This window comes from Euprymna scolopes, chromosome 2, assembly GCF_053919585.1.
Source record: "Euprymna scolopes isolate OS-2025 chromosome 2, ASM5391958v1, whole genome shotgun sequence".
Classification (NCBI taxonomy): Eukaryota; Metazoa; Mollusca; class Cephalopoda; order Sepiida; family Sepiolidae; genus Euprymna; species Euprymna scolopes.
The window spans coordinates 204,861,960-204,934,048 of NC_136483.1; the positions used below are offsets into that span (position 1 = coordinate 204,861,960).

The following is a 72,089-nucleotide window of genomic DNA, read 5'->3' on the forward strand; positions in this document are numbered from 1 at the left end:
TCTTGGTTGGGAAGGAGACTGGCGCTTATGCGTCCTCCCCTTGCTCGTTTCCCGAGCAGTTCCGAGCCCAGTGTCCACTCTCACCGCAACGGTAACACCGTGTTCCACGTTTTCGACAGTCCCTTGCAAGGTGGCCTTTAACACTGCATTTGAAACAGGTCACGTTAACAGGATTATTCTGGGCCCTGTTGTTGGGTGAGCGTGTGGCCGCAACCACATCCTGATTTTGTTCGCCAGTCGTCGTCAAAATTCTCGCTCTCGACATTAGCTCCCCCATGGTCAGGGCTTTGATGTTCGGCACCTGTTGAAGAGCAATTGAGATGGTGTCAGGGAATCCAGTGACAAAAATTAATTTTGTGAGTTTCTCTAAGCTTTCTCCTGTGAATCCGGCCAATCCAACCAACTGCCTGATTTTGTTGGCGTACACATCCACACGTTCACCAGCCCATCTAACCATAGTTATTTTTCTATATGCTGCAAACGCGTCATCAGTAAATGCCTCCTTTAATCGAGCCTCAATCTGGTCTATTTTCTTTTGATCGTCCTCCTCCATTTCCATGTAGAGGGCCAGCGCATCGACTTCCAGGTATAAAGGTAGCAGACTCGCTATGTCATCCACCTGCTGAAGTTGTGCGACAAGTCTCACTTATTTCAGCCACGCTACAATGTCTCCCTGGCCAGAGAACGGCTTGATAATATCACTGCTTATCCGCACCTTCGCCATATTCGGGCCGAAATAGCTTGAAACAAAAATGTAGTAGGCAAAAAAAAATAAATGTTCTGTCAGCAACAGTACAACTTCAAAATAGTCAATATCGCCCACCTCCAGAAGAGAGGGGATTCCTGTCCGTGATAACCGTGGTAAAAAAAAGAGACACACTCCAATCGCCAGAAACACCCACACACACAATTTGCAGGACACTACCGACTCGTCTCTAGCCTCCTGTTTTTATAGTGGCCGGGAATTATCCATTTGCATAATCACATGAGAAAGAAACGTGATTTTCCGAGAGTTGCATGGGGTAAACGCTAATAAAAACCCCTGGACGCCATCTTGGAATTCTCTTTTTCCCCCCAACCGGTGACACAACAGACGTACCTGAGGTAAGCTCTTTTTCCCCTCATTTTAGTTATTGCTACTTCTGCTACAATAACTCGTCCTGTTTTTAGCAACGACAGGATTACACACGATGTTACCCACCACATCCAGACCAGAGGACCTCCTGTGAGCGCGCGCCCGCGCAGACTCAAACCTGACCGCCTGAAAGTCACCAAGCAAGAATTTCAGCACATGTTGGATTTGGGAATTATTCGACCCTCCGACAGTAATTGGTCATCGCCACTCCACATGGTGCCCAAAAAGTCAGCAGGCGATTGGCGCCCTTGCAGGGATTATCGAGCACTGAACAGTCGCATGACTCCAGATAATTACCCCATTCCTCACCTCCAGGATTTTTCAAACTCTCTCCATGGTAAATCGATATTCTCCAAAATCGATCTCGTCCGTGCGTACAATCAGATTTCTGTGGACCCTGAAGATATCCCCAAAACTGCTATAACTACCCCATTCGGACTCTTCGAATTTCTATGAATGCCCTTTGGACTGAGAAATACTGGCCAGTCCTTCCAGCGATTTATAGACGCAGTCTTACGTGGATTACCATCCGTTTACGCATACATTGATGATCTACTCGTAGCGAGTTCATCCGAAAGCGAACACATGCAGCATCTACAGCAACTGTTCCACAGATTGTCGGAATACGGTGTTATCATCAACCCCAGCAAGTGTGAGTTTGGAGTCTCTTCGCTTTCCTTTCTGGGACATTTAATTAATTCAGAGGGTACCCGCCCTCTCCCGGAAAAAGTCCAATCCATTGTTGATTACCCGCCTCCCACTTCCCTTCATAAACTTCGGGAATTCCTCGGGTTAATAAATTTTTACAGGCGTTTCGTTCCTCACTGTGCCGAAATCGCACAGCCCTTAACGGATGTACTCAGGAACAAAAAGTATAAAAATGAGACAATCACTTTGAACGGAACAGAATTACACTCCTTCAACAAAGTAAGCGTTAATGGCTGCCACTATGTTGGTTTTTCCCCATCCACACGCTCCTCTATCCCTGTCAGTAGACGCATCGGATGTGGGCATTGGGGAGTATTACAGCAGTTTGTAGACAACACGTGGCAACCACTATCTTTTTTCTCCAGGCGACTTCAGAATGCTGAGACCAAATATAGTATCTTTGTCAGAGAACTTTTAGCCGCTTATTGTGCGGTCAAGCATTTTCGCTACATGCTAGAGGGATCCGACTTCACTCTTTTTACGGACCATAAACCGCTATCGCACGCCTTGCTCGCCAAACCCAGCAAGCATTCACCCAGAGAAGTCATTTAGACTACATTTCTCAGTTCACTTCAGACATCAAATACATCAAAGGCACTGAGAACGTTGTCGCCAACACATTATCGCGCATGCACATTGATGCCATTCAGCCTACTGATAGTATCGATCTTAAACAGATCGCCGTCGACCAAAGAAATGATGAGGAGTTGAATAACTTTCTACATTCTGGAAGCCTATCGTTCAAACAGGTTCCCATACCCTTTTCTAGCGAAGTGATCTGGTGTGATATCTCAACCGGACATGAGCACCCTTATGTTCCTCCCAAACATAGGCGAGCTGTTTTCTTTCAGCTGCACAGCCTATCGCATCCTGGCACCCGCTCTACACAGAAATTGGTGACATCTCGTTTTATATGGACAGCCATCAATCGAGATATACGCGAATGGACCAGGAGTTGCATACCTTGCCAAAAGTCTAAAATTCATAAGCACATTAAAAGCCCACTTTCGACCTTCTCAACCCCTGAAGCTCGCTTTCAGCACGTCCATATAGACTTAGTGGGCCCACTCCCACCCTCCAGAGACTGTACACATCTGCTGACTTGCATTGACAGGTTTTCGAGATGGCCTGAAGCCATACCCATTAAAGATACTTCTGCCGAAACTGTGGCCAATGCCCTTATCACACACTGGATAGCTCGTTACGGGGTGTCTAACACCATTACAACCGACAGAGGTAGGCAATTCGACTCTTACCTCTTTTCGGAACTGCCTCACCTACTCGGATGTAAACACATGCGCAGTGCGCACTACTTCTACCATCCGGCGGCAAACGGCATGATTGAGCGCTTTCACGGGCAATTGAAAGTGTCCTTGAAAGCATACTCCGACCCTAACAGATGGATGGAATACCTTCCCTTCGTTCTCCTAGGTATTAGGTCCACTATCAAAATGGACATTGGTCTAACCCCAGCTGAAATGGTCTACGGAGCCTCACTGACCTTGCCTGGGCAGATGGTCACACCTACCACCCCCGAACGCATGCCAGACCCAGCGAATTACATCTCCCGCGTAAAGGATTATATGGCAATACCTTTCAACATCGCGCCAAGAGCACAAGATGTACACACGCAGTTTCCCAAGGACAGGAACTCATGGACCCACGTGTTCGTCCGGAATAGTGGCGTGACTACCCGCCTTCAGTCGCCGTATTCCGGCCCTTACAAAGTACTCAAGAGATACCCAAAATTCTTCATAATCGAGATTAACGGCAGACGTGACTCGGTCAGTGTCGATCGCTTAAAGAAAGCGATTTTTGACGATGATGTCACCAGTGGCGGCTCGTGCCTGAGATTAGTGGGGGTGCTGCTTCAAAAAGTTTACGTATTTTTTATATCGTGTAAAGGAATTCGAATATATAAATAAATATTTAATCAAATAATAAACAAACATTCAAATAAATATTCAAATATATAACAAAGACAAATAATCAATCAGAAATGGATAATACGCAAAAACTTTTTTATTAAAAAGATTTTTTAAAATTATGTACACTTTACAGAATAAAAATAATATATATATTCATTCCTTTTAAACTTTTCAGATTAAATAAAAGTTTGCGTTTTTTTGTTGTTTTTTTTTTGCTTTGTTTTTTTGCAAACAAACGAAAAACATTTTAAAAATAACTTATTTTTTATAAAAACAAAAAAAAAACTTTGAAATTTACCTGCCTCCCTACGAGGGTTAATTTAGGAATTTACAATTTGAAAATAGCGTTTTATTTAATAACAGTTTTATTTACAAAATTTATTTTTAAAGATGTATTTATAACAAAACGTATTTGTAAATAAAATGCAAAATAAAAAAGTTTACATTTTTATATAGTGAGCAAACAAACAAAAATATTTAAAGATGCAAAATTTTATTTACAAATCTTTTAACAACTTGCTTTTTATATAAAAAGAACAAACTTGGCTATTTACTGACCTTCCTATGCCGGTAAAGATCGACATAAAGTGGAGATTTATTATAAGAAAATAGGATGTCATATATAAGCATTATAAAACATCAAATTTTAATATAGCTTTCTTCCCCAAAAAACAAAAAATTAAAATTGTCTCAGTCCAGAAGGATTTCTAATTACTTTTTTTAGTGCGTATTATCTGACCCATCTACTAACAAATTCAATGTAAAGTTTAAAAATGCATAATTATAAACAAAACTGTATTGTTTTTTTTTTTTACTTACAAACACATTTTAATGAAAAAAATCTTGTGTAAAAAATCCATTTTTCAAAGTGTAAAACTTCTAACATTGTCCTTGTCGGAGGCAAATAAATGCTAATATTTTTTTATATCTAAAACATACACGTTAAAAATATTTCTAACTAAAATGTATTTTCAACATAAACTGCTTCTTCGCTTTTTTGCTTCTAGGAAAAAATGTAAACAGTGTTTTTTGTAAAGTTTAGTTGTTGCAAAATAAATAGCATTTAAAACTACTTTAAATAAACAAACAAAAAGGCAGGTAGATGGAAAAGTAACTTTATTTTTATGGTTAGATTTATTTATAGTATATTTGGTTTTTACCCTTGGCCGCGTGTTAGCTTCACTGCTAAATTCCCGAATACTTTTAATAAATAAAAATAAACAGTTTCTGCATATTATATATTTCCGCCTGCTACCGACTTAAATCGCAACGCTAAAAGCGTGCGTATTTAAAAAAAAACAAAAAAACAGCACAATATTTTATGTACAAGAACACGTTATGTGCAGATTTTAATAATAATTTTAAAAAATATAAGTAAACCTCCTTTTTTTTTCAATAACAATGTTATCATATCTATACAGGCGCACACTCTAAGCAAACAACGAATTTCACGACACGGCAGCTGAGCTGCGCCAAGCGACAGTTCCTTAGGCTTCCATCGGCTGCCTAAAGCGTCTAATCCGCACATGCGTACAAGAGAATTTCATTAAGAAAGTGTAACTGTGAATTTCACAGCTCCAAGCAAGTTTTACTTTTGTTATTATATGAATTTGGAGATACCGACATTAAAGTTAATGATTTTATAATGTACACATAGAAAAAATGAAATAATAATAATAATAATAATAATAATAATAATAATGAACAAACGTATTATTTTTAATTTTATCATTAATATTGTGTAGAAATAACTTGGGGGTGCTGCAGTCCCACAGCTCCATGCACGAGCCGCCACTGGATGTCACACACATGCAGAAACCAAAGACTACGGTCCGTTTCGATGTCCCCGACTCATCGAGCACGACCATTTCTACCAGGTCGGGTAGACGCATTCAGCGCCTACACCGATTTGCTGTTTACACTCAGTGACATTCTGTTCTCCTTATCGACATACTGTCTAGTAGGGGGGGGGGGTAATGTAGCGTCTACCCCGGAACTAAAATTTGACAGAGACTTTTGAATTGTCACCGTTTCCAGAGAGCTCTAAAAAAGAGGACAAAGAACCGTGGCGCCAAATTCGGAGTGCCCTCTCTTCCTCTTTCGCTCGCTGACTCTTGAGGAGTTAACACGCACTCGCACTACTGCTGTGTCTGTCACATGTGCACGACACGCGCTATGCCAGTTCTCATAATGAAACCAAAAAAACATTCTTCTTACCTTTCCACGCCACTTTTCACTCGAACGGCTATCCCAAAGAAAAATATTTAATTTATCTTTTCTTTTCGACTTTACGCAAAAAAAGAGAACATTTACCCAGTCTGTCAAGATTTCTTTCAAAAGAAACCACATGAGTGTGATACACAAAAGGGTAAATAAAATTACACTTCTTTTAACAAGCCAAATCTGACTATTTATTTTCATTCATTTTTCTGAATATTTGTTTTTTATTAATGTTTATGAAAAATTATTTTAAAGGAGCTGTTCGTCGTTTTGCCCGGCGAGCAGCTCACTTCAGCCCCCTATGGGATGAAGTAAAAATAATAAACAGAGAGACCCACTGGAAAGTGAGAAAACTTAAAGAAACAGCTCGGACATAACAACCTACTGAGCAAACCAAGCATAGAGCTGAATGCAATTTGGACACCTCTGATAGAGAGAGAAAACCTTGAATAACAACATAGGTTTAACATTAACAAAAAACAACTAACAATTGTCCTAGTGACATATGGCAAAGTTTACAGTTACCCAAAGGTGCTGAGTTCAATCCTGAACGAAGGCAGTGAAAATGTAGCATTCAAAACAGAGAATCAGCAACTATGTCCCAGAGCCTAGCTGGAGTCCGAACACGGTACCCCCGTAGTAATAATAAAGAGTTGGGTTCGAGACTCCTAACAAACGGTTCCCCAGTTCGATACAAAACACCTGATGAAGGCCGGAGGGCAAAACGGCCGAAACATTGTGACAATAACAACCAAGATGAGGAAGTCAGTCCGACAATCTCAATCAATCATCAGGTTTCTCGCCAAGCAGAATCTGACACTACGGGGTAACCGGGAAGATATCCATAATGATGAAAGAGATCAAGAAAACAAAGGGAATTTTTTAGAATTGGTAAATTTCTTGGCCAAGTATGACCCTGTGCTCTGTGACCATTTGGTGAAAGTTAACCTGGGAAAGAAAATTACTACTTCTTATCTGTCACCAGAAACTCCAAATGAATTTGTGAGCATTTTGGCAAAGCGATTGAGAAAGATGGATCAGATCAAGGAAAGCAAATATTTTTGCATAATTTTTGATAGCACTCCTAATGTATTTTACAAGGACCAGATAAGTGAGGTGTTGCGCTACGTAAAAATTGACGAAAATAAAGTGACAGTGGAAAACTCGTTTCTCTGCTTCATCGAGACAAAAGGTAAAAGCGTGGAGGATATTTCTAAACCGATTTTGAGAAAACTGGAGAACGATGGGATACAGATTGGTAACTGTATTGGTCAGGCATTTGACAATGCTACTATTATGGCAGGTTACCAATCGAGTGTGCAGAAACGAATCTCTGAAATCAACCCAACCATTTGTGCCATGCACTAACCATTCATTAAATCATAAGCTTGTGTACATGCTGCCTTGGTAGTGGTTCACTGTTACATTTTTTGGCATACTGGACCGGTTATTCTCATTCTTTTCTGTATCTACACATCGCTGGGACGTCTTCATTCAGTTGACCGGTATAAGTATCAAGCGGACTGTGGAAACTAGATGGAGTAGTCGAGTAAATGCTGTAAATGTTGTGGTAAAAAATTTTTGGAAGTCATCATTGCCTTGGAACAGCTCACAGAAAGAGAAGAAAATGCAACCACAAAATCAGATGCATCTTTAATTCTCAACTCGGTATTGTCGTTTCCGGTCTTATATTTCTGAGCCTTTGGAAAACTATTCTCCCAGAAATCAATGATGCCCAGAAGTATCTTCAAGAAAAAGGCTGACTGGGAAGCCATCAGAGAACTCATCAGAGATGCCCCACGGCGAAATATCTTTTCTCTTCCAGCGGAACAGTGTGCAAATGAGACTACTGAATGGTTCAAAACTGCAATTGAAGCACATGTTCCCACACGGAAATTCTATAACAAGCTCTACTTTCCCCAATGGTTTACTTCTACTTGTGCAGCTGCCATTGCTCAATGGCAGCATGCATTCTGCAGATTCAACCGACATAAGTCCAGTTCAAACAAACTAAAGCATATAGAAGCTAGAAATAATTGTAAGATAGTAATAGCGACAGCTAAGACAGATTACCTTGAAACCACCAGAAAACGCATCGAAGCATAGAAGTTAGGAACCCTGATTTTTGGAAAATCTAAAACAGTGTAGTAAATAATGGACAGTCAACGATTCCCCACTATCAAACAACCATGAGGTTGCTTGCACGGCAACTGACAAGGCTAATCTGCTTGTCGGTTGGTTTGCCTCAAACTGGACCCGGCACACCACTCCTTCCCCAACTTTCCTTTGCAGACAGACGCCACACTAGGCGATTTGAAAATTACCCCTTCCCAGGTACATGGTATCATAAATAACCTAGACACCTCAAAAGCATGTGGACCAGATCTCATCCCGGCTGTGCTATTAAAAAATGCTCTGCTGAGGTTGCTGCAGTTCTCTCCAAACTTTACAAGAAATGCCTTAACGAATCTTGCTTTCTCTGTTGAAAATGAGTGGAAGTCATTTAATAAAAATGTGGGGACACATACTTCATCACCGGAGCCTGCGACATCCAGAAAGGTTTTAAAAATTACTATGAACACATTTTGTTTGACGAAATACTAAGACGGACACAATGTGTGTGTATTTTATTTACCACATGGAGAACCGAAGAGTTACAATAAAAGGGGAGAGAATCTCCACAGTAAAAGGGTTTTGGAAAGGGGCAGATAACCCTATAGCAATTGAATATATATCAACATTCTCGACTGTTGGAAAATCGCTTCTGTGGTACCAGTCTTCAAGAATTCTGGTGAAAGAACTGATCCACTAAATTATCGGCCGATTAACCTCGTCCCGATTTTCGCCTTAATATTTGAGTCCTTGTTCAATCAAGCCCTATTCCAACACCTAACAGCTGCTAAACTCCTGACTGACAAACAATAAGGATTTAGGCAAGCCCGTTCAACAGCAGATATCTTAACTGTAGTCTCTGAACGTATATACCGTTCACTGGACAAAACAGGGGAGGGTAGAGCGGTAGCCCTTGATATATCTAAGGCTTTTGACAGGGTATGGCACGATGGTCTTATAAGAAAAATTAGATCATATGGTATCACTGGAAGAATATATAATGTAATCAAATCCTTCTTAAATAAGAGAAAAATCCAAGTTGTCCTCGACGGTCGTACATCAAAATAATATATGTGGGAGTACCTCAGGGGTCTATCTTTGGATCTTTATTATTCCTGATATTCATAAATGATATCCCTGATAAAATTGTTTCGGAGATGGGTATATTTGCCGATGACACCACTCTATAACAGGCATGAGGGGAAAACAAATGAACACATATCTAAGAAAATGACAGAAACACTAGAAGATGACCTCAAATATGTAGTGGAATGAGGACAAAAATGGATGGTCACATTCAATGCTGCTAAGACTAAGCTTGTTTCCTTCAATAACTACAAGAAACCTTCTCTATCACCAATAGCAATGGCCAAGAACACATTGCCCAAAAGTACTTCTTTTAAACTCCTCGGCCTAACGTTTACAGAGAATATGAACTGGAATAGATACATTGAGAGCATTGGTAAGGCTGCTGCAAGGAAAGTAGGCTCTCTCTACCGTACTAGAAAACTACTTACACCTGAAAGTATCTTATACCTCTATAAGGCCACCATTCGCCCATGTATGGAGTACTGTTGTCACATTTGGGCTGGTGCATCTGTTGCTTGTCTCTCATTCCTGAATAGGGTTCAAAAGAGAGTTGCAAGCCTGATAGGTCCTGAACTGTCATCTAGGCTTCAGTCTCTGTCCCATCGATGAAATGTTGCATCCCTCTGCCTGTTCTACAAATAGCACTTGTACCTCCTCGACGTGACTACCCCCGACAAACCCAACAGGCAATTAAGTTTCACCCCTTTACAGTAGAGATCCCTAGGTGTAAGAAAGCCTTTTACTCTAATAGTTTCTTCCCCAGAACTGCAATTCTTTGGAACTCCCTTCCGAGATTTTGCTTTCCCAACTGTACTGATATGCAGAAGTTCAAGTGTAATGTGAACAAACATCTTGCTACTCATCTCTCTTCATAATGCCCCCCACAAATTATGTCCCTGATAGTAGCCTCCTACTCCAAAGTGGCACTGTGCCTTGTTTGGGGTGAAAATCGAATTAAAAAAAGGGGTTGGATCTGCAACAAAGTTCTATTAGGCTGACGGAGTTGAGAGATTGCTTCCTTCAGAATAGAGAAAAGATGGTGAACACTGCAATAGACGAGTCAAAAAACTTTGCTCTGAAATGGGGATAAGCATGGAGCATCGCATCTGCAAAAAGAAACGAATGGGTTGTGAACGATTGACTGATGCAGCACTGGGGTTTGATACTGAGTTGAGACGGGAAATGCTGTCTGTCATAGATAAGGTTGACTGAAGAAATATCTTGCAGATTTCAACAAGTTCACAATCTTGCAAGTAAATACGTTTTTCTTACACCGTCAAATCTGTTTGATGATAATTATGATCGTCAACTTCACCAAGTTGACGAAGATATAGAAAAAGATCAATTTTTTTCGAAAGGAAGAGATTACAGTATTTTGTGAAAGCTTCGGGAAAAGACAAAATCGATGGACCTCTTGAACTTTTGAACTATAAACAGAGATACCTCCTTGGGGATTCCGTCCCTAATATTGTGATCTTGCTGCGCATTATCCTTACTCGAGTAATAATACAAGTAATAATTATCATTTCATAACATTTTCATAATTAACATAATGAGTAATTGTTACATCCTGTTTCAACGGTATATAATAATATGACAAAATACGCCGAGTGGGGGGCATAACAAAAAGGTTTATTAGTACAAAATGGCTACTTGCTTTTAAAGTTAGATAAATGTAAATGAAGGTAAAGAAAAAGGAACTTAGCGGGTGAGAGCTAAGCGCTCGTCCCTGGGAAGCTTGGTTAACTAGAGTACACTTGTAGAGTGTAAGACGCGAGACTGGTAGGATGCAAGGCTGCAGGGCAAGACTGCAAGACTAAAACGTAAACCTAGACTGCAAACAAGACAAGACGCCCCTACCTTACAATGTTAGCTATTTTATATCCTGTTTCATATCCGTTTCGATATGTAGTTATGTCCCTTATAACACCTCCCCCTGAAGCTGAAATCTTCCCAATTTTAACTTTAATACTGCTTCCGTTTAGGATACGGGCTTAAACACCTGACGACTTTCCTTTTACGCGTTCTTTTTCTTTTGATCAGAGTTTCCTGCAGTAAAGAATTCTGTCTAGCCCGTATGGTAGGCTCAGGGGATACATTGATGGGTCTGTGTATACACACCGGTTTTGGAATGTAAAATGTGTCACACAACGTTTTCATTGGGATTTCCTCTGTATTTTCTGAAATTCTGAAACAGATTTGATTAATATGTCTTTTATAGACAAAACTTGGGCCTTGAATAGTATAAACCATGTTCCCAATTCTTTTCTTAATGATACCATCCACCCAATGATTTTTCCCATTTTGAAAATTTTTTAAATAAACTTTATCTCCTGGGGAATAGCACTTTACATTAACGTTTTTTTTTCTAGCAACTTTCTTTTTATCCGGTAGGAGTCTATCAAAAATTGATCTAATTTTTCTGGCGAATATAAGTTCTGCAGGGGATGAATTTACATCATTGTTTGGATTTGGGGTTACTCTGTAGATCACTAGAAATGTTTGTATTGTCCGCTTATCTGTGTCAATGTTCATGTTTTTCTTTAATGCCCATTTAAACGTGTCCACAAATTTCTCTGCCAACCCATTCGAACTAGGATGGTAAATAGGTGTCATGATGTGTTGTATATCCAGTGAGTTGCAGAATTCTTTAAATTTGTAACCTGTGAATGCTGTACTATTTCCACTCACTATGGTCTTTGGTACACCAAACCGGCTGAAAATTTTGTCAAGTGCACTTACAGTGTTCTTTGATGCTGAATGTCTGATGTTGAATATCTCCGGCCATTTGGAGAAAGAGTCAACTACAATTAAGTAAAAAAAAAAAAAACATTTAGGGGTCTGGCATAATCAATATACAGATGTGACCAGGGCAAGTCCGTTTTCGGCCACGGGGTCATTTTTACCGGAGGATCTTGGGCTGCTGACATCCTTTGCACGCTTTGACACAGTTTTCCACCTCTTTATGAATACCAGGCCAATACACGTAACCTCTAATTAGGGATTTCATCCTTGAAATGCCAAGATGACCTGTGTGAAATTTCTTTAGCATTTTTCTTCATAATACCTGTAGAATTATGATTCTATCAGCATACATGAGTACATCTTCGCAAATGGAAAAAGGTGTAATTTGTCCTACCTTTTTATTTTTTCCATTCGTCCTACTTGATTTTTCATTTTCTTTATGAAAACGTCTTTTGCAGCTTCTCTTTTAATCTCTTCTAGAGTTACCGGGAGTTCATGAATCATATTGCACATTGAATTTGAGCATTCGCTTTCATCTTTAAGAGCTGCAATTACCGTCTCTTTGAAACTTTCATTTCTTTTTGGAATCAACCTTGACAGTGCATCCGTGTGTTCTAGCTTTTTTGATGACACATACTCCATCTTAAAGTGATAGTTAAAGAGAGTTACAGCCCATCGCTGTAGTCGATTTGTGGTATGCGTAGGGATGCCTTTCTTCGATCCAAATATCATGATTAATGGTTTATGATCCGTCTGTAATATGAAGTTTCGTCCATGAAGAAAACGGTTAAACTTTTTTACTCCAAATATTATCGAGAGAGACTCCTTTTCAATTGGGCTGTAGTTTTTCTCAGCTGCAATCAAAGTTCTTGATGTGTGAGCGATTGCTTTTGTTGTTCCATTCTCATACTTATGGAGTAATGCAGTGCCAACTCCGTAATCACTAGCGTCCGTTGCTAGTACATCTACTTTTCTGGATCGAAATGCGCTAATGCCAGATCTGACAGTAGACATTTCTTAATTTTCTGGAAAGCAGATTCACATTCCTTTGTCCAACTGTTTTTCAACAAAAATACAGTTGCACATGAAAAACAAATTATAATAATAGTCTCTGTTTTGTTTAGAGAAAAAGAATCATAAGAGTTCTTTCTTTTCTTTCGATAAACTCGTAATCCTATGGTGCCGGGTTCAAATTCAGTTTGCATTTCCCAAATATTTTTTCGTCCAAAATATAAAGTTAACTTTACCTTGAATTTGTTATGACAATATTTTTCAAGTACAATTTTATTATCTTTCCGTGAGTTCTTATCAGAGAAATCTGTACTTTCCACTACTTTATGTAGGAAAATTCAAATAGTTCTTTGTCGCATGTGATCCTAATGGTAGTTCAGTAACGAAATCCTTGTAAATTTTCGTCAAAAACTCATTGAATAGTACAGTCCTTTTAACACGGTAATTTATCTCTGTTAAGAGATAAAGAATCATCTTTGTTCACCAACTGTTATATCCTGTTTCAACGGTATATAATATGACAAAATACACCACATGGGATGCATAACAAAAAGCTTTATTAGTACTTCATAATAATACAAATACAAAATGGCTACTTGCTTTTAAAGTTAGATAAATGTAAATGAAGGGAAAGAAAAAGGAACTTAGCGGGTGAGAGCTAACTGGGAAATTTCTTCTCTCCTTTTTTCTTCTTTGACATCTTTTTAACTTCCAGTAAGCCCATTTTCCTTATGCAGATTTGAAGAACGTACACCTTGTACTGCTATATGATATGAACGGAATAAAATTTAGCAGTTCTTCATATTCAAATATTTTCCCCTCTTTTGGCAAGAATGAATAAAGAGAAAAATTTTAAAAAAAAGAACACAAGCTTGCTGGAAACGTGATCCTTTATGGAATTCCTTTAAAATTGATCTCTAAAAAGGTTTTTTGTTAATTTTAAACAAGCTTTTAAGACATGAAACAATTATTCTACTTTTTAAATTTAATGTAAAAGTATCATCTTCTTTCTGGCCAAATTATGTAGAAAATGATAGTCAGAAATTTTTTTGATTAAACCAATTTTTTATTTTTTATATTGCACCCCAAAAAGTTGAGCAACAATATTAAGACAAATGTAATCAATTGTTACCCGTTTAGTTCTACATTTGTTCAAGCAGTTGGTTATGAATAGTACTATCTGGTCCAGCAGTTGATAATTTTATTTAAAACATAGTAAAGTGATGACCCACTCAAAAATATAAAAAAACTATTTTCAGGCTGTTGATGTAGGAAACAATTCTTTTGATTAAATCAATATTTTATTTCAAACATTATGGCCATACAAAAATTTTCGTATAATATGTAGTAGAGCTTATAGTCTTGGTCATTTTTTTTTTTACAAAAAAGTAGTAAATATAATGATAAAAAGTATGGGGGTTTTATAGGTGACAATTGTTTTGTTTTCTTCTATGAATTAGGATTAAAAATAATTATGATTTTTAAAAATATTTTCCTAATGTATTAAAAATGTTGCATTTTTTTTACTGGATAATCGGTTGAGGGTGCTGACCCTTTAAGGAAAAATTGTTTGTCTTTTTCTTTAAAGTTGTCTTAACTTTTTGTTTTAATGGTAATGGATAAACATTCACCGGCAATTTCACAAACTCCAACTGAGAGATCTTTTCAGGATTCTTACCATTGCTTTAAGTATACTTGTTTGTATCTCTTTAACAATTGGTTCACCAGATACATTTGCTAGATTCTGAAATTCTTATTCATGCTTACTAAGATTCCAGGGTTTTTTTTTCATGTCTAAAGTAAAACTTTTATATTTAGTTATTTTCTCCCTCTCATCTCTGAGTAAGCCAACATATTAGAGACATTGATTTCAACTAGCGCTATTGTTCCACACCATAATGCCAGGTTAAACAGCTACACGTGTTTTCAGGATGTGCTGCTACACTAGACATTCAATTTTTACAGCCGGTTCAATGAAGATTATTACGTACTCCATTGTGTTGTATTGTATAATAGTTGTCCCCAGCAGAAACTTTAAACTAGAATACAGATAGCTCAAACCCTGAAATTCTGTGTGTTAGAAATCACTCATCTTCTTAAAAGCATTGGTCATCAAGCCTTGATCTTGAGGAGCCATTATTATCATCTCTTGGTCATAGTGGAGTGGTTCTCCTTTAGGCCAGTGTACAGAGGCTTCATTATTTTTATGTTTCTGGCATAGTTCTTTCAGAAAATATTTAGCATATCATTGCTTGACCCATTCTTAGCATATCATTGCTTGACCCATACTATGAAAGATTTTGGAGTATTTTTTATGTTGCTTTGTTTTTTTTTTGTAGTAGGCTTGTTTGGTGTTTTTGTCTGATTTGTAAGACAGTCGTGTCCAAAATGTTCACTCAGCTTTCTGATTAGATTTTGTTTCCTCATGTACCGTATGTTTAGGGGTTTTGGAGATCACCAGATATTGACCAGTTCTCACAATAATGGCTCTACGTTGTTGGCTAATTTCTGAGACCCATACCTCCTACTCACAGGCTTGGTAGACACTTGTTTCTGTACAGGGACAACCTTTTTTCTCATTTTAATCTCTAGCTTGTTAATGTCCTTTTATGACAAGTCAATAATACCAAAACTGTATGCTACCACTGGCAAGACAAATTGATTAATGGCAGATACTTTCTGTTTATAAGCAGGTTTTGCAAAGATGTTTTGCATTACATATTCTTTGCCAATTTTATCTCTCATCTTGACATTTTTAATCTAAAAATAATTCTCTTTAATGCCAAGGTGTTTATATTGTAAAGTATTTGTATTATAACTATTTCTCTAGATTTTTATGTCACTATCTTCATCAAGCTATGTTTTGCACATGGAAGAGAGCACTTTACACAATGGTTTAGGTTAAACTTAATTCCTATATCTTTGGAGAAGATATGTACAATCTGCAAGAGTTCAGTATCTGAGCTGACATGTAGCTTGAAGTTATCTATGAAGAGTAGGTAGTTGATTCTTTTGTTTAGGTGTTGTTAGCGGCCGTGATGAAGTTATCTAGGAAGAGTAGGTAGTTGATTCTTTTGTTTAGGTGATGTTGGCAGCTGTGATCGCTTGTATCCATATGCACTTGTGTGACTAAATTTGATTTCCAAAAACAAGAATATCTACATAATTTAAAAAAGTACAGTTTTTCCTTTATTTTTTCATTTGATTTCAGTTGGCTTACATAAATAAAGAAGGCCTCTTTCTGAGACAAACACTTGAATTTTATATGAGATATCTGAATGTTCAATCAAGATTCCTCACTACCTCTCTAATGTTGAGTGAGTAAAGTAATGAAGAACAAAAATTTTTACATCCCCAGGCGATCACTTAACTGTTAGTTTATCTGTATTGTGATTTTGGTATTGCTGGATTCTAGAACAAAACTCGTTTTGTTTGGTAAGTATTGTAACTTGAGGTAGCATCATAAGGAGGAGATGCAGCATTCTGTATATGAACCAGTGCATAGCTGTGTCAAGGGATCTTATTTAGATTTTGACTTATAGTTTATTTTGAATATTTGGTTAAGGTTTACTTATAGGGTGAAGTAAACTCATTTCAGGTTTTCCTGACAAACCTTTGTATAGAGACAGAAACCACTTCTGAATGGTGCTTGGTAGATGATACAAACTCTCCTACTTAATGCATTTCCATATGTCTGCTTAAACTTGATTCATCAGTAGAGGAATGTTCACATATTTTACAAGAATATGGCTTTTCTGTCTTTTTTATTTTATTTTACTTCAGTTAGTTTTAAGAGATCAAGGGGGCCCCCTCCTGAAGCTAACATTTGATTCTATTATGATTTAAATTAATATTCGAGGGTTCTTTGTGGCTGCTATTTATATTTCCTTACAGCTTGGTCTTCCAGTGATTACTTCGAAATATTTCTGAAGATTCTTTTTTATTAGGCCAGTTGCTCCTATCATAACCAGTATAATGTTTATTTCTTTCAGAGACAATGTTTTGAGATCATTGTTTAGGTCCTAATATTTTATCTTTTCCTATTCAGCTCTATTGAGGCCATAGTTATTTGAAACTGTGAAATCAATAATGAGCCCAGTTCTTTTGGGCTTGTTCCATATTACAGTGTCTGGCTTGATTGCTTTGTCTTTTCACCAGTGTGTGTTTGCATATGTTTAACTAAACTTATTTTACAAGAATAAGAGCAATCACATATTTGACAAGAATATGGCTTTTCACCAGTGTGTGTTTGCATATGCCTGGCTAAATGTGATTTACGAGTACAAGAATGATCACAAAGGTTACAAGAATATGGCTTTTCACCGCTGTGTGTTCGCATATGTACAATTAAACTTGATTTAATAGCACAAGAATAGTCACATATTTGACAAGAATATGGCTTCTCTCCAGTGTGTGTTCGAACATGTTTGACTAAATCTGCTTTAAAAATAAAAGAAAAATCACATACATTACAAGAATATGGCTTTTTACCACTGTGGATTCGCATATGACTGAGTAACCTTGAATTAGAAGTACAAGAATAATCACACACATTACAAGAATATGGCTTTACACCAGTGTGCGTTCGCATATGTATAAATAAAGTTGATTTATGACAAAAAGAATGAGCACACACATTACAAGTATATGGCTTCTGTTTCATATCTGTTTCCATTATTTTGTTCTGGTTGAAATTTCTTGGAATTAATTATATTTGTCATGAAACATTTCCTTTCTGCTATGATTATTATTATTACATAAGATTAATTTATTTGAGTGTTGTTTTATATGAATCTGATCATATATGATTCAAGTCCATACAAATATTCATTGGCAAAAAAAATGTCAAACAGATTACCAGAATTTCATTCTCGAGTCTAAATCGATATATCATTTTAAAGTAGACATTAAGTTTGTTTACAAAATCCTTGCATTCAGCATGTCTGACATTTTCACTATTTAGGAATCCTTTCTTAAATAATCCAGAGAAAATATTTTTATAATAGATTTCACTTTTGTATTCCACATTAGGAAATACAAAGTAAATGATGATCTATCAAAAATGTTTTTAATCAGGAACATCTGTAAATAAAAAAAAATACATTTAATTAAAATTTTATTGTTCACAATAAATTTGCAAAAATCTTCAATTTTTTAATAATTTTCCAAAGAATTTTCTCTTTAGATCTTACTATGGTATAGCATTGAATGCAGTAGTCAAGCATTTAAAGAAAACCTTTGTTGGAAATTAAAAATTTAACTTAAATCATAATCTTTTGATTTAGTAAAATAACAATCAACTTGATTGAAAACTTTCTCAGCAAACAGAATTATAAAAGTTGTTCCATAAAGATTAGATATTTTCCATACAATACTTGGTGTTAAAAAACTTATATTCAATCAAATATTTATTAACAACTACCAGAATCTGTTAATCAGCATTGCCCAGTGGAAGCATGATACCCTTCTTTGTAAAAAAGTAAACTACGGTTGTTGTTGGTGGCCAGTATTGTCCTTGGACAATTGCAGACACTGGCAGTGGTGGTCAAAATGAAATAATCTGGTTTTCACTGGTGATTAGTGCTGGTTTGGGGTGATAACCTGCAGGTACTGTTTGATTATAAAAAGTAATTAAGGGAATGTTTAAATCAGCATGAATTCATAAAATTACAAAAAAATGGTCCATTAGAATAATAGAAAGTAAAAACAAAAGTTTTAGAATTTAGGGATTCTCACTGTATATTAACTATTTAGAGTGATCGAAATTAGTGGTAGCAGTCCTAGCTAATTCTATTTGTTGTTCAAGTCTTCCTCTACTTTTCAAATTTTCCACAAATAGTATTAAATTAAATTACAGTTTTACATCCTGTTTTTTTAATGAGCAAAACAAAACAATTGCGATTTTTTTCACTTCCTTGAGTAATGTAATGTTAAGAATGGCTTTTGTAATAGACAGCCCAACTTCATCAAGTAAAGAACAACTTTCGGAATAGACACTCTTAACCTTCTCATGGTAAGAACAGTTTTCGGAAGAGACACCCCCAATCTCCCCATGGTAGAAAGGCTTTTAAAATAAACATCTCCAACCTTCGCAAGTTAAGAACGGCTTTCAGAGTAGACACCCCATTTTTTTGGAGCGTGTGAAAAATATTTGCGCCAAATTTAACTGTGATATTCGTTGTCAGCATACCCACCCACAATTGCTATAAAAAATGGGAGGAGTGTCAGTGTCAGTAGAAGAGAATTATGTACAAACCTGGCAGCCAGTGAATTACAGTGCATAATACAGGTCTTTATATCTAAAACAGTACTTGTCTCTGCAAAAATTTAAAAAACCTGTAAAAAGAAAACTGTAGAGGAGGACCTCATGTACCCCCCCCCCAAAAAAAAAAGTTAACCGAAAAATAAATATTGCTACCCATAAATGTTTTTTATGGAAGGGGAATATTGGCGTGTAGGTATTTTATGTATGTTTATATTTATATTCCCTAACCATTGCTGTTTACATTTTTGAGAGTATTCCAGATGTGCAACCAAAGTCTTAAAAGACGTTATATATATATATATATATATATATATAATTGTTTACTTGTGCATGTGTTCCAGTAATTAAGGTTACCAGTATTTGTCTGTTTATGAGCAGTTAATATGTTTGTATTTTTTTAGGACTATTGTCTCTTGTAAAGAGTGAGAGAGCAACACCATATTGTAAACTTTTTTAAGTGTTCATTCATGTAGGAAATATTTTCATTCCAAAGTATGAGAATTATAAGGTCTCAGCTAATCAGAATAGGCAGAATATGTCAAGGGAACTGTTATTATTTATGAATCGGAAAGATTATGTTATATCTATATCTTTGGGCAAGTTACGATTGGTGAAAGCACAATATCTCTGCCAGGTGTAGATTTCTCTCTGGTGTTGATTGATGGTAGTGGGAAGATTAAATACTTACAAGGAAAAATAGGAACTCCTTCTTCTGAGTATGCTGTGATTGTGATGGTGTTACTTCTAGGATGCAATGTAGCATTTTATTCTAACAACCTAATGTGTCTGAAATAGTGTTCGAAGGTTACATAAGATAGTGGCTAGACATATTGAATTTGTATGTGGCATCTGTTGTTGCAAACCTTCGATACTTTGGTACAGAGGGAAATTTCTGCAGTCATTTTATTATATAGGAGCTAATGTGGGTGAAATAAATAAAACAACAAATAATTACAATCATTTATAAACACTAGAAAAGATTGTTAAATATTGAATAAGAATTGCTAGGGAAATATTAATGAATTAAATGATATGAATTATAATTATTTAGTAATCAAGTACTATATATATTTAACATGACAGAAAGTTTCTTTGATAGATTGAAAATATTTGCATGTAATTTAATTGGGTGATCATTTGCACCACATTCAGTACAGTACTTTTTTCACAACACCAGGATCAGAAAGTTCAAGTAATATACACATAACATCAGGGAGTTGTTCAATAAGTGTTGCAATATATTTGATATACTGAGAGTGTATGATTAAAGAAAATTGGAAGGTGCTATTTATACTGTAGATAAAAATTATATGGAACTAAAAAATACTGGATCTGTTAGAATTCCTGCATATAATTTTTCATACTCTTTATTTGCAATCTTTAAAGTTCAAGACTTACACAGATTAGTTTCCTACCAAAAACTCTATTTTTGATCTCCAGGTCTTATACAGATTAGCTACCCACTAGAAACTCTTTTGAAATCAAACAAAACTTTCAATTCAAAAGGTTATGGATCAGGTGGAATACTTTATTTCAATTGATTGGAATCAAAATTCGAATTTGGGCAGATGAAATTTTTGGGTTACTTACAAATTAAAAAGTTACACAAATCATTCAGACAATGTGAAAATCAAAATTACTCTGAATTTATTGAAAAGAACACAACTGTTTTTGTGGAATTGATAGTGTTTAGATGATGGCTGCAAAGCATTGAGCATATTGAGAGAGCATCATTTATCGAAAGGAAAACCCTAAATTATCTCTTTATATACAGAACTGATGTCTTTAAAATCCATGGGAGCTAATATGATTATAGACTATATTATTAGGGCCGAAACCATGGCAAATTCATTAAAAAAAAAAAAAAGTCTGGTGAAGCTATTAGTGACATTCTGTTGATCTCTATGGTTCTTAAAGGGTTGCCAAAGTGACTTTTAAGCTTTTACAACCGTATTAACCCAAAAAGAAAAACCTATGACTTTTAGTCAATTCAGGGTAGCACTAAGAAATTATGAAGAAACTGAAAAATGATCAGAACAATAAGGAATCCACAAGTATAATAAAATTAAAAAATGCCCACCTAAAACCACCAAAATCAAACTATCCCTTTACCTGAATAATAACCACAAATTTTCAAAGAAAAATGTTTCTAAGAAAAAGACGAAATTATTTGTTATAATTGTAGGTGATCCAACCGCAGAAGTTTCCAATCTAGAAAAAAAAATTTCAAAGAAGACTCTATCAAATTCATACACCAGGTGATGACAATGAAACCAATGCTGATGCAGACAAAAATAATAATGATGACAACAATGGTGCTGATGTTAAGGTTAATAATATGTTAGAACGGTACCCAAAAAGAAATTTTTTAGTGGTTGAGAATTTCAAAAATTATCAAATCGCCTATTGCTATTCCATGGAAAATGTGCCAAAAAGCTTTATTGAAGCAATTAATTCAGAAAATTGCCAAGAGTGTAAAACAACTATGAAAAATGAAACAGTCACGTTAACAGGAAATAAAATCTATTCAGTAGTGACCCCCCCCCCCCCCATCAAAAGAATAAAAATATAATTTCTTCTCAGTGGGTTTTTACAAAAAAAACTATAGCATCAGGCATTGAACAGTATAAGACAATCTTTGCCACAAAAGGATTTTCTCAAGTCGCAGTATAACCTTAACACCCATGCAAATGGACATAAAAAACTGCTTATTTAAATGCCCTATTAGACTAAAAAATATATATTAAAGGACTTAACAAATCACTGTATGGTTTAAAAGAGAGTAAAAGAAATTCGAATCAAATATTTAATAATTATTTGACTGAACAACAATTCAAATAATGCCCAATGAACCCGTTTGTATACCCAAACTGTAAGCAATAAATGATTTTAGTGTCATGGGTCGATGAGATTTTAATCACATCAAATTGTAACAGGATATTAATAGATGTTAAGAATGGACTAAACAAAAATTAAAACTGGCCGATCTTGGTCAGATATCATGGTTTCTGGGCATGCAATTTAAAAATGAAAAAGGAATTAAAATGATTATCGTGGTACATTCACAAAACCCTATTAAAGTTTGAAATGCAAGACTGCAAGAAACGCGCTACACTAGTGAAAAATGATATAAATAAAAATACTGTACCAGAACCCGCAATATACAATAAACTAGATTGATAGATAATAGGAAGTCTTATATATTTACTACCAGACGCCTACCAGATCCAATATATGTTACACATTAACAAAACTATCAAAAAAATTATCAAGACCAACAATTAAAGATTGAAACATGGCTAAACATGTCCTTCATTATCTAAAAGGGATTAAGGAACAATCTTTAGTATTTAGGAAATCTATATATACCTTAAAATTAGAGGAGTTTTCAGATTCAGATTAGAGAAATGATGAAGATCAAAAAATATAACTAGATATTGTTTCAGACTGTATCAATGACGGGCCTACTCTTTCAAGAAAATCTAAAAAGCAACAGATTGTGGCACATGTGAAGCGGAATTTGTTGTACCTTCACATTATTCACAAGAAGTGCTATATCTAACTGGCATTCTAAAGATGTTTTAAAACCAAAATTCACTAAAGATCCAGTAGTAACTAATTGTGATAATCAAGTAAATATATTCTTGGTTCAAACCCCAGTAATTCAACAAAGATCAAAACATATAAATATTAAATAACACTTCATAAGAAATGAAGTAGAAAAGGAATCAATTATTGTAAATTACATTGAATCAGAGAAAAATATAGCTAATATACATACAAAATCGGCAACAAAATTAAAACATTCTGGTCCTAGATTTATTGGAGTTTGACTTTAAAATAACTTTATTCTCAGAAGCCCGGATAAAGAAGTCTAAATTTCACAGATTGGGAACAAAACTATGAATAAAAATGATCCTAGTTAAGATGTAAAACTACATCAATTTTGTTTTTATAAACACTTTTTATTACATGGGCCTGACAATATTTTTCGGACACTTTAAAAAAGTACTTAAAAGGTGGTTACTAGTGCCAAAAACTTTTGAGATTGTAAGTACATAGTTGAGGAGGGAAAATCCACTACTAGTGTAATCATTTTTTAGTTTGGCTTTGATAATTTTATTTTGGGAGGATTTTTGCAAAAACTTGCATGACACTTTTTTAGACATGACAAAAAATCCTATTTTATTAAGAGCTATGTTCATGTATATGTTGCTGTATGCAAATTTTCTGCTGTATACTTAGCCGTCATCATTAGAATCAATTATCTGTTCTATTCTATTAGCAAAACAATTAAGTTTAATGAGGTAAAATGCATCCAAAAGAAGTCATTTGTTTGGCATGGAAGAAGCGGAAAGATGTCCTTAGCATCAGAAGAATCACCATGGATTTGAAGTTGTCAAAATCAGTCGAATACATACTGCAGACAAACTCTAAGCGGAAAAAGAAGAGGGGACAGAAAAGATCAATTGGCAAGAGGGCTGAAAAATGACAAGGACTTTGACATGGTTTTTGACATCTGGAGAACAAGTTAAAGCAAGAAAAGTGAAGGAGAAATGTGAATTGGACGTAAACGTCCGAACAGTACAAAGAACGCTGCATAGGATTGGTTTGAAGTATGCAAATGCTAAGAAAAAATTACACTAACAAAAAAACACAAAGGAACAAGACTAGAGAGTGCTAAAAGGTGGTTAACAAAGCATGTTTACTTTAAGAAGGTTATATTTACTGATGAGAAACATTTTAAGTTTGATGGGCCCGATGGATGGTGTACTTGGTCGAGAAGATGTGAGCCTGTTGTACTGAACAAACAACAGATGGAGGAGGAGGAGGAGGAGTTATGGTTTAGAGTATGATCTTTGCTAATGGAAATATATGCTTGAAGTGGCTGAAAAGACGACAGAACAGCAAAAGCTACAAACAGTTGCTGGACGAGAAAGCCCTACCAAGGATAAGAAGAGAGATGGGGAATGATTTTGTTCTACAGCAAGACAATTGCAGCATCCATGTGTCAAAACTCATGAAAGAATGTATGGCTAAAGTGAATATGACTATTTTGGAATGGCTTGCAAAAATCCCAGATCTAAATTTAATGGAAAATGTTGGAGAAATGTTTGTGCAACTTCTCTATGATTGGCCTGAAATAATGAAAGAGGCTCAACTATGGAAACAAATACTAGATGCCAAAAAACAACTAATAGAAATACGTAGAGATGTTATTGTGCATATGTTTGATCATTATAAAGAGAGATTGATAAAAGTTATTGAGAAGAAAGGTGATATTACAGACTATTAACAGTTTTTCAATGATGTCCGAAAAATAATGTTGTGTGTGTTTTGTAAAAATTGATGAAAATTACATATTTTTCCTTACCTAATCGATTTTCTTCCATTTTTATTACAGGTATTGTCCTTATATGTTTATGCTATTCTATTGAAGGAATTTCGCCACTCTATGATACTTTTTTTTTTTTTTTTTTTTACACAGTGATCACCACTTATCAAGGCCCGGAAGCCACTCAGGGATAAGGGTTATTGCAAGTACATTACGTTAGTGTGGAGATTTGATGAAGTGTTTACTTAAGGGGGCGGTTCATTAGGAATTTGTTAACATTAGACTTGAAGACATCCAAGTTGTAGTCCGGAGGGAAGCAGGCAGACGGAACAGAGTTCCACAGGCGTGCAGTTCTAAGAAAGAAGCTTTGTTCATGGAATCCGCGTTTTGATGTAGGCACAGATATAGAGTGGGGGAAATTTTTCACAGTGGATTCAGCTAGACGGGTGTTTTTCGTGAAAGATTGGCGAGGGGGGGACCAGGGATTGGAGTTCAGACGAGCACCTGCCATGAAAATAACGATAAAACAAGGATAGGCTCGCAACGTCTCTTCTGTGAGAGAGAGGTTGCAGGGTAGAGAAAAGGGCATCCCCCACTAAGCCACAAAGTCTATTTTGTACTCTGTCAAGGCATGATAGGCTGTTTTTGGCAGCTTCTGCCCAGATATGGCAACAGTATTCCATCCTTGGACGTACTTGGCTTTTATATAGATAGAGAATTGCATCAGTAGTGAGATATCTTCTGGAGCAGTAGAAGGATCCCACCATCTTTCCAGCGACCTTGGCAACAGACTTGATGTACGTGTTCCATTTCAGATCAGGAGTAAAGGTCAAACCCAGAAGCTTGTCAAAACACGGGGCCTCACCCAGACGAGAGCCATCCATCACAATTGATGCCAGCTGGGGATCAGAGCATTGATGATGTAAGGATAGGAGTTTGGTTTTGGATGCATTAAAGGTAACTAGCCACATCTTCCCCCACTGAAACACGTGCTCGAGATCAGAGGAGAGAGAATCAGAGAGAACTTTGTCATTTACAGCCTTTGATGTGTTGCCGTAGATGGTCGTGTCATCAGCATAGATGTCAACGAATGATTTAAGTATGTGTTTAGGGAGGTCATTGATGTAGATCAGGAAGAGAGTTGGGCCCAGGATTGACCCCTGAGGGACCCCAGCATTTATATTGCAGGCCTCCGATTTTTGTCCATCTACCACTACTCTTATGAGCCTATCGGAGAGAAATGATTTAATGATTGAGAAAACATTTCCAGTTATACCGTAGCTGGAAATCTTGTGAAGTAGACCCTTATACCATACCTTGTCGAAGGCCTTTGATACGTCAAGAGCAATTGCCCTAGAAAGGAAGCCTTTGTCAAGAGATTCACTAATCCTGTGGGATATAACCGTCAGCACATCTGCGGTAGATCTTGCAGAGCGGAAACCATATTGTGTGTCACTAAGAAGGTTATTCCTGCTGAGGTGGTTTACTATTTCTCTATTTAATATTGATTCCAGCAACTTATTCATAACACAGAGGAGACTTATTGGTCTGTACTGAGAGGGAGATGACTTATCACCTGAATTCTTAAATACAGGGCAAACTGATGAGGTCTTCCAGGGGGTCGGAAAGTCTAATACTAAAGTGTCCGAAAAATATTCTCGGGCCCTTGTAACATACTAAATACATAAAAAATGTTAAAACTTTTACTTAACAAAAAAATTTGAAAATATATATTTTTCTTTTTTATCTTGTTTTACAAATGCATATTAGCTCTCTCTCTCTCTCTCTCTCTCTATATATATATATATATATATATATGAATAAAATCAAAATCGCTCCCTTTTTACATATTCAACATTATAAAGATATAAATGAATAAAACACATAAGCACATCTAAGACAGTAAACGACCAAGTTCTCTCCGATTCTCTCTCCTCTGATCTTGAGCATGTGGTACAATGGGGAAAGGAGTGGCTGGTTACTTTTAATGCATCTAAAACCAAGCTTCTATCTTTTTTTAAATTTTTTTTTTACATAGGCATCACCACATTATCAAGGCCAAGAGGCCACTCAAGGATAAGGGTTAAAGAGTGTACAGTAGAAATTGGACAATATAGTAATCATTAGTAATGAAAATTTGGTAAATTTGATAACTTATATGGAACGGCTCATCAAGAACTTATTTACGTTAGGCTTGAAGACAACCATATTGTAGTCAGCCGGAAAGCAGGAAAACGGAAGACAATTCCACAGGCGTGCAGTTCTAAGAAAGAAGCTTTGTTCATGGAATCTATGTTTAGGTTTAGGCATAGATAAAGAGTGGGGGGAATTATTGATAGCGTTTACAGCTAGACGAGTGTTTCTTGTGAAAGTTTGGAGAGGGGGGACCATAGATTGAAGCTCAGTCGAACACTTTCCATGAAAATAACGATACATCAGAGACAAACTTGCAACATCTCTTCTGTGAGATAGAGGTTGCAAGGAAGAGAAAAGGACATCTCCTACGAGGCTACAAAGTCTATTTTGAACTCTATCAAGGCAGGACAAGTCCTTTCTAGCAGCTCCTGCCCAGACGTGGCAACAGTATTCCATCCTTGGATGTACCTGGCTCTTATATAGATAGAGAATAGCATCAGCAGTGAGATACCTACTGGATCGATAGAAAGATCCCACCATTTTTCCAGCGGCCTTGGCAACAGATTTGATGTACGTGTTCCATTTAAGATCAGGAGTAATGGTCAAGCCCAGAAGCTTGTCAAAACTTGAGGCCTCCTGAAAACGAGAGCCATTCATTTCAATTGATGCCAGATGTGGATCAGAATGTTGATGATGTAAAAAGAGAAGCTTGGTTTTAGATGCATTAAAAGTAACCAGCCACTCCTTTCCCCATTGTACTATGTGCTCAAGATCAGAGGAGAGAGAATTGGAGACAATTTAGTCGTTTACTGTCTTAGATGTGCTACCATAAATGGTAGTGTCGTCAGCATAAATGTCTACAAATGATGTAAGGATGTGATTTGGAAGATCATTAATGTAGATCAGGAAAAGAGTTGGGCCCAGGATGGACCCCTGAGGGACACCGGCATTAATACTGTGAGCTTCTGATTTTTGCCCCTCAACTACTACTCTTATGAACCTATCAGAAAGAAATGATTTAATAATTGAGAAGACATTTCCAGCTATACCATAGCTAGAGATCTTATGAAGTAAACCTTTATGCCATACCCTATCAAAGGCCTTAGATATGTCAAGAGCAATTGCCCTAGAAAGATTGTCTTCGTCGAGAGATTTGCTAATCCTATGAGATATAACTGTAAGCACATCTGCTGTAGATCTAGCAAAACGGAAACCATATTGAGTGTCACTAAGAAGGTTATTTTTGTTGAGATGGTTGATTACTTCTGTATTTAACACAGATTCCAGCAACTTACTCATGACGCACAGGAGACTTATTGGCCTGTACTGAGAGGGGGATGAGCGATCACCTGAATTCTTAAATACAGGGCATACTGATGAAATTTTCCAGGGAGATGGGAAACTATTCTCCTTAAGACAATGTTTAAACAGTTTTGTAAGTATGGGCGCTAGTTCTGGTTGAAGTTTTTTGAGTACTATAATTGGAATACCGTCAGGGCCAGTTGCTTTACTGGAATCAAGGTTTTTGATTAGCTTGGCAACATCACGTACAGATATACGTATATCACATAGCGAGTTTTCTGATAAAGGAGCAAATATTGGAGGTTGGCGGCCTTGATCGCAAAGCGTAGAATTAGCTGCAAAGTTCTTGACAAAGAGTTTGGCTTTGTCTGATGCTGACGAGATTACCTCAGGTCCATTGATAATAGTTGGGATGGAGCACACGCTTCTGTTCAGGATTCTGTTTGCTATTTGCCAAAACTGGTGGGAACCAAGCCCCTGCTCAGCTACTTTGGACTTAACAGATTGAGCATACAACTCTCTTGCGTTCTTTATTACTTTCTTACAATGGTTGCTGGCAGTCCTGAAAGCGGCTTTAGTTTCCATACATTTATTACGTTGGAAACAGTGGAAAAAGTGATTTCTGTGTGCAATGGCAGCAGCACATTCTGGAGAGAACCATGGCTGGCTGTTAGATTTTTGCTGAAACTTTTTCGAGGGTATGAAACGGTCAATACCTACAATTAACCATTCCGTCAGGTCTAATACTATAGAGGACACATCCTTTTTAAACATGGAATGCAGAGGTAGATCTGATATAAATGTACGGAAGCTATCCCAGTCAGCCTTAGTGTATCGATATACTGTACGATGGAGAGGTACGTCTGGGGACTTATTACATTTCATTTTTATCTTAATTGATACAACATCTTTACATCATCAACGTTCTGATCCCCATCTGGCATCAATTGAAATAAATGGCTCTCGTCTTGAGGCGGCCTCAAGTTTTGACAAACTTCTGGGCTTGACCTTTACTCTTGATATTAAATGGAACACGTACAGCAAATCTGTTTTATGTAACCCTGGACCTCTCTTGGGATGCGGTCCTCAAAGAGAATTGGTTGGGGGAAAATAAAACCTAATTTTCAACTGTAATTGTGGTATAGATCACATTTATATCAATTTTAGAATGTTGAATGTGGCTGAAATAGTGTTGGGAGACATGCAGGATTTTTCCATAGCTGAGCTGGATGACTCCAGGGCATTATGACTATCAAAGAAAATATTTGTAAGGTTAAGAGAATATAGGTGTAAATTGAAGCTACTAAAATGCGAATTCTTGAAAGAAAGAACATTGCATTGGGGGGGGGGTAGATAATAATGGGGCACTCAGTTATTACTGGCGATTCATCCTTACCTTCAGTTGAGTAAGCAGACCACAGATAGTCCAGACAAAATAGCATGTCAGATTTATGTGCATAGGCATAGTGTTGATGCAGTTAAGTCCAGGAAAGAATAGACTAATTCCAGTATACCAGAAGAGGTATCTGTATATTTCCTGTCATATCACTTTTCTGAAACACAGCTACAGTGGCCGATAATCAAGAAAAATGCATATGTGATACTGTGTGTTGTATAAATTAGACACCTACAAGAACAGAGCAGTTTTTATAATCAAGATTAATCACAAACCAATGAAAGATCTATTAGAAGTAAAGTGGAAAAATAAGATCACCCAGTGAGCCTTGCAACTGAATGGGTACCACTGCAAAGACCAAATATGTTGTCTCGGATTCCAAAACAGTTGGAATGAGAATCAATAGAATAAAAACAATATTTATTGCATACACACAATTTTTGGCACTATTTTAATTTTGAGGACAATTTTTTGGGTTTGCAATTTTGAAGACGTCCATTGGGAACAGAGAGAGACACTTCAAGAGGTTCTTAAACTTTTTCAAAGAATTTCACTGAAAATGTTAGTTTCACAATGTTTTTGGTTAAAGCAAAACACTAAATTAACACAATTACATAAAACATGAATTATTTGAACATTAATTGAATTAGAATAATTTTTTTAGGTTTCATAAAATAATTAGAATTTCAAAATAAATTACAGATATTTTTTGTATTTATTACTTAAATGAATGAAAGCTATGGGGAAACATGACTAAATAAATACTAATATGGTCCTTAAAAGAAACTTATAATTATTGTTTTAGTTTACATTGAAATTTTGATTGTGAAGATAAAAGATCATAGTTTATCTCTAAAATGAAAACTCTATATTTAGGTGTTAAAAATATTAAGATTCATTTAAATTTCAAGTTTAAATAAATTAACTTCAAAAATCTCTGGAAAAATAATTATCGGTTGCTTGAAATGATTTCAACGATAATTAGTAAATCAATATCGTAAGATATTGAATTAAACAATATATATGTATTTTTTAATAAAAATTGGACAATTATTTAAAAAAAAAAGCAATTTATATAAGAGAAACATGTGCGGTCAAATATAAATATAAAATGTCTGCTGATTTTTACAAAGTATGGAACATTTTCACTGTAATAATTTTGTTTGATTAATTTTGTTGCAATAAAAAAGGAAATGCTTATTTAATTAGAATGTTTTTGAATATACAGAAGTAAGAATTTATTATTATCTAAAGATTATTTAACTTTGTAACAGTTTTCCTAGTCACTAATACTCTAATATTATTGAAAATGTATGTTCATCAATGTTTTCCTTAGAATTTGAAAAAGCCTTTTGTAAAATGACATTTAAAACTTTATTTTTTTGATACAATCTGCATACTACATCAATTTTAGTAATTACATTACTTGATTTATTCTAAAATTTTATTATTCATTCAAAAATAAGCTAAAATAATTTTTTATTTATGATTAAATAGCACTCAAATTTGAAAGAAAATGATTATTTATTAATGAAAGTTACAAACTTACATTTTAATTTTTTCACGTTCAGTCCATCTCACACTTCTTCAAATTAATCATTAGTATAAATTATCCCATTCTTTTGATATTATTTTTAGGGTTCCAGGACATCAATTTTTTTCATTTTTTATTTTCAAGATTATAAAACAAATCTTTTTATACATACAAGGAAATATTAGAATATCACATAAACTTTTCCTGGAAACTGCTTTTAAAATCATGTGAAATATATTTCGTAATTATATTTTTTGGTAAAAATATTAAGCAATGCTTCATTCAATGATAATTCTGTTCTAAAAATTAATTTTTCTTAGATTTATATTGATTTCATTAACACAGACTATTTGCTTTTTGCATAGGAAATACTTTAAAAAGTCTATGCTGTTTTATTTTCATAAAAATATCAAAATAAATTTCATAAAACAATATGTATTATTATTCACCGGACTACTGTTCTCATCTTGAGTGTGATTTCACAATGTTTCGGTCGATATAACCTCCGACCTTCTTCAGGTGTCTTGTCGAACTCGGGAATGTTTCTGTTGAACTCGGGAATTTGGACAGAATTTTGAGCGGAACCTTTTATTTACTTTACGGGGGTAGCATGCTCTTGTTCCATCAGCCATGACTGGATAGAGGTCCTAAGTAATTCGCAAATGTATATTTCAGTTGCCCACACTGAGGATTGAACCCTCAACCTTCAGGAGAATATCACTTTTACAATTGATTTTTTCCCAGTACTCTAACCACTGCGCCACGAGTCCTTGCAATTGTAAAAATTGATAAGGTAGAAAATTATTTATTCAAGAAAATAAACAATAGAATTTGATGAAAACGATCCTAAGACATGGGAGAGTTCAAAAGGGATGTCATTTTCCATTTTGATTTAAACAAGATGGCAACGATTTTTCACCTGCTAATAAGATTAAAGTGGTTTTGTTTAATAATTCAGTAATATTCAGGTAATTTCGACTGCATAATTTCGAAGGTACCATTGTTGTAACTTATTAGAATTGACAAAACAAATCAGTTGAAACCATTGTTTTTTTTTATCTGAAAACTCCATTTATCAACTACAAAATCTCGTCCCACTTCTGTAGAAGCACCAAATTAAATTATTTTATTGTTAAGATGTTCCAATGTGAATATATTTCTATTGGGCCGCATTCACTTGGATGATCTAGCTTTACACTAGGTGTATCAGAAGCGGCCATTAAAAATGCTGTTTATGAACTTGAATAAATCAACTTATCTTTCGAAGCTTATAACTACTTGAAAAATGTAATTCAAACCCTATTTTTTTGCAATTAAAGGAGCAAAGACCAAATTTTAAAAAATAACAGGTTTAATAGCAAATTATGCAATTTTTCTTTTTAAATCGGTTTTCTTTAAAAAAGATTTAAAGAAAATCAACAAAATTTTACTTCGATTATAAAAAATATATATAAATTCCAAAAAATCACTTACCTATAAAAAATACTATTCAATGTGTACTTCCATGTTCATTGTTAAGAATTTATTCATATTTATACTTATATTTTATGTCTTTTTTAAATAAAATACTTTTTTAAACAAGGATTAAAAAAAAAAATGCGAACTCCGATTTTTTTACTGTTTAAATAAAGGGAGACAAATCTGATTCTTTTTTTTTTTGCGATTATCTTATGGTTGCTTATAAACTCCATAATTAATATCTCTTTTTATTGCGTGCTATAAACCAAAATTAGTCTTTTGAGGCCTCCGTAGCTGAAAAACAGCACACATTCACTTATAAGTTTTTTCCGTTAAACAAAAAAAACTCAGTCGACCGATTTTTTTTTTTAATTTCCTTAATGGAATACATGAGTTTTTGATTATTATATTTTCTTTCTACTTTATCGAGTGATTTTTTTTATTAAATATCTAAAAAAAAAAAAAAAAAGAAAAAAGAAAACATTGAATGAAATAGAAAAAAATTGTCATCAGTGTCTGGTATTTACTTAACGATATAAGCATAACATGAGCTTTCATAAAAAAAAAATCAACGTGGTTTAAAAAAAAAAAAGGTTTTACACTTTGGACTTTACATGTAAATTTCTAAAAAACACTTCTCTTTTGTTTGTTTTAAATTAGAATATTTTATTTATTGATCTTTTATCTTCAATTTGTGATATATAAAACTTTGCTGAGTAAATTAATTATTTAATTTTTAATAGACATTTCAAAATGGGGGGGGGTGAATTTAAAAAAAAACGTTTGTCTAAAATATTATACTCTGTTTATTGGAAAGAGCATAAAATTTCACATTGACCCTGAAAATATCGTAAAAATTTAACAAATAGAAAAATTTTGATAGATTTTTAAAGTTTAAAAATTGAAAAAATTTCACTCGTAAAATTCAATTGATTTCATACGTAAAAAAAAAAAAATGACTGGTTGAACACCCACCGGCACTTTGTAAACACTGCTTTTTAAAAAATAATATTTCTATTATTTTTGTAAACAACTTTATTAGTTTATTTTGGAAGTATATTCCATACAGAAAATAAACAACCCACTTTAAAAAGAGAAATTACAAGTTTTTTTTTTATATTTTATTCGCAGTTTTCTGTTAGGGGTGTCAAAAATTCCCCAAAATTTCTGATACACCTCCTAGCCCTACACAAGTTTCCGGTTTACAAACCTGAATAAAACAATAATAATAATAATAATAATAATAATAATAAAGAATTAATCTCCGAACCTATTAAACGTTTTAGTGAGCAAAACCACTAAAAGCTTTTCAAGATAGGTAGAAGAGTAACTTATCTTGCCTTTGATAACATTTATGTGTTATACTTTAAAAAATTTTGGACCATTTTTTCGTACTTCAGTGGATTGTAATACAAACCCCAAGTTCCACCAAGACTGGCCGTCCGTCTACTCCCCGCGTAAACCTTATCCTAGAATGGCCTTCCAAACTTAGTGATGACCCCTCCTATGCCACCAAAAGATTATTTCAAAAGTTACGGAATTAAAAAAAAAAAAAAAAAAAAAAAATCTTACCTTTCATTCCAGAAATTCAATACGAAAAAAAAAAAAAACGAGGATGGATTTTTTCTTTTGTGTTCAAAACAGATAGTTTGTTATGTTAGCGATAATTTTTATTTAGTACATTGATCCAACTACTGTTTTGTGCGCCCAATTCATTCAAAAATAAAATATTTAAAAGATGAAAAACACAATTTAAACGCGAAATTATTTAAGTAACAAATCAGTTGAAAGAGGACAATGAATTTAGGTTACCGTAACACGGTGTAATCGTTGTTTCGTTCCTCGTGTAAAAAAATCTCTGTTCATTAGTTAAGTATGCGGATTTGTTTTCCTGTTTTTTTTTTATTTTTTAAATATATATTTTTTATTGCATTTTAACCAGAAACAAGGCACAGTGCCACTTTGATGTAGGGGGCTACTATTCGGTTCATAAATTGCAGGGAGGGATACTATGTAAGGAGTTGTTGAGGAGCAGCAAGATATCTGTTTTTTGAGAATTTTATTTTAAATAAAAAATAAATAAGTAAAACAGAAAGGCTCAGTAAAAAAGAAAAATTGTAAAATTTATTTTAAAACGGATTTAAGATTTTTTACCACTATTTGTGAATTTGAGCGGTTTATTTGAATTCAGCAGACGACTTTTTTTTAGCTCTCTCATTGGCTGTTTTGTGTCACGTGATGTAAACAAAGAAAAACAGAGTTTTCGTTTTAAGCTAAATCAACAAACAAATTTTATCAGATTGGAAAATATTTCTGAACTGATCTGTTCGGATTTTTTCTGCTCTCCGGAGAAAATATCGATACCCTTTTAAAATGTTTTCTTCATTAAAATCTTTCTAGAAATGTAGCGAAGAAGGGCAGAAACAAATTGTTCTCAAATGATTGATTGAATTTCGAATCTAGAATTCTCCGTAAAAAAAAATTAAATATTTTGACAGAGTCAAAATATTAAGAATTTGTTTTAAAATATTTTGGGAGAAATCCAAAATATTTCAGTGAATTTTGAAATAAGATTCCAGAGGAATTTTATTTTAATTTTCGGATAAAAAATCCGATATATATATTTTGTAGTCTAAAATGACTAAATTGAAAAAAGAGAAATTTATTATTTTTCCCTGAGGGAAATATTTTTCGGATAGAGATCCGATATATATATATTTTGAAGTCAGAGTGACTAGATTTAAAAAGAAGAAATATTAATTATTTATCGAAGAGATAAATAATAAATCAAAAAGAATTTAAGATAATTGAAACAAGGATTGTTTTAGAATATTCTCTAAAAAAGAAAGTTACGGAAGTTTTCTTGAGTTCGAAAGAATTTTAATTTTTAAATATAATAAAAAAAGAATATTAAAAGCTACATTCTCCTATTTAGGCTCTTTTTTTTTTCAGCTATTTCTTTTTCAGATTCATAACCAAATTTTTCCCGAGAAAAAGACGCCTCTGAATTTGTTTTTTTTTTTTTCATAAAATTGCCGCTGTCTGGCAAGATTTCAAAAGAAGAAGAATAAAAGAAAAAGAAACCAATGAAATTTTTTCTATAGACTTTTCTACAAATTTTAAGAAAAAAAAAACTCTCCATGAAATAAATTGTTTCTTGCATTATTGTAGAGCTTATTTGCTTTAAAAGCACAGAAAGTCTTATGCTGTTAAAAAAAGAAAATGTCGTCTGCTTATTATAAAAAAGCGTGAAAACTCAAACTGAGTGTAATATATTGGACAGGATTATCTCCCTTGCACTTCAATGAACCACGGATTATCTCCCTTGCACTTCAATGACCTACCACTAGAGAGCGCGACAGTCTTGAAATCTTTTTCTTTTGTAAATAAAAGGACCGGGAAACGATCTTTCCCTACGAGACGTACCGTCTGTCGACCTATCTATAATGTTATTTTGTCTTGTGCATTTTTATTCATTATGCATTGTTAATGTTGATATACATCAATTGGCGACGAAGAACGAATAATGCGGAGGAGTAACAAGACAAATTAAAAGCGAACACCCACAACAAATCGAACGAGGAAAAGTTGCCGAGTAGCGGATAAAAATGGCTTTATTAGGCACCATTGGAGAATGGAATAGTGCGGAAGAAGAATGGTCGCACTATATTGAGAGAGTAAAGTTTTTTTTTACTGCCAATGATGTGTTGAATGAAGGTAAGAAACGTGCTATATTTTTGTCGGTTATTGGGGCAAAAAATTATGCTATTCTCAGGGGTTTAGCCGAAAACAGGCCAGAGCAGAAAACATTTGAAGAACAATGTATTCTGATGGAGAGGCACATCAGGCCGGCCCCCAACGAGATACATGAACGTTTCTTATTCAACACGAGAGACAAACAAGAAGGTGAGTCCATTAGTGAATATGTGGCCACACTGAGAAAAATGTCGGAACATTGCAACTTTGAAGAAAAAGTAAATGAACACATACGTGATCGTTTGGTTGTGGGAGTGAAAGATGAGAAGATACAGGAGCGCTAGCAGTATCAGAATTTTGGGGGAATTTTTGACACCCCTAACAGAAAACTGCGATTAAAATATAGAAAACTCGTAATTTCTCTTTCTAAAGTGCGTTATTTATTTTCTTTATAGAATATGCTTCCAAAATAAACTATTTAAGTTGTTTAAAAAATAATAGAAATATTATTTTTCATTGTTTAAAAAACATTGTTTACAAAGTGCGTGCGTGCGCTCTGGGAAGCCATTTTGTTACGTAGTGAAATCAATTGATTTTTATGAGATGAATATTTTTCAATTTTTAAACTTTAAAAATCTATCAAAATTTTCCTATTCGTTCAATTGTTACGTTTTTTTTCAGGGTGAATGTAAAATTTTATGCTCTTTCCGATAAACTAAATATAATATTTTAGACAAACGTTGTTTTATAAATTCACCCCCCCCCATTTTGGAATGTCTATGAGAATTTTAATAATTAATTTTGTTCGGCACGTTTTATATATCACAAATTGAAGATAAAACATGAATAAATAAAATACTCAAATTTAAAACAACAAAAAATATCACTTATCTGTAAATTTACCGGTAAAGTCCAAAATTTAAATCCTTCTTTTTTCGATAACCACGTGTTTTTTTTTTTGTTTTTTTTTGTTTTTTTTACGTGGAAGCTTAATTTTTGTTTAGAATGTTCCAGTAATTAATGGTCGATCAGTTTATATTTTTATATTTAATTCCTGGTTTCCTTTTTTTCGATATAAAAAAAAAAAAAGACGAAACCCGATAATGCAGATTTATAGTATAATAATAAAAAAAATCAGGTATTTCTTTAAGATATTAAAAAAAATAAATAGCATTGCATATCTGCGTCATATCGTAATTCGTGTTAATGAAAAAATGAAAACTCCCAGTTTTTATGTACGATAGCGTAAAGGCACAAAAATAAAAAAAAAGGACAAGTTATCTCCCTTAAGTCAGGCAAAAACGTAACTGACTGCTACTGATCCTACCCGACACTAAGCATTCTTTGGAGCAGACGTATTTACTAGTCTTTAAAGAATTTTATTGGAATAATGGTGAGTTTTTTTGTTTTTTTTACTACCCGTATTTTTTAACTTTCTGTAACTGATGAGAAAGTTGTATTTAAATTTTATTTTGACTTTTTAAACTTTATTTGAGTAAAAAACATTAATTTTTCAGGTAATTTCTACACTTTATCGCCGAAAATGTTTCGGCGATAAAAAGTTACGTTTGTATTATTACTGTCTCTGTCTGTACACATAGATTAAAAAGAAAGTGGTCTAAAAACAAAAATATAGCAAATAAATGTTATCAAAGGCAAGATAAAATATAAAAAAACTCGTAATTTCTATTTTTAAAGTGGGTTTATTTTCTTTCTGGAATATACTTCCAGAACTATTAAAGTGGGTTTGTATTATAAATTCGAAAAAGTTGTCCCAAAACAAATATAGAACAAATAAATGTTATCAAAGGCAAGATAAGTTACAATTCTACCTAACTGGATATATTTTTTGTGTTTTTATTCAGTGTAACATGTTTATTCAGCTCGAAAAACATGCAGTGTTTAAAATTCAAAATGGCGCCCGACTCTCTCTCGGAGAGGGTAAGTTTGGGAAAAGGTATTATAAATTATAAACTAGACAAAATACTTAATTTATATTTTCTTATTTTGTTTTAAATAAAATTTTTTAAACTTTTATTCTGATTTCAAAATGTACGCTGGAAAATTTTATTTATTTTCTTGTTTTAAAGACATTTGCAAACTTATCTTAATTTTTTCCCCCTGAATTTAAAATAAACTCAATTTCTTATTTCAATAAATTCAAATGGAATTTCTTTGTCTTTCTGCTTAATTTCTCACATCTTTGAAGAATTTATAAGAAATTATTTGATTAAAATCTTACTTACATTGGAAAATAGGAAATGTCAATCCTAAAGTGTTCTGTTTATATTTTTGATATATACATAAACCTTCGTTTATTTTATACAAAACAGAATAAAAAACTTATATTATAAAGAAGACGTGTTTTGGTTTGTTATTATTGTTATTATTACATTAAATATTTGTTTAATCATATAGGGTAAATATGAAGAATTCCACCCTTTATTCATATAGGGTCAATATGAAGCCACCCTCGAAAATTCCTTTAAAATTACGGCCAAATCTGTTCATTGCAATGTGGCCATAAAGTGGGTGTCCATTTGACGTCACATCATTATAGAAAAGTGACCCCCCCCACTTTGTGACCATTTGTAAAATTTTTTATCTTGGAAACTACTACATCTTTTACACCTCAAATTAAAAAAACTAAAGTTCAAATTAAAAAAACACAACTTCAAATTAAAAAACACAACTTCAAATTAAAAAAACTAAACTTTAAATTAAAATACACAACTTCAAATTAAAAAAATCCAAGTTCAAATTAAATTAAAATTTTACTACATGATAGATAAACCATTTATTCTCCAACAGGGAGGTCCTCTTCCCTGAGACATCTAGCGTGATGGCGTTGAACCCGATTACAGAATGCCTGAGACATGGCAGGAGTTACCACTTGGTAGGCTCGGTCGATGGCGGTCTCCACAAGACGAAGACGGTGCTCCACTTTTGTGATATCTTCCGGTTGTGGCACATGTATAACGCTCGGTAGATCCCTCTTGATGACGGCTTTGATGGCTGACCAGGCCATTTCGATGGGGTTGAGAGCCGGGCTGTATGGAGGCAAGCGAATAAACTCCACTTCTGCAAAAGCTGCCTGGTCGTGTAGTTGTTCCACTCGGGAATGGCACGGGGCGTTGTCAATTACCAAGGCTACCTGTCCGGCATCATATCCCATTGCGAAGACAGAATTGAGTAGTTCTGCAACCCATTGGTTGACATCCGGGTGCTTGTAGGCGCCACGCCTGCGGGTGAAGTTGATGAGTCCCTGTTGACTAATACCAGCAACCATGTGAATATTTGGACCTTTCGAGCCTGGAACATGTAGCACCACTCTCTGGCCCCTCGCGGATCGTCCAACGGTCCGAGTACAAAATAAGTTCACGTTTGACTCATCCAAATACACCACATGTTTACCAGCTCCCAATGCGGCCATAACCCTTTCTACATAGATACAACGTTTTACCTTATTCTCCGGAGTGTTGACATTCTCGGCTTGCTTGTGAACCCGTTTTACAGTGAAGAGTCTACCATCGAGATGGTTATTTATGGTAGTAACGCTGATTGGGGGGTTGATTCCATGCATCTCCGAAATCTTCAAGGCCAACTCCTTGAGAGTGATGGTAGGATCTTCTCCGATTATATCAAGCATGTTGTTGACCATGTCCGGATTCACTTTCCCATGTCGCCTTCCACCCCGCGGCTTATCCTCCACGTCTTGCCCCTTGGCCTGTTTATTCACCCAGGCGTACGCGGTGTTCCTATTTATCCCACAGTTCTCTGCGACAGTTGTCCAGTCCCTGCTATTTCGAGCGGCTTCCAGAATCCGACGCTTAGGAGAATTTCGATTGCGTTTGTACTGACCACGTACTGTGCCTCTCTTGATTCCTCTACTTGATCGCACAACTACCGGAGATTCATTGTTATTTTCCATATTTTAAATTATTGTAATGTTAATTGTTAGAAACTTTTCTTTTTTTATTGTTGCGAGCAACTACAAGTAATAGTGGGTAATTTGCATAAGTGATGTTATGCAAATTACCTTACAAAGTTTGAGTATGAATAATTCTAACATAATGTCACGTGCTTTTAAATTGAACTTGGGTTTATTTAATTTGATGTTGTCTTTTTTTAATTTGAAGTTATGTTTTTTAATTTGAAGTTTAGTTTTTTTAATTTGAAGTTGTGTTTTTTAATTTGAAGTTGTGCTTTTTTAATTTGAGGTGTAAAAGGTGTAGTTTCGTTTGCCGTATATATAAATGGTTATTTCCGTTTTCAGCGCCTCCGAAAACCTTTAAAAGTGGAAAATTTGAAGGAATATAATCCAATATCGAGATTATTAAGGTTTCTGAATTAGTGTTTTTTTTTACACCTATAGGCCTCCGTACATAAGTAAGAGATAATTTTTCACTTCCGGTGTCGTTACAAGTTGCTTGAAAGACACGCGTGGTCGCGATGTGTGTTGGAAAAATCCTTCCATTTAAAAAATACATGGATTATAATACATAAATATGAATAAATTCTCATACAGGAAGATTAAAAGAAAGCATATCTTACTCATAGAGCAGGTGAGTGACATTTTGCCATTTAAAATATATATCGTAAGATTCAACTGTGTTACTTCGACATTCCATGAAATGTTAAGTGAAGAAATCGAAGGAAAAATAAATAAAATTGTTTATTTCTCTATTAAAGCTTTTATGATATTAAAATTTGGTCTTTGCTCGTTTTATTGAAATAAAATTTACAGGTTTAAATTACGTTTTACTATTATTAAAATCTGATAGAAATATAGGTGTATATTCAAAATGGGGACTCGCCTGAAAATTTCCCCAAAATTCTGATACTGCTACAGGAGCGCTTGCTGGGCGAAAGAATGCTAACTTTGCACAAGGCCATTGAAATAGCAGTGTCTATGGAATCGGCAAGGAAATATTTCAAGTTGATGTTGGGAGCACAGACGAGTGGAAGTGAAACGTCCGTACACAGGTTACCATTAAAACGAGAGTGTTATTGTTGTGGAAGCACTGGCCACCAAGCGGACAAGTGCCAGTTTAAAAACAAGGAATGTTTTAAATGCAGGCGAATAGGGCATACTCGTCGGAAGTGTAGGCAAGAAGAGAGCAGGCCTCCTAACTCCGAAAAACGAGGTAAGGAAAGCAGGATGGTGAACAATGTGGAGGAAAATTGTTGTGAAGAAATGGAAATAAATATGGAAAGGCTAGACTTGCACACAGTTGCTAACCTGCGGACACCACCAGTATTAGTGGAACTGCTAATTAATCAAGAGAAAGTGGTCATGGAAGTGGACACTGGAGCTGCATGCACAGTAATGAGCCTAGAAAAATTCAATAAAATTGGCCAAGTTCGTGATCTAAAGGAAAGCCATGTCAAGTTGAGAACGTACACTGGTGAATTAGTGAAACCACATGGGACCACAGACGTGGAAGTAATCCAGGAAGGGTTAAAGCATCGACTACCTTTGCTGGTGGTGAAAGGTAATGTACTGACACTTCTTGGCCGCAACTGGTTGAATAAGGTAAAGCTGGATTGGAGAAGCATGTTTCCTTTATACCAGGAAGATTCCCCTTCGAGGTTGGAAAGGCTTTTAAAAGAATTTGATTCGCTGTTCAGTGAAGAAATGGGGTGTTTAAAGGATTTTAAGGTCAAAATACCCATTGATAAAACGGTGAGTCCCAAATTTTGTCGGGCAAGACCAGTACCTTATGCCATAAAAGCGGATGTGGAAAAGGAGCTAGATCGCCTGGAAAACCAGGGAATTTACAAAAGAGTGGAATACTCTAGGTGGGCTACCCCCATTGTACCGGTTGCCAAAAATGATAATGAAGGCATCCGGATCTGTGGAGATTACAAACAAACAGTAAACCGGACATCACCATGTGACTATTACCCTCTTCCTCGGACAGAAGATATATTTGCTACTTTGAAAGGGGGTAAAAATTTAGCAAGCTCGACTTGAGCCATGCCTATCAGCAGCTGGAATTGGATGCAGAAACCCAGGAACTGCTAACAGTAAACACTCACCAAGGATTATACCAGCCCACCAGACTACAATTTGGGGTACACACTGCTACAGGGATTTTTCAAAGGGAGATGGACAAAAGATTGAAGAACATTCCTTTTTGCAAGGTGCGTGTGGATGACATCCTGGTTTCAGGTAGTGATGACAGTAGTCATCTGAAGAATTTATACAGTGTATTTGCTGCTCTAGATAAGGCCGGATTAAAATTAAAGAGAAGTAAGTGCAAGTTTCTCCTTCCTGAAGTGACATATCTGGGTTTCAGAATTAGTAAGGAAGGCATAGCGCCTCTTCCAGACAAAGTAGCCGCCATGACAGAGGCACCTCGACCGCAAAACATCACAGAATTAAGAGCCTACCTAGGGGCACTTAACTATTATCATAGTCATTTGCCAAACTTATCAACTATACTTGAACCGCTTCACAACTTAATGAGGAAGGGTGCTCCCTGGGTATGGGGTGCTGAACAAACCAGGGCTTTTGAAGAAACAAAGAAAATGCTGTGTTCTGCACCTCTTTTAACTCATTTTGATCCATCTAGACCGATTCTGGTGCAAGTAGATGCTTCTCCCTATGGACTGGGAGCTGTAATGGCTCACAAAATGGAAGATGGAAGGGAGAAACCAGTATGCTACGTATCACGAACGCTGTCTGAGGCAGAACGGAATTATGCGCACATTGAGAAGGAGGGGCTGGCCCTAGTCTTTGCGGTAAAAAAGTTGCACCAATATCTGTATGGGAATAATTTTACGTTGTTCACTGACCACAAACCGTTATTGGGGTTGTTTGCTGAAAACAAGCCGATCCCTTCTCTTGCTGCTGCCAGAGTTCAACGCTGGGCCATATTTCTGGCTGCCTATAATTACAGGTTGGAGTATCGTGCCGGGTCCCTTAATGGAAATGCAGATTGCCTCAGTCGTCTTCCAATCAGTGTGCAGGAGCAAGATGTCGCACCTAATTCTAACAGGATACACATAATGAACTTGGTTGATGCTCCAGTGACTGTGGCGGCAGTAAGATTGGAGACAAGAAGAGACCCTACTTTGAGTCGGGTGTACGAATACATCCTGAATGGCTGGAGTAGGTGTATTCCAGACACGGCAATGAATCCCTACTTCAACAAACGGACAGAGTTGACATGTGAAGATGGTACCGTATTATGGGGGAGTAGAGTAGTAATTCCGGCTATACTCAGAACAAAAGTGTTGCAGCAATTACATCAGACACACATAGGGATCGTGCGAATGAAGGCCCTTGCTCGCAGCTATGTGTGGTGGCCAAATCTTGATGCAGATATTGAGAGAGCCGGTAAAGCTTGTGGAGCCTGCATACATTATCAAAGCAATCCCGGCAAGGCTCCCATTCATTGCTGGGAATATCCAAGTTCACCATGGGAGAGAGTCCACTTAGATTATGCGGGTCCATTTTTGGGGCACATGTTTTTGATAGTAGTGGATGCTCATTCAAAGTGGACTGAAGTTTGCATTACAAAATCATCTTCTGCTATGACCACAATTGAAAAATTAAGAGGGATCTTCGCAACTCATGGACTACCGGTATTAATTGTGAGTGACAACGGTCCCTGTTTTACAAGTGAAGAATTCAAAGCATTCATGAATGCTAATGGAATTCGGCACATTTTCACAGCTCCTTACCATCCTTCCTCGAATGGACTAGCAGACTAGCGGAAATTCTATAGCAAGCCCCACTCTCCCCAATGGTTTACTTCGACTTGCGCAACTGCCATTGCTCAAAGGCAGCATGCATTCCGCAGGTTTAACCGACATAAGTCCAGTTCAAACAGACAAAAGTACATAGAAGCTAGAAGTAACGTTAAGAAAGAAATAGCGACAGCTAAGAGGGAATTTACGGAAACCACTAAAAAACGCATCGAAGCACAAAAATTAAGAACTCGTGACTTCTGGAAAATCTACAACAGTGTAGTAAATAATGGGCAATCAACAATTCCCCCACTAACCAACAATCACGAGGTTCTTTGCTCAGCAACCGAGAAGGCTAACATGCTTGCCAGTCGGTTTGCCTCCAACTCTACACTGGACCCTCTAAACCACCCCCTACCTGACTTTCCTATGCGGACAGACGCCACGCTAGACGATCTGGAAATCACCCCTGCTCAGGTGCATGCTATCATAAAAAACCTTGACACTTCCAAAGCATGTGGACCCGACCTCATCCCAGCTGTGCTATTAAAAAAGTGCTCAGCCGAAGTAGCTCCAGTTCTCTCCAAACTCTACAACAAATGCCTCAATGAATCTTGCTTTCCGAGCTGTTGGAAAACTGCTTCTGTTGTACCAGTATTCAAGAATTCTGGCGAAAGAACTGACCCATTAAATTATCGCCCTATTAGCCTCCTCCCACTTTTTGCCAAAATATTTGAGACCTTAATTAACCATGCTCTAGTCCAGCACCTTACAGATGCTAAACTTCTGACCGACCATCAATATGGATTTAGACAAGCCCGTTCCACGGCAGACATCCTCACTGTAATCTCTGAATGCATATACCATTCACTGGACAAAGCGGGAGAGGGCAGAGCGGTAGCTCTAGATATATCTAAGGCTTTTGACAGGGTATGGCATGAGGGTCTCCTCAGGAAGATTAGATCTTACGGTATCACTGGTAGAATACTTAACATAATTAAATCCTTCTTAGATAAGAGAAAAATCCAGGTTGTCCTCGACGGTCGTACGTCTAAACAATATAATATAAATGCGGGAGTGCCCCAGGGATCTATCCTTGGTCCTCTGCTGTTCCTGATATTCATAAATGACCTCCCCGACAAAACTGCCTCTGAGATGGGTATATATGCTGATGACACCACACTCTATAGCAGGCACGACAGGAAAACAAATGAACATATATCTAAAGTAATGGCAGAAACACTAGAGGATGACCTCAAATCAGTAGTGGAATGGGGACAAAAATGGATGGTAACGTTCAATGCCACCAAGACAAAACTGGTTTCATTCAATAATTACAAGAAACCTTCTCTACCACCTATAGCAATGGCCAACAACTCTTTAGCTGAGAGTACGTCTTTCAAGCTCCTTGGCCTAACGTTCACAGGAAACATGAGCTGGAACAATTACATCGAGGGCATTGCCAGGGCCGCTGCGAGGAAGGTGGGCTCTCTCTACCGGGCTAGAAAACTTCTAACACCCGAAAGTATCATGTACCTCTATAAGGCCACTATTCGCCCATGTATGGAGTATTGCTGTCACATTTGGGCCGGTGCATCGGCTACTAGTCTCTCGCTCCTTGACAGGGTTCAAAAGAGAGTCGCAAATCTGATAGGCCCTAAACTGGCATCAAAACTTCAGCCTCTGTCCCATCGTCGAAACGTTGCATCCCTCTGCCTGTTCTACAAGTATTATAATGGTGAATGCTCTGAAGAACTGCAAGCACTTGTGCCCCCACGACGTGAACACCCTCGACAGACCCGACAAGCTACACAATCCCACCCCCACACTGTAGAGATCCCTAGATGTAAAAGATCCTTCTACTCCAGTAGTTTCTTCCCCAGAACTGCTAGACTTTGGAATTCCATTCCAGGTCACTGCTTCCCCAACTGTACTGACATGCATAAGTTCAAGTGCAACGTGAACCAACATCTCGCTGCCCTAATCCCTACATAGTACCCCAGTAGATGTTTCCCTTGATAGTAGCCCCCTACATTAAAGTGGCAATGTGCCTTGTTTGGGGTGAATATGTAATAAAAAAAAAAAAAAAAAAAAAAAAGAACATAGTGTACGCACCTTTAAGGAAGCGCTTAAAAGGATGAATACAGACGGCAAGGCAACACTTGAAACCAAGGTGAACCGATTTTTATTCACTTATAGGATAACTCCAAACTCATCAACTGGGGTTTCTCCTGCCGAGCTGATGTTCAAACGGCAGTTACGAACAGCGTTTCATTTGGCAAAGCCAGACACGTACAAGGCTATGGATGTAAAAAAATAAAATGGAAAGGGGGAGCAAGGTAATGGTGCCGCTCCATGAATTTAAAGTAGCCGATCCTGTGCTTGTGCGTAACTATGGATCTACTCAGCGATGGATTGAAGGTACCATTACCAGACAGTTGGGAGCAGTGAATTTTGAAGTGGAAACCGGTAGAGGGCTAGTAAGGAGGCATGTGGACCAGCTTGTCAAACTCTCATTACCAGTAGCAGTGGAACTTACGCCTGAGATACAAGCAGATAATGCTGCAAAGAATCTTGAGAGTTTCGGCACACCTGAAGTTTCCAGCACACCCGACAGTCCTGAGGAAAGTTTAATACCTGAGAGCAGGCATATGGAAGATGTTGCAGAGACTCCAGCAGTGGTAGAAAAATCGGCATCACCACCCTCTCGCAAGTCAGGGCGTATTCGGAGACCACCAAAAAAATTTGAAGACTATGTTCGTGATCCAGAGTAAGATTGAAGGGATGTAATATATTGGACAGGATTATCTCCCTTGCACTTCAATGAACCACGGATTATCTTCCTTGCACTTCAATGAACTACCACTAGAGGGCGCAACAGTCTTGAAATCTTTTTCTTTTGTAAATAAAAGGACTGGGAGACGATCTTTCCCTACGAGACGTACCGTCCGCCGATCTATCTATAATGTTATTTTGTCTTGTGCATTTTTATTCATTATGCATTGTTAATGTTGATATACATCAGTGAGTAATATATTTTTTTCCTTTTGTGTGTTAAAAAGAAGTTTTTTTGAAAATCGCATATGGACAAGTATGCATTGTTAAATATATTTTGTAGATTTATTTTGTGTAAATTTGGATTTTTTGTCTTTAAAATAAATTTCTTGTTCCTCTTTTGCACGAATTATTTAATTATTTAAGCGATTTATATATTCATATTATTCCACTACAGAGAAGCAATAGATGGACTTGTTTGTTGCTTACAGCTTAAAAATGCTAAAAATTTTTAAGTTTTTCTCATTATGCATACTTAGTTAAAGTATTTTGCGCGCGAATTATTAAAAGTGTAATTTACGAAGAGTGCCGAAGGAAAATTCGACATTATTATTATTTAGTTCATGCATCGTTGAACTTTGAAATTTGTTTCATATTTTTTTTTTTCTTTAGCATTGCATACAGAATTCCATAGCGAAGATTGTAAACTGAGCTTTTTGACTTAGTTTATTGAGATTGTTTTGCCATTATGGATTTCCCTACAGTAAATTTACTCATAAAAAGACGTGACCTTTTGAAGAGTGATGTGGGGACTATAGTAGAATTTATTAAAAATTCTACTGATATTTCTAAAAAGGGATTTACCTTACAAAAAGAAAAAATTAATGAAATTTTTGCTACTATTAATGTTCTCAATGAACAAATAATTAATGGATATTTCGATTCCGGAATGGACGACGATTTTATACTTGATCAAAATAAGAATGAAACCTTATTTTAGGCCAACATAGCCGCCTTCATAGGTAATATGTTGGAAAAATTTGAGAAGGAGAATGCTCCTCCCTTTGCCACAGATAATTCCAAATTACTTGATTCTCATTATAATGTGGCACCTAAATTAAAATGCCCCATTTTCGACCCAGAAGTCCTAGCTAGAGATAAACTAGCTTATTTGAATTTTTTAAAAGAGTTTACTAATTGTATAATTAGTATTAAAAATAATGCTCTGAAGTTGATTTTATTAAAAAATTATTTTCATGGTTATGCCCAAAAAATTATTAGCGACTTATCTGTTTCCGATGCAAATTATGATATTGCATTGGAAATATTGAACAAAGAATTTTTAGATAAAGAATACATTATTAATAGTTTATTCAAATCTATCTCCGAGACAAAACTGATTAATGACTATGATATCAGCTCGGTTAAAATATTTATTACAGAGATTAAATCTCAAATTTATGAATTACGAAATTCTTTCCAATTAGATTTTTTGATAGAAAACACCCCAGGGAACAAATTGATTAGTTACATTATTTTTAACAAACTCCCTACTATTTTGAAAAGAGAATTAATTAAAATAGTTGGGAATAATTATCCTTCCCTTAACAACATATTTGATAATTATACCGAAATTATCAGGACTTTAGAAATAGTTAGACTGTAGCGAGCTGCTACTTGGCCTTCGGGACAAGATCAAAGTGTAGTATCTGTTCTTCAGATGCTGCACTTCTATTTCTTGTTCTCTTTCAGTGGAGGAGAAATCCTTCACGACTGAGACAATTTTTATTTTTGTACCTTTTCTCCACGTTAAAAAACGACCGTGGTGTCTAACTCTGTCCCGTGGGGAGGCATAGTAAATAGGTACTACAAGACTAGGCTGCATGCTCACCTTAGTTCTCTCTTTCTCCCTACTCTTTTCTCTTTTCCTTCCTTTCTTCTTATGCGTCATCAGAGGTTCCAGCCAATGAAAAGCGAGAACGGTTTACGTGGTACATTCTAGTGAAGAAAACATCCTTACTTCCACGGCGACTAGAGACAGAGCACACGCCTTACTCCTCAGCTCCCGTTAGGTAGCCAAGAGGAGCATTGAACATTAATACAGACTTTTCAAAATGCACTGTCTTTCTTTGTAACCCGAGTTTCGGGAAAACACACATATATATTGGATATATAAAACCTCATGAATTCATAACAAAGTCGCGTTACACGTCCTCATTGTTATAAGAAGACAATGTCTTCTTTTACCAGTATTTCTTTCTATTTCAGCGCTCCAGTTCTCCCTGTTATTGGAGGCGCCTCGAAGTGGGAGCCTACCAAAATGGTGACCTCTAATTAGTACCCATGTTAATGTATGGTAATAATACTTCCCCAGAAGACTTCTTCAGAAACGAATAGATCTCCAAAAAGATTTCCTTTTAAAAATGCTTCCTCGGTTAATGTGCCTCTTAGAAATCATTCTCTTTGTAAAACAAATGTTCCAGATAAATCATAGGATAAGATTCCTACTCTGAAGAATTTTCATGCTAAATCTTCTGGTACATACTTTAAATGTAATTTTTGTAAGACTGGTTAATGTGCCTCTTAGAAATCATTCTCTTTGTAAAACAAATGTTCCAGATAAATCATAGGATAAGATTTCTACTCTGAAGAATTTTCATGCTAAATCTTCTGGTACATACTTTAAATGTAATTTTTGTAAGACTGATAGTCATGTTTCCTTTATAAAGTTTATCCTACTTTGCAGGACAGATTGTCTCAATGCACTGTCCTTAAGTTGTGTAAAAAATGTTCAAATCCTAATCATTCCACCAAGAAGTGTAAAGGAAATCAAAATTTATTTAGGTCTTGTTGGAAGTGTGGTAAAAGGGATCATGCAGGTTTTTGTGTCCCAATTTAGATCTAGCGCCCGTAAACTCTAATCCTTGCTTGCAGGCAGAAGGCCAATTTATTTTGCCCCTGGTGGAAATATCAGCTACTAAGAATAATATTAAAAGACTAAGCTTGTTTTCTTCAATAACTACAAGAAACCTTCTCTACCACCAATAGCAATGGCCAAGAACACATTGCCTGAAAGTACTTCTTTTAAACTCCTCGGCCTAACGTTTACAGGGAATATGAACTGGAATAGATACATTGAGAGCATTGCCAAGGCTGCTGCAAGGAAGGTTGGCTCCCTCTACCGTGCTAGAAAACTACTTACGCCTGCCAGTATCCTATACATCTATAAGGCAACCATTCGCCCATGTATGGAGTACTGTTGTCACATCTGGGCTGGTGCATCTGCTGCTTGTCTCTCGCTCCTGGACAGGGTTCAAAAAAGAGTCGCCAACCTGATAGGTCCTGAACTGTCATCTAGGCTTCAACCTCTGTCCCATCGACGAGATGTTGCATCCCTCTGCCTGTTCTACAAATACTTTAATGGTGAATGCTCTGACGAACTGCAAACACTTGTACCTCCCCGACGTAACTACCCCCGACAAACCCGACAAGCTACTAAGTCTCATCCCTTTACAGTAGAGATCCCTAGGTGCAAGAAAGCCTTTTACTCCAATAGTTTCTTCCCCAGAACTGTGGGTCTTTGGAACTCCCTTCCGGGATTCTGCTTTCCCAACTGCAATGATATGCAGAAGTTTAAGTGTAATGTTAACAAACATCTTTCTACTCTTCTCCCTTCATAATGACCCCGCTAATTAATTCCCTAATAGTAGCCCCCTGCTTCAAAGTGGCACTGTGCCTTGTTTGGGGTGAAAATTGAATAAAAAAAAATAAAAATAAAAATAAAAAAAAATTAAATTTTAATTGTTTGATTGACACTGGTAGCGAGTGTTCGTATCTGTCCGGTAAGATGTGTAGAATGTTTAAATTCGAACATGATTATTCTAATAGTAAGGATTTTTTGATTAAAACCTTTTTGAGTTCTTCTCAAAAACGTTTAGATAAGATAAATTTGTTTGTCAAATATTCCGAAAGTGAAATTGAAGTTCCTTTCCTTGTTGATAATGATTTAGATTTGGATTTCCTTTTGCCGGGTTTGAGGGATTGTTTTGACAGTTTGACTAGAAATGGGCATAAATTATCCATTAATATTCCAGACATTCTCAATGATACTGTGAAAGTACATGGGTTGTTGGGAGTTGATGCACTAAAAGTGTTGGGACCTGTGGAGTTAGTAGAATTTATGGAGGGGAATGTCTTAAGGTTGTCAGAGGGACTAGTTCCTTTTGGCAGTATCTCAAATTTCAGGTTAGATTATGTCTCCTCGGCTAATGAGGCTTGTGGTTGTAATTATAGCCAAATAATTTCCAGCTATTCGGAGTGTCCTTTGACTTATGTATACTATGTTTTGGAACCCAAGCCAAATTTTTTGGATCCCTTCGAAAGTTTTGTTGAATCTTCAGTTGATAGAAAGTTGGAGAGAATGTTCAGCCTGGAAGACTTAGGAATTTCAGAAGATTCAGTCAGCAATTTTGATGCTAATAAGCTGAAGGACTTTCAGAACTCCATAAATTATCAGGATGGGAGTTATTATGTGGACTTACCATGGGATGAGGATAAGTTGGCATCTGTTCCTTCTAATTATAGAGTAGCCCTCAATGTACTTAATAGAGTAGTTGACAGATTGAGTAAACAGAACTTATACAGAGAATATGTCAATGTATTTTTAGAACAAGAATTGTAGGGGATAATTGAGAGAGTGAATGTCAGACCAGAAAATTTTCATGAATTTACATGGATCCCTCACAGGCCAGTAATAAAAGAAGATAATCAGAGTACAATTAAGATAAGGCCAGTGTTTAATTGTTCTTTGCGCACGGGTGGACATCCTTCTATTAATGATTGTGTTTACCCTGGGGTAAATTTGTTCACAGACATGTTCGATCTTCTTTTGAAGTTTAGGACAGATCACCATGTTTTATTGCCTGATGTGTGCAAGGCCTTTTTAATGATTAAGTTGAAGGCCGAGAAACACCAGAACCGATTTTGTTTCTTTCTCAAGCTCGATGACAAAATTGTATGTTTCCATTACAAGACACTTATTTTTGGTTTTGTGGCAAGCCCGTTTATCCTTAATTTTATAATTAAGCATCATGTGGAGAAATATCCGGATGCCCAATCGAAAGAAATGCTGCTCAATAATTTTTATGTGGACAACCTCATTAAAACTCAAAATTCCCTGGAAACCTTGTTGAATTTATATAATGATGCCAGACAGGTTATGTCAGAAGGGAATTTTCACCTGAGATCATGTAATTCTAACAGTGAAATATTGAAATCTAGGATGAAAATAGATGCTAGCTATATTACCCATGATTCCCCTAATGAGAACGTATTGGGTTATTTATATAACACCACAGAGGATGATCTGCACCTTTCACTCGATTTGGAGGAAAAGGCTGCAAATACTAAAAGAGGAATATTGTCACAAAATTCTAGTGTTTATGATCCCTTGTCTCTTTGCCTGCCTGTTACTATCAAAGGGAGATTACCCCTCAGTCTTTTGTGGAAAAACAAAGTGCATTGGGATCAACCCTTGCCCATTTATGTCCAGGATGCTTGGCGCAGGATATTTAAGGAGATGCGCTCTTTGAACACTTTGAGGTTTCCCAGATTCATAATGGATACGTCTATTAATTTAGATTTAATTATATTTCGTGATGCCTCACTAAAGGCATTTGGGTTTACGGTTTATGTCTTCCAAAGGGGATCAGCTAATTTATTATTTGCCAAAGCTAAGGTAGCTCCCTAAAATAAGAGAACTTTACCTTCCTTGGAATTGATGTCTGTATTTTTAGTCTTCAAATGTATTCCCAAGTTGTTGAAAATTCTTCCCTCTGTGTTAATAAAGCGAATCATTTTAGCAGTTGATGCTCAAGTAGTTCAAGATGTTGTCCAAGGATATAAATACAAAAAACATATTTATCAGAAAATGAATCCATGAATCAATTGAGGGGTCAAGGTTTTGAACTCCTATTTAAATATGTACCTTCAGCTGAAAACCCGGCTGATTTGATAACAAGAGGTGTTTCTATTCGGAAATTTCGGACGGCATTACAGTTCTGGTTGCACGGACCACTGTGGTTGTCTGGTGAGAGCGTGCAATGGCCCTCCTGCGATTTGAAATGTCTTAGCACTGACACTCAAAGAATGGTTTGGACGAATGCAATTTCAGAAAGGCCGAACATTTCTGATGTGACTGCAGTATTGGATTTGGAAAGGTTTTCTTCTTTGTCTAAAGTGTTCAGAGTTTTTACCTTTGTTTTCAAGTTTGTTTATGCTTTAAAAAGGAAAACTGATTTTGACCCTGTCGCAGCCGCCAAGACATATCTGGTTAGATGGATTCAATCTTCCTTTCTCTCTAAAGATAAGTTTTTCTTGTTAAACCCCTCCTCAACTGATATTCCTTTTCTTGTTTCTAATTTGAATCTTTTTTTGGATAGTCAAGGATTAATTAGATCTAGAGGTAGAATTGAGAAATCTGATGCCTATCCGTTTGAAGTGGTTTGTCCGATCTTATTACCACGATGCTGTCATTTCACTGATTTAGTAATAATGGATGCTCATGTGAAGTGCAAACATTTGGGTATCGCTGTCACCCTCCAGAAACTACGCTTGTCTGGTTTTTGGATTAATAAGTCCAGACAAGTAGTTAAATCTGTTATTTCCTCATGTTATTTATGTAAAAAATATAATTCTATGTCATTTAATTATCCTAAAGTTACTAACTTACCCAAACATAGAATAAATTTTGTTAGACCTTTCCTGCATACCGGTATAGATTTTACTGGCCATTTGTGGGTAGAAGAACAAGACAAAGTTCTCTCTGATTCTCTCTCCTCTGATCTCGAGCGCGTGGTTCAGTGGGGGAAGACGTGGCTGGTTACCTTTAATGAATCCAAAACCAAACTCCTATCCTTACATCATCAACGCTCTGATCCCCATCTGGCATCAATTGTGATGGATGGCTCTTGTCTGGGTGAGGCCCCGTGTTTTGACAAGCTTCTGGGTTTGACCTTTACTCCTGATCTGAAATGGAACACGTACATCAAGTCTGTTGCCAAGGTCGCTGGAAAGATGGTGGGATCCTTCTACCGCTCCAGAAGATATCTCACTACTGATGCAATTCTCTATCTATATAAAAGCCAAGTACGTCCAAGGATGGAATACTGTTGCCATATCTGGGCAGGAGCTGCCAAAAACAGCCTATCATGCCTTGACAGAGTACATTCGTGGCTTAGTGGGGGATGCCCTTTTCTCTACCCTGCAACCTCTCTCTCACAGAAGAGACGTTGCGAGCCTATCCTTGTTTTAACGTTATTTCCATGGCAGGTGCTCGTCTGAACTCCAATCTCTGGTCCCCCCTCGCCAATCTTTCATGAAAAACACCCGTCTAGCTGAATCCACTGTGAAAAATTTCCCCCACTCTATATCTCTGCCTAAATCAAAACGTGGATTCCATGAACAAAGCTTCTTTTTTAGAACTGCACGCCTGTGGAACTCTGTTCCGCCTGCCTGCTTCCCACCGGACTACAACTTGGATGTCTTCATGTCCAACGTTAACAAATTCCTAATGAACCGCCCCCTTAAGTAAACATTTCATAAAATCTCCACACTAACATAATGTACTTGCAATAACCCTTATCCCAGAGTGGCTTCCGGGCCTTGATAAGTGGTGATCACTGTGTAAAGAAAAAAAGAAAAAAAACACACACACAATGAAGAAAATGTATATTTTGATATTTACATGTTTCAATGTGAGAGCAATCCATATGGAGTTGGTTAACGATATGTCTACCCATGCCGTGATTCTTGCCTTTGTGAGATTCTTTAATTTATACGGCATTCTTACCCATATTTATTCTGATAATGCTCGCTCCTTTATATCTAGTGGTAATATGATTAAAGAAGTATTTGTGTCTGATGAATTTGAGGGAAAATTCAGTTCTTATAACATTAAGCATCTTACCATTCCAATGTATTCAGCTCGGTTTGGAAATGTATGGGAACGTCTTATTAAGACAGTAAAATATTGTTTGTATAAATTGGTTGGAATGAAAAAATTACATTATTTTGAGTTGCTTACTATATTATCTGATGTTCAGAATTCTGTTAATTCACGCCCCCTTACATATAGATGTTCTGGAGATTCTAGTTTTGATATCATTTCTTCTAATGATTTCATTTATCCTCATTATAAAAATTCTGTATTTTTAAATGCTGACAATAATTTTTTTGAAAATGAATTACCTCAAAGATCTGATCTAATAGATATTTTGGAAAAAAGAGATTCCTTACTTAAGAAATTCTACAACTTGTGGCATCAAGAATATTTACTTAGTTTGGGAGAACAATCTCGTGACCTTTAACAAATTGACTTAAAAAATATTATTCAAACAGATGATGTGGTGATTATCAAAAATCCAGTCAAGTCCAGACCTTATTGGTCATTAGGTAGAGTTGTCGAGGTTATAGTTGGCAGCGACAATTGTGTGAGGTCTGCCTATATTAAGAAACCAGATGGCAATATTCAGTTATATTCCTCAAACATTTGTTTCCTTAGGAACTGTCGATAACTCATTCTCACCAAATAGAAACTCCCTCTGAGGAAATTACGGAAGTAGACAGTGATAATGCAACTGCTACCAGCAGTTCTACTACGGAAATTAATACTAGACCTAAAAGAAAAATCTCAAGAATTTGTAAATCCAAAGATGACTATCTTTGGTATTGATATAGGGTGTATTTTGTATTGCCATAAAAAAAAAAAAGATGGTCAATTATAAAATTTTGAAGAAATTGAAACAGAGGAATTTTCATTTTCCTTTCTTTTTTTTTTTTTTTTTTGACAGGAGAGTTTGAGAATTTTAATTTTAAATAAAAAATAAATAAGTAAAACAGAAAAAATTGTAAAATTTATTTTAAAACGGATTTAAGATTTTTTCCAATATTTGTGAATTTGAGCGGTTTATTTGAATTCAGCAGACGACTTTTTTGAGCTTTCTCATTGGCTGTTTTGTGTCACGTGATGTAAACAAAGAAAAACAGAGTTTTCGTTTTAAGCTAAATCAACAAACAAATTTTATCATATTGGAAAATATTTCTGAACTGATCGGTTCGGATTTTTATCATCTCTCCAGAGAAAATATCGATACCCTTTTAAAATGTTTTCTTCATTAAAATCTTTCTAGAAATGTAGCGAAGGGCCGAGACAAATTGTTCTCAAATGATTGATTGAATTTCGAATCTAGAATTCTCCGTAAAAAAAAATTTAAATATTTTGACAGAGTCAAAATATTAAGAATTTGTTTTAAAATATTTTGGGAGAAATCCAAAATATTTCAGTGAATTTTGAAATAAGATTCCAGAGGAATTTTATTTTAATTTTCGGATAAAAAATCCGATATATATATTTTGTAGTCTAAAATGACTAAATTGAAAAAAGAGAAATTTATTATTTTTCCCTGAGGGAAATATTTTTCGGATAGAGATCCGATATATATATTTTGAAGTTAGAGTGACTAGATTTAAAAAGGAGAAATATTAATTATTTATCGAAGAGATAAATAATAAATTAAAAATAATTTAAGAGAATTGAAACAAAGATTGTTTCAGAATATTCTCTAAAAAAGAAAGTTACGGAGGTTTTCTTGAGTTCGAAAGAATTTTAATTTTTAAATATAATAAAAAAAGAATATTAAAAGCTACATTCTCCTATTTAGGCTCTTTTTTTACTCAGCTATTTCTTTTTCAGATTCATAAGCAAATTTTTCCCGAGAAAAAGACGCCTCTGGGTAATCTCCAAAAATACCGTTAGGGCTTACAACATGGCCGCCAGAAGAGTCACGTGATCCGGTTGATCCAAAACATGACTCGTGCAAATGGAAAACGCAGCCTTGAAGGCAAACTTTGACAAACAATCACAATTTGTTTGTATTTAATTTTTTGTTGATATAATGTTGTTATAAAAATAGGCAAACTTTGAGAAACAATCTTAGGTTGTTTTTAGTTAAAACAGTGTTTATAAAAAGTATTTTATTCAGAACAAACAAGTGGTCGTGGTCGACTAGGTGTATCAGAATTTTAGGCGGAATTTTTGACACCCCCAACAAAAAACTGCGAATAAAATATATAAAACTCGTAATTTCTGTTTTTAAAGTGGGTTGTCAATTTTCTTTATGAAATATACTTCCAAAATAAACTATTACAGTCGTTTAAAACATAATAGAAGTATTATTTTTTAAAAACAATGTTTACAAAATGTCTACGAACGTGCGTAGACATTTTCCATTTGCACGATTCATGTTTTGGATCAACCGGATCACGTGACTCTTCTGGCGGCCATGTTGTAAGCCCTAACGGTATTTTTGGAGATTACCCGCCTCTGAATTTGTTTTTTCATAAAATTGCCGAAGAAGAAGAATAAAAGAAAAAGAAACCAATGAACATTTTTCTATAGACTTTTCTACAAATTTTAAGAAAAAAAAAGAACTCTCCATGAAAGAAATTGTTTCTTGCATTATTGTAGAGCTTATTTGCTTTAAAAGCATAGAAAGTCTTATGCTGTTAAAAAAAGAAAATGTCGTCTGCTTATTATAAAAAAGGCGTGAAAACTCAAACTGTGAGTAATATATTTTTTTCCTTTTGTGTGTTAAAAAGAAGGGTTTTTTTTGAAAATCGCATATGGACAAGTATGCATTGTTAAATTTATTTTGTGTAAATTTGTTGTGTTTTTTTATCTTTAAAATAAATTTCTTGTTCCTCTTTTGCACGAATTATTTAATTATTTAAGCGATTTATATATTCATATTATTCCACTACAGAGAAGCAATAGATGGACTTGTTTGTTGCTTACAGCTTAAAAATGCTAAAATTTTTAAGTTTTCTCAGTTTACATTACACTTGAACTATGTCTGTACAGTCGGGGAAGCAGGAACTCAGAAAAAATTCCAAAGTCTAGCAGTTTTGGGATAGAAACTATTAGAGTAGAAGGCTTTCTGGCATCTGGGAGTCTCCAGTCTCCACTGTGTAGGGATGAGATTTTGCTGCTTGTCGGGCATATTTACGTCGAGGGGGGACAATGGTTGTAGTTCGTTGAAGCATCTACCATTAGAATACTCGTAAAACAGGCAGAGAGATGCAACATTGAAGGTTGAAGCGAAGCGGCTAGCTGACAGTCCGGGACCTATTAGGTTGGCGACTCTCTTTTGAACCCTGCACAAGAGTGAGAGAATGCACTAGGTGTATCAGAATTTGGGGGGAATTTTTGACACCCCTAACATGAAACTTCGAATAAAATATTTTAAAAAAACTCGTAATTTCACTTTTTAAATTGGGTTGTTGCCAGCCAAAACAGTTCTAAGAGCGTAATAAAGGCCAAATTTGGCCTTAAAAAGGCCAATCTAAATCTTAGAACGGCTAAATTTTAAATAGGCACCGCCAAAAATGGCCGCAAAATCAAGTTGTTGTTGTTTTTTAAAACGAAATTACATTTATTAAAATCCATTATTTCTGAGTAACTTTTTTTTTCCAGAAAGATAAAACCCTGAATTTTATCATATAGAAAACAGAATAATGTAAAACTTTTTCTACTATTTTTAATTCAATTTTGAATGTTAAATTTTCCCAAAAAGTTAACAATTGACATTTTTTGTCTTGCACAAAAAACGTACTTAAATATTTAAAAAAAAAAAAAAAAGGGTTTTTGAAATAATTAATTAATTTATTTATTGTCTAACTAAGATTTAGGATGATTTTCTAAGAGAATATGCAAAAATATTATAATACAAGTACCTGAATTTCAAATAATTCCACTTATTCATATAGGTAACCAGATATTTCGCGTTGACGTAGAGTTCAGATCGACTCTGTTTACGTTTTCGTTTGATAAAAAGCAAACTATGGAAGACCAAACAGGCCAAAAAAAACTTATTTTTCAGTGACGAAAATTTCAATGTATTATTAAGCTGAGGCTGGCCAGTACCAGATGGGTGACCATTTGTATGCGTTTGGTTTTTAATGTGTATGTGTGTGGGGGCCAGGCTCCCCAAAATGGGGGTGGGGCAATTTAAAGCAGAATGAAAAAAAATTATTTCAGCGCGTTTTGTCCACCGTAGTCGAAAGGCGGCAAACGTTTTCAAACGGGATCGAAAAAATTATGCTATTTTTAACACAAAGGGCACAATATTTATCGAATTTTTTTTTTTTTTTGGTATCGATTATTCAAAGCATGCCCTGTTTAATAATGGTCATGCATTATTCGGCTCGCTAAAAAAAAATTGTTAATTTATTTATCAAAAATTTTAAAATAGCTTTTTTCGTATAAATATTAAAAAAAAATTTTTTTTTGTTGTTTTGCTTAACTTAAATTAATTATTTTACTTAACATATTCACCGAATTTCACACTTCAAAACTCAAAAGCGGGATAATTAAACACAATCGAAGTTCTGATATTCAGACGTCAAAATAAGGTATGCAAACAATTTTTTTTTTTTTTTTTAATCTATGATTCTGTCCCTTACAACAACACAATATGTTGATTTCAGTTTCAGATGATTATTTTAAGCATATTTGTTCCCACTTCAAAACAAGGGGGGTTTGTAAGCAAAAAAATATATATATATAAATATCGTTTATGAAAAATAAGTACACTGTTATAAAGTTCATTCTTCTCCTAATAATCGCTGAAAATTTCGTATTGATCGGATAATTACCTGATTTTTGGTAGATTTTTAAAAAGACGGTCCGTCAAAAAGTACTGACCTGCCCCCCCAGTTTTGGCGGTGCCTAATTTTAAAGCAATATGGCGGCCTCGATTGTCGTAAATTTAAGTCTAATAAAATTGATGAATTTTTTTTTTCAGCCTTTGTGTCTAATAATATGGTTTATATAAAAATAAATAATTTTTATAACTTTTTGTCTATCACATAATTTACGCCGCTAAACTACACATTTGCCTATCAAACTATCATTGAAAAAATTCGAAATAAATATATATTTTTATTAAAAATAAATCTATTCTGAAAAACAGCCAAACGCTTTCCAAGAGGACTCACTGTGAAAGCAGAACAGTCAGCAGAAATTGGAATAAAAAAAACAAACACACACACACACACACACACACACACACACACACACAACTTGAAGATCACAAATACTAAAATAATTTGCTAAATAAAATAAAAATAATCTTACCCGTAATATTCACTAAACATACTGGCCTTATTTTCAAATGATTTATTTAAATTTTCTCCTCTTTAATTTTCTGCGAACATGCATCTGCGGTCGCCATCTTGAATATTTTCTTCTGCATATTCGCCACTTCTAAATGAATACGTTTTATAATCGTTTCTTTCTTGAAAACAGATCGCCAAAAAGTAAGCATTACTTAAATTTAATGGCTTTTGGTGTTCTTCTTTACTACAAGGGCGCGTCTAAACAATTATGTCCGTATAAGAATGTTGAAAATCGTTTAACGTTCTAATTTTGCATGTGAACAAAAAAAAAAAAAAACTCACGCGTTATTAAAGCATAATAAAAAGGCAAGAGATTATCGGATTTTAATGGAGTTTTAAGTATTTCTAGAAAAATAGCTAACGTTTGATTTTACAACAACATTTTTCTATTCATTTTAGGGCATTTTTACAAGAGTCAAAAAAAAAAAAAAAAAAAAAAAAGAGTGTAAAAAAACAAACAAATAACAAATTTCAACAATTAAATGTTCCCCCAAAGACAAGATAACTTATCTTGTCTTTGGGGAACATTTAATTGTTGAAATTTGTTATTTGTTTGTTTTTTTTTACACTCTTTTTTTTTTTTTTTTTTTACCCTTTTACTTACGTGGACGATATTTTTGTGTTTTTATATATTTTAAATCGATGTTTGGCAAAATTCACCTTTCATCTTCCTTTGTTTTACAAAGCGATTAAAGTTAGTTTTATTTAAACAAAAACAAAAGGAGGTGTTTTTTTTTTCTTTTCGAGATTTTTTTCTCCATTTATCATTTTGAAATTTTATTCAATAAAATGATAAACCAATTTACAATAAAAAAAAATACAAAATTTATTTTTCGAAATGAGATTTTTGTAACGAGATTTTTTTAACACTAGCAGGGGTGGCCGGCGTTGCTCGGGTGTTTGGAGGTGTATGCTGTGCAAAAAAAAGCAAAAAAACAAAAAAAATGGTTAATTTTTTAAAACTTTGACCCCTATTATGACCCCTTAAAATTTATAGTTTCGGGCTCAAATCACTTTATTAAGTTAGATCCAGGTTCAAGGAACCTATATCTAAATTTTCAAGTGTCTAGACCCAAAATTGTCAGAGGAGTTTGGTAGAGTTCTTAAAGGTCAAATCGTTGAAATTTGACCCCTTAACAGCCAAATTTCTGGCTGACACCCGTCACATCGATTTTCCCAAATCTCAGTACCCGGTATTTCAAATTTCGAGTCTATAGACTAAAAATTGACAGAGTTATTGCGTAGGGAAATGTACACAGACAGACAGACACACACACAGACAGACAGACAGACACGTTCACTTTTATAGATATATAGATGACTTAAGTTTTCGAAATTGATGGCAGTTTTGCAGAAGGTGTATCAGAAGCGGCCATTAAAAATGCCGTATATGAACTTGAATAAATCAACTTACTATCTTTCGAAGCTTATAACTACATGAAGAGTGTAATTCAAACCCTAATCTTTTTTTTTCAATTAAAGGAGAAAAGACCAAGTTTTTAAAAAAATAACAGGTTTAATAGCAAATTATGCAATATTTTTTTTTTATCGGTTTTCTTTAAAAAAGATTTAATGAAAATCAACGAAATTTTACTTTCTTTGATTATAAAAAAATATATATAAATTCCAAAAAATCACTTACCTATAAAAGTTCTAGTCGATGTGTACTTCCATGTAGCAATACACATGAAAAAATTGAAATAGCTTGAAATATTTCAATATTGGTATGCATAGAAAGAGCTTGATGAGCTAAGAAAGAATCTTTTTAAATTTTTTAAATTAAGGAAGTTATGGCTATTTTTGTGCCTCACACGTTTGGATATTTTTCCCTCTTTAAGACCATATGCGTTTCGTCACATTTTTACACTACTTTTTCAGTAAAAATGTCATATCTTTGTTAAAACACAAGACTAAGAAATGAAATTTACCATATAAGTGTATTTTTGTGCAAGGAATCAGAATATGCAACTGAAAATCTCCCAAAGTTTATGGTTTCCAAATAATCTGCAGTAAATGTGCATAAATATGCAGCAATTCCTTAAAAATGCCATGTATCCATAAACAGAAAAGAAGTTGGAGAACTCAAAGTTGAATTGTAATGTGCTTTATGTACAAAAAACTTAAATCTAAACATAAGACCATTTAACAATGAATATATTGCAATATTTCTTTGGTATTATTGTAGATTAACACCTTCTGTTTAACCCCACTCAACTCCTTCTGACCACCCCTCCAAAATGTGATTCTACCTTTTTAGGAAATTATGTATAAAATGCCATGAAAAACTTTAATGAAAGATAAACAAATTATTTTAGAATTTAATGTAAAATAATTTCCTATTACAGGTCATTCTAGCATTTTAGGGCAGTTAACTGTTTTTTTTTTCTATGGGAAAATATGCATGCTTTTTTTTTTTTTAAGATGATTATGTGTAGTTTTAAGAGGGTTTCTATGCACTGAGAATATGGGGAGGGTTGCCATTCGGACTTTGAATTAATTGTAGGGCTAAGGAAAATTATGTGTGAACATACTGAAAACTTGACAGAGACAAAGCTAACAAAAATATTAGAGGGGGGAGCGGTTAGTTTCACAAAAATTTAATGTAAAATAATTCATCATTTCCTGGCCATTCTAGCATTTTAGGACAGTTAACCAATTTATTTTTATGTGTATTTTTCTTTAAGGAAGGATCTATTTTTTGTTTGTTTGTTTTAGATGCTTGTATGTGGCTTACAGAGGTATTTTGTTGGGGGGGGCTTGCCACTCGAACTTAGTGTTATTGTTAGGGTTAAAGAGTGTTTTAGGAGGAGACTTGCCACACATAATTTGTATTAGAGGTGAAGTTAAGAGAGCTTTTTTTCAAAGAGAGCGTTCAAAAATTTGTTGATTTCTATTTTCGAGGTTGAAGGTGTTAATTCCATAGGCCGTTTATACTACGCTGGAGCAGGTTGTAAAAATATCTTTCGCTTAATAAGTAGAAAAAAAAATAACGAAATAAAAAGCTTCCTAATTGTAGTTTGATGTGTTTTCTAACTGCTTTTAAAATTTCAAGAATATGGATATAGATTTTGAGGGTTTGTATTACTATACACATAGATTCGAAAAAGTTGTCAAAAAAACAAATATATAACAAATAAATGTTATCAAAAGCAAGTTACTTTTCTACCTAACTGGATAATTTTTTAGTGTTTTTATTTAATGTAACATGTTTATTCAGCTTGAAAACAGTGTGTACCGATGTTTTGGAAAATTTAAAATGGCGCCCGCCCGACTCTCTTGAAACGGTAAGTTTGGGGAAAAGAGTTAAAAATAAAAAAGTAGACAAAATACTGCTAGAAACTCGCTCAATATATGTTACCGTGAGATAGGCTGACATATATTCGGTGAGTTTTTAACAGTATTTTGTATAGTTGTTTTTTATTTTTAACTCCTTTTCTCAAACTTACCGTGTCAAAGAGAGTCGGGCCGGGCGCCATTTTTAATTTTTCAATACATCGGTAAACACTGTATGTTTTTCGAGCTGAATAAACATGTTACATTGAATAAAAACACAAAAAATATATCCAGTTTGGTAGAAAAGTAACTTATCTTGCCTTTGATAACATTTATTTGTTATATGTTTGTTTTTTGACAACTTTTTCGAATCTATGTATAAACGAGATTTTGATACTTATTTTGATTTTGAAAAAAAACATTTGTGGCTGTTCGCAGTAAAACATTGTTTTAATTTGCTGTTCAAAACTAATTAAAAGAATAAAAGTGCATGCAAGCTATATATCTACAAAAGTTTATTTTGTTTTTTAACCATGTTTTTAAATTTGACGAGAAATGTGAGAAATTGCAACAGATTCATAATGCCGAATTGGTTGGGATTGTTGTTATTATACATTCTGAAAACCGAATAGTTCTAAACTAATGTTATTCTGATAACAAAATAGCTAATTAAACATAAGAACATTTATATTCATATTTTCATGTTTTTCTTAATTCGTTCTTGAATAAAAATTAAAGAACGCGTGTTGTTTATACACTGCTGAGCTATTGCTGATTCTACAGGCTGGAGCTGCTGCTGCTGCTGCTGCTGCTGCTGCTTCTAGTAATACTAACTTCATTTGACCAAATTCGAGAAATAGAAACAATTTTTTTTTTCGGGTAGGTCCTTTTAAATTATCAATTACCGCGGTCCTACTCAACATAAAATAATACTTTTAATTGATAAAGATAGTAAAAAGATTGATTTACTTACTACTGGGTGTCCGAAGAATTTATTTTTCAAAATGTTCAATACTCGTCATATTAAAGTCTTATTTATAACACGACAAAAAAAGAAATGGTCAAAAATATTTCAGACACTTGACAGTATTAAGATCACCACCTCTTCTAATTGGTTCCCAAATTTCATGACGAAATTCTTCATACAATCATGGTATGGACCTTTAGAAAACAGGGGAGGTCATTACAAAACCTTACCGAAAACGCCATTTTATGACGTTCACATTTTTATCACTTTATTTGCTTAAAACTCTTAAAATATATAATGTATATTCATATTTATTAATTCATTTGAAAGTATATTCATTTCCAAACAAAACAGTAGTAATTTGAAGACTTGAAGTGCTTTGGTTTAAAAAATATGGCTATTTTAGTAGAACTACCTTGAAATCTGTGATTATCCAAAGCGTTTTTTCGTCCGTGTGTATTACTAAAATAAGGTGGCCCCAAAATACTAATTTTGGTTTACAGCATGCAATAGAAAGAGACATTAATTGTGGCGCTTCGAAGCCGCCAGAAGATAAACTTGAAGAAAATCAGATATTTGTCTCCCTTTATTTGAACAGTGAAAAATCGGAGTTTGTGTTTTTTTTAATCCTTGTTTAAAAAAGTATTTCATTTAAAAAAGACATGAAATATAAGTATAAATATGGTTAAATTCTTAACAATGAACATTGAAAAATGAACACATTCACTTATCAGTTTTTGCCTTAAAAAAACACTCTACCGATTTTTTTTTTTAATTCTCTTAATGAAATACACAAGTTTTTGATTAATATATTTTATTTCTTCTTTATCGAGTGAATTTTTTTAATATCTAAAAGAAGAAAACATTGAATGAAATAGAAAAAATTGTCATCAGCATCAGATATTTACTTGACAATCTAAGCATAACATGAGCTTTCACTTAAAAAATATCAACATGTTTTTTTTTAAAAAAGGTTTTATACTTTGGACTTTACAGGTAAATTTCCAAAAAACACTTCTTTTTGTTTTGAATTAGAATATTTTATTTATTGATCTTTTATCTTCAATTTGTGATATATAAAACTTTGGTCAGTAAATCAATTATTTAAATTTTAATAGACATTTCAAAATGGAGGGTGAATTAAAAAAAACGTTTGTCTAAAATATTATATTTGGTTTATTGGAAAGAGCATAAAATTTCACACAGACCCTGAAAATATCGTAAAAATTGAACCAATAGAAAAATTTTTAAAGTTTAAAAATTTTTTTAAATTAACTCATAAAATTCAATTGATTTCATACGTAAGAAAAATCGCTGCATGAATGCGCGCCGCCACTTTGTAAACACTGTTTTTTAAAAAATGAAAAATAATATTTCCATTATTTTTTAAACAACTTTAATAGTTTATTTTGGAAGTATATTCCATAAAGAAAATAAACAACCCACTTTAAAAGGAGAAATTATGAGTATTTTATATTTTATTCGCAGTTTTGTGTGAGTGGTATCAAAAATTCCCCCCAAATTCTGATACACCTAGTGATGAGGGTGCTCATGCAATGCTTATGGCAGCTATTTTTTAATTTTTTTCATTGTAATCGAACTGAGTGGACAGATAGTGTGTTTGGAACCATAAACATCGGGTAAAATTCACCTTTCGTCTTCCTTTGTTTACAAAGCCATTTGGCGGAAGTGACGTCCAATGTATTTTTAGCTACGGATGACCAAAACTGTATAGAATGAACCCTTTTTATTTCATTTTTTTAGAAGTTTTATTAAAACAGTCTTTATTTGAACTTAATGGACTGTTTCTTTATGAACTATTTTCCCCCCATTAAGATGTTTATGAACAGTGTTTACAAAGTGTCGGTGCGCGTTCAATCAGCCATTTTTTTTTATGTATGAAATAAATTGAATTTTACAAGTTAATTTTTTTCAATTTTTAAACTTTAAAAATTTTTATAATAAAAAACTTTTTTAATAAAAAACTTTTATAATAAAAGTTAGGCCAAATAAAAAAAACTTTTATAATAAAAGTTAGGTTAACGTCAATACCGAAATTTTAAATTAAAGTTTTATCAACAGTCTTTATTTGAACTTAATGGACTGTAGTTTTCTTTTATATTCATGAACTGTTTTTTCCCCATTAATATGTTTATGAACGTTTACATAACTTTTATAATAAAAAGTAGGTAAACTTCAATATCGAAAATTTAAAATTAACAAGTTTGCCAGACTTAACTGCAATGTGAAAGTTGGACTTATGTAAAAAATAACAAAAAGATATACCAAACTGACTTTTTCGTTTAAAAATGGAATTATTTCCCTTTCGTTATTAACTTTTCTTTTCTTTTTTTTTTTTTTTAATATTTTGTGTTTTATATACATAAAGTACAATTGTTGAATGTTACTGTTTTGATTATATTCGTTTGGGGGCGCACAATTAAAAAATTAAGAAAGATTAAAATGGAGCAAAATTTAAGTTTCTGTTCCATTTTTACAACAACCGTAAAACAGTGCATACTCAGCAAGTTTTATCATAATTTATAAGCATGATGTTGAAACACTAAATCAACATCTTATTTATTTTCTGCATAATTAATGATGGAAGTATTTTTCTATTTATTTTCTGAACATCTGTTAAAAAAAATAATTTGTACATTCTCATGAAAAAAAGAATCAAACTTTTCTCTACATTCACATAACTATTTACAGTGTTCATGTAAAGCATTCATCTGTTCTTTTTATAATAAAAATTCTGTTTCCAAAGAGAAACGTTTACTGCCAAATTTCTTTAAAAAAAAAGTGCAAGTTTTCCTGAAAAAAAACTTTCACCTAACAATTTATGGTAAAAAATTAATCTTTTTTTTTGGGGGGGGAAAAATCACTTTTATTGATTAAAAAAATTGCAAAAAATAATAAAAGTAAATAAGCGAACAAAATGCAATTTTTCTTGAGAAATGTGTTCCATTTTAACAAACTGAGCCACAGCAACGCGTGGCCGGGTACAGCTAGTATATATATATATATATATATATATATATATATATATATATATATATATATATATATATTATTCTTTATATAAATAGTCATATCTTGCTATGATGTGAAGACCATTTCAATCATATTTAATTTCATGAGGCGAGAAAAATTAAAATACAAAAATTAAAAAGGTTCCAGACCTTTTCAAATTTTGAGGAGAGAAAAAATGCCATGACTGGTAATAAGCAACAATTAAAGTTTCTGTTTGAGTGACAAGCCTACCTATCAAACATGCCTCCCTTGAACCTGTTGTACCATTAATCTTAAATCTGAATGATACATTCCACCACAACCATAAAATGTTTTAATTCTATCACTAACTCTAATCTGAATGATCCCCACTTCAAAATAAAAACCCTTTCATAACTCTGCTAATAACTATAAATCTAAGTGCAAGCACCCCCCTATTGTACAAACTGTCTAAACACCATACATAATCATATAAAAAAGACTCTACACTCCTTAAAAATGCATATGATTTGCCTCTCGTAGAAAATAAATTAATTGCTCTTAAATGTTGCCATGTCCTGGAAATGGTTGATTAGTTTATATTATATGAGAAACTTATCCCCCACTCTAAAATAAGGGATTTTTTTCTTTTTGCCAAGTGTTCAGGATGTTTACACATAATTGCCATTAGCACTACCACCAATAACTCTAAGTCCAACTTCCACCTACAAAGACCCTCTTTAAAACACATAATTGGTTTTTTAAAAAAATGCACATGATTTATTTTCCATAGAAAATAAAATGGTTAACTGACCTAAAAATTAGAATAGACTGAAAATCTAAGATTACAGTAAATTTTTATATTAAATTTATATTTTTGTCGTTTTCAGTGTATTCATATGTAAATTGTCTAAAAACATGATAATTGCATATTTTGGGTGAGGATAATTTATCAGGTGTTAATCTACAATCATACAAAGAAATTTTACAATATATTCATTTTTAAACAGTCCTAATATTAAATTTCAGCTTTTATATAAAATACATTACAATTCAACTTTGAATCTCTATCTTTTTTTAATGCATACATGTCATTTTTATAGCATTGCAACATATGTATATTTACTGCAGATTACTTGAAAACCATTAATTTTTGGAGATTTTCAGTTCCATATTCGAATTCCTTGCACAAAAGTACATTTATATGGCAAATGTCATTGTTTTGTTTTTGCAAAGATATAGCATTTTGCTTTTGTTTTTACAAAGATATAGCATTTTTACTGAAAAGGTAGTGTAAAATATGTGACAAAATTCATATGGTTTTAAAAACGGAAAAATATCCAAATGTGCGAAATACAAAAATAGTTATAAGTTCCTTATTTTTGGTCACATTTAAAAAATTTTTAAAGGTTATTCCTGAGATCATCAAGCTATTTCTATACATACCATTATTTATATATTTTAAGCAGTTTTAATTTTTTCATGTGTATTGCTACTAAAAAGAACATTTCCATCAGTTGCATATTTTTTCTAGGATTGGAGGATTATATCATAGTAAAAAATTTAGTATACTGACACCTAATAGAGAAAGTAATAATTGAGAAGATGGTATCATGATGAATGCACCACCACCTATGAAATTAAAATGATGAGTTAATTGCTAGGAGTATATTATGACAACAAGGAAGATAGTATAGGTACCCCTCCCCATCTCTCAACAGCAAATATAATCAAAGAAGGTTGGTACCATGTGGAAAAAAGAGGAGGTAATATCCGGGAGGATCACCTCCTAAAAGAAGGTAATGTTTGAGAGCATGATATAATGGCAATACCTGATAAAAAAGGAGAAGAGAGATCCTGGAAAGATGATCTCATGAAAACAGATACTATATTACCCCTTCTGTTAAAGGAGGTTGTAATGCCTGGGAGGATTAACCTCACCACTTTAAAAAAGAGGAGGTCACTCCTGGAAAGATGGTCGTATGTCAATGGAACCAATGTTACACTAGCCACTAAAATATGACGATGTAAAATTGCAACTATATATAACAGAATATTAATATATTAAAAGCTGTTTATGAAATAAATATGCAAATTAAGAAGTCCAAATAGTTTTTGTGAGAATTTGTATTTTACTATATATAATGTATTTCAAAACAATACTTCATAACATAGAATTAAATAAAACACAAGCTGTTTTCATGTAGGATAGATGGAAAATTTTTCACATATATTTATACTTTTTTGTATAAAAAAACAATAGTTCTCTTTTTATATCCATTTTGGTCATACACTATTCACTATCAGAAACTATGCCCAAATGAACTCAGAGTACACTGTTGTACCCATGCCACAGAAATTGAAGAAGGAGCTGGGCTCCTTCTTGCCCTCACTTGTACTAGCCTCTATGGCTATGCCTTATTCTTTTTTATTTTTGTGAAAGAAGCCATAGCTCATCAAGACTAGTATAAGTAAAATAGTGGTGGGAACAAGCTGTGCTTGTTCATCGGTTTCTGTTAAAGGTGACAAACTAGTTCATTCAGTGTTTATATGTGCATCAGGTAAAGGTACAGAATAGTTAACAAGCCCTCTCCCTCCTAATGTTAAGAACATTTATCTAATCTATTTTTAACATAGAGTGTGATGCCCTTGTTACCTAGTTTCTAAATTTATTGAACATTGTTTCTGTAGTTGTTTGAATGTAAATAGTAAAAGTATAGCCAACGTGCATACATTTACAAGATGGGATTATTTCACTCCAAAAGTACACTTCCATTCATTTATCTAAAAAATTACAAAACAAACTTTGTCCGCTTTCATTTAAATAAAAAATAAACTCACACTTTGTGTTCTTTGAAAAGAAATATTAGAACAATTAAAAAAAAACAAAACAATCAGTTATTCCTAAATAAATTATTTGCAAAAAAAACTTGAAAAACAATTTGTTCTGATTGCTGAGCTTTTGTGCAGAAGTGACTATATAAGTACTGAAAATCTCTGGGTACATATTCATTACAAGTACTGCAATACTTTTTTTATTTCTCAATTTTCAAATTTAAGTGCATTTTATTCAATAATGTCACATTCCTGGGAAAAAGAGGTGGGCTTGGCACAGAGAACAGCAAGTTGTCAGTACTCAGCTGATATACCAATAAAAACATTATATACTTAAAAACCAAGATGAGAATAGTAAACTGACTAATCAAATTATTAATCCTCATCAAAAACTTTCAGAAACAAAATATGCCTGGATTCAGCATTTAAATAATCCATAAAAGGTTGATATGCCATAAAACAACCTAACCAAAGTGCATTTTTTAAGTTTTCTGACCACACAAAACTTTGAACTAGAAAGACTCAAAATATAGTTTACATGAGTCATTATTTTGAGAATTTGTTTGGAGATGTTTTCTCTAAAACATTTGATGGATGTACTTCTTCATATTTTTCAGATTTTTAACACATTTCTTATGAATTGATAATGGAATTGATGAATAAAAAACAAAAGGATTATCAACATTGATTAAAAAATGTTTCCCATAAAATAAAAAAGGGGTAAGTAATGGTTTCTGTAAGAATTGTGACCTCTTCCTCCTACTTTGAAATATATATATATAGTTTAGATTTATAAAAATACAAGAAACAGAAGGCTAGATTCATCTTTGCAATATGAGGGGCATGCAATAAGTAATGCCCCTGACCCACTTCCCATAGCAGTAAAGCAACAAAACTCGGCACAGTTATTAATCTTTCTTTGCGTAGGAACCACCTAGAGTTATGCATTTTTCCCATCGTTTGATGCAGATCTGGAGACCGTTTTTGTAGAACACCCCAGGTTGGTCCTCCAACCACAACGTGACTTCAGAAATCAAGGCTGCATCATCTGGGAAACGCTTTCCTTTCAAAAACAACTTCATGGCTGGGAAGAGGTGAAAGTCAGAGGGTGCAAGGTCAGGAGAGTAGGGAGGATTTCATAACCACACACCCGTGCTTCTGATCTGGCGACATGCGAGTTGTGGACCGGAGCATTTTCCTGCAAGAGGAGGGTACCTTTGCTGATCTTGCCCCGCCTCTTGATTTTGACACCTTCCCTTAATTTCCTCAAAAGTGAAGCATGATAGGCTCATGTAATTGTGGTACTCTGTGCCAGGAAATCTGTCATCACTACTCCGTCCTGGTCCCAGAAGACTGTGAGCTTGACCTTGCCAGCGGAGGGCTGCACCCTTGCCTTCTTTGGAGGTGGTGAGTCCAAGTGCTTCCACTGCATTGACTACGCGTTGGTCTCTGGATCATAGTGATGGACCCAGGTTTCATCCTGTGTAATCAGTCTTTTGAAAAACTTAGACTCATCTTCTTGGCACATTTCCAAATTCATCCTTGAGCACTCAACATGTTCTCGCTTCTGGAATGGTGTGAGCAACCTAGGAATCCATCTGGCAGACACCTTATGCATATGCAAATGCTTATGAATGATAGTTTCCACAGACCCTGTACTAATCTTGACATCTTCGGCTATTTGGCGAATAGTAATGCGCTGATCTTCCAAAATGGCAGCCTCAACTTGACGGACAGATGCCTCATCAATGGCAGAAGGGGGGGACCAGGTCTGGGAGCTGTTTCCACAGACTTCCGGCCATGTTTGAATTTACAATGGCAGCATTTTACAAGGTCATATGATGGGGCATTATCACCATGTTTCTTTCATTTCATCAAAAGTCTCCTGTGGTGTGTTTCCTTTCAAATACAAAAACCAGATCACTGCTCAACATTCAACAGGCTCCATTTCACACCTGACTCAGTTCAAACACCTGTAATACAGAAATTACAATAAGTTCAGAGCTGTAATTTGCCACATAACCCGTAGAGATATAAATCATTGCACATGCAAAATTTCAGCTATATCAGACAACTGGAAGTGGGTCAGGGGCATTACTTATTGCACACCCCTCGTAACTGTTGCATCATTTTCTACACTATTTACAAGGATAAATAAACTGGGTAATATCCTAATTTACTGGTATCAATCATTTTATTCAGGTGAATTATTTAGAGTGAAGTAGATTTCAGCATTATTTGCAAACA

At 34.6% G+C, this 72,089-nt stretch overlaps 2 long non-coding RNA genes across 2 annotated transcripts in view; one reads left to right on the forward strand and one right to left on the reverse strand.

The window, feature by feature from the left end:
- Positions 1-7,897: 7,897 nt before the first annotated feature.
- LOC145302602 (uncharacterized) lies at positions 7,898-34,194 on the reverse strand. The gene is made up of 3 exons (XR_013873703.1): positions 33,947-34,194; positions 11,569-18,030; positions 7,898-9,612 (listed from the first exon to the last, which is right to left on the reverse strand). It is a non-coding gene; the product is annotated as an uncharacterized LOC145302602 (long non-coding RNA).
- Positions 34,195-59,805: 25,611 nt separating this feature from the next.
- Positions 59,806-72,089, forward strand: part of LOC145302591 (uncharacterized) — a 23,460-nt gene continuing 11,176 nt past the window's right edge. Inside the window, exons 1-2 of the long non-coding RNA XR_013873702.1 lie at positions 59,806-59,917; positions 70,460-70,562. This is a non-coding gene — a long non-coding RNA (uncharacterized LOC145302591). The remainder of the gene's footprint in view (positions 59,918-70,459; positions 70,563-72,089) is intronic.